We start from the raw sequence: 72,089 nt of genomic DNA, 5'->3' as shown, positions 1-72,089 counted from the left end.
ACCTGGTGCGATGTGTAAAACATTAGCATGGGGGAGACAAAGGCGGCCGGGCGTGATGCTGTCCACCCAGCCATGCGTGCGCTGTCTAGGCCTACATAGGTGGTTACTTGCCGACTTCACTTGCCCCAACAGCCTTTTAAATGCTATAAGGGGGGACATGTATTTTTGTTTCTCGATTGTGATTACATTAAGGCTTCGTTTATGTTTCGCTTGTGTCACTGGATATGGCTTCGTGATGATGAATAAATTACACATAAAACCACAATTCTCGTTTAGCTGGCTAATACAATTTACAAACCTGGCAAATGCACATATACGTGTTGAACTTCTTTGGCACCGTATGTAGCCAACTCTGCTTATCGGAGGTGCGGGGGAAGGACACCACACGAAACACACAACAAGTAGTTCTAAAGAAATCAGTTCTCAATCTAGTGGTGTAGAGAATAGTATATTGTAGAATTAGTGTTTAGAAATAAGAATTTACACTTATATATCGCATTTAACCCAGAGGTCGCAAGGCGTTGCACAGAGCTATAAGCAAATAAGTAAATTCTAAAACCTAATATAAGCACGCAGGCTCATGATTTAACCACAGATACAAATACCCCCCTCACCACACTCCCAAAACACGTACAGTAACTAAAATAATCAGGAGAAAATGCCTTTAAGAAAAACATCTTAAGGCGGAATTTAAATAAACCGAGAGACTGGATCGAAGTGAATTCCACAGCTAGGGAGCAACACGAGAAAAGGCCCGGTCACCCATTGAACGGAGGTGCGACCTATTAGTGTAATGTATAGCGTGTAGTAGTGTAGTCTGTGGTATAGTGTATGTATGTTGAAACTTAATTCTCACCATGCGTAGCCAACTGTACTAATCGGAGGTGCGGAGGAAGGACTACAATCAAAACACAACAACGAGCAGTTCTAAACAAATGAGCGTTCAATCAAGATGATGATTTAAAATTGCATAGTTCTCAGTGGCTTCCTAATATCAGACGAGCGTTCCAGACGGCCGCAGAAGCACATCTGAAAGTGGTGCGATTCATTGATCATCTTTATTCGATGGCTTAACCAAAATCCATTGATGCTCCTGCGAGGATGACCACTGGAATTCGCGTGATGATGGTTTATGATGCTTGACGAGCTCAGCGAGGTATTCCAGTTCAAGTAAAACATGGCCACGTGCAGTTGTTGGTGGATTCCTTAAGCTCTTGTGTTTGCTGTCGTCAGAATCAGAATGTTTATTCAGAATCCAATTAGCTATGAAGCTCTTTTCCGCAGACGTTCAGTATGGGTGCGGAGTAAGCAAGTTACAACGGGCAAACAATTACAACAAAAAGATAGGAGGTACAAAACAGAGAAAATGGTAATAAACAATCACACAGCCAAATATTTACTACTTCAGCCCACCGATGTGTTGGAGAGTAAATCCACAACATTAATTGATTTTTAAAAATCCCTTGACACGTGCTTGCCGGAATATTAAATCACATAAAGACTGTAAGATCATCCATATACAACGGTCCAAACACAATTGAAGTGTGGGAAAATCACAATGATGGTGGCAATGTGAAATACTATATTTAATCGCGTTCAAAATGATACCGTGGCAACCATGGTAGATTCCATGAATAGCTCTGCCATATACAGTATAGCCTCCATTCTGAACATGCCCTGCGCATGTAAGCTGATTGTTGTTTAGTTTGTTGTCCTTCCGCCGCGCCTCTTGATGAGGACAATTGGATATGTACGGTGGAAAAGAAGTTGAACATACATGCATACATACACACAGACGTAACTGTGGCAATACCAAGGTCATGCCGCTGGGCTGTACTAACTTGCTTCGAGTGGAACGGCTTTAGCATGATGATAGATGGAATTGCACTCAGGTCACGCCCTGTAAAACCTTGATTCAGGCCTTGACATTGGAGACGCATGTACAGAATCTGGCCAAGGTCTCTACATAATATCGCGCACACGCTAGCGTTCAACTCTATCATACCAGATGATGATGATGGAGAGACCTGACAGACTTGGTGCACAAGGCAATGTCCTCAATCGACTTAAACTAAATTCAAAACTATACTCTTTGGTTGTTTCGGTAAAGTCACGTAGGTATAAAACAAAATAAATTAAATCACGATGTTTCGGGCGCAACACAAGTGCCCGTCATCAGGTGTAACAGCCGCAGCAATAAACAATTTGCCGAAGTGGGCAAGAGGAGGCTGCTTGTGACAAGAGAAATAAGCAGCAGAGGTGGCGGGAGGGGCAGAAGACAGCAAGATGCGCATGCACGCGGGCGGAAACAGACGGAAGCATAGAGACAAACACAAACCACGGTAAAAAAAAACGAAGCACATTAAACAAAAAAACAAAAACGAAGCACATTGAAGCACTTCGAAGAACAGACGACACAGGGCAATAAGTTTAGGACAGAATTGTAAAGGTAACTTACCCATATAAGTGGGTTAATATAGAATTAAAGCTTTCGTGACTGCATAAATTACTCATTGTTTTATTTTGGTAAAGTCACGCATGTAAAAAGACAATAAAATTATATTAAAATAAATCACGACGTTTCGACCGCAACACAAGCGATCATCATCAGGTGTAAAAAAAACAAATAGCGAGGGAGCACATAGGGTGACATCAACGCAACACATCGAAAACGTTAAACTGCACGGAGGTAAATACAAGAAGATGAGAGACGAGAATTCAACAAACCTAAGAAAAAATTTACGTGATGCAAAACCAGTCGGCCAACAACACAGTTAGACACTTGCCTCTACGGGGAAGTTACCTTTACAATTCTGTCCGAAACTTATTGCCCTGTGTTGTCTGTTCTTCAAAGTGCTTCAATGTGCTTCGTCTTTTGTTTTTTTTGTGTACCGTGGGTTGTGTTTGTCTCTATGCTTCCGTCTGTTTCCGCCCGTGCACTTGCGCACCTTGCTGTCCTCTGCCCCTCCCCCCACCTCTGCTGCTTATTTAAGCCTCTGTCTGTTCATCCCTCCGGCCCTTTTCTTGCTTCTCTGCCCGTCTTTCCTCTTCTTGCCTCTTGGTGTCCCTGTATATGTATTTCTGCTACCTTGTACCTCGTATTTGTTCACTCTGTCTATGCTGGTGTGTTCAACCCAGAGGATGAACACGAAATTTAGCAGTCTTCTGATATTCGTGGTCCGCCAGGCAAGTGTCTAACTGTGTTGTTGGCCGACTGGTTTTGCATCACGTAATTTCTTCTTAGGTTTGTTGAATTCTCGTCTCTCATCTTCTTGTATTTACCTCCGTGCAGTTTAACGTTCTCGATGTGTTGCGTTGATGTCACCCTATCTGCTCCCTCGCTATTTGTTTTATTTGTTTTACACCTGATGATGATCACTTGTGTTGTGGTCGAAACGTCGTGGTTTATTTTTATGTAATTTTATTGTATTTCTACATACGTGACTTTCCCGAAAAACCAATGAGTAATTTATGCAGTCACGAAAGCTTTAATTCTATATTAAACCGAGGGTTATCGAGAAGGGATGAGGTGAAAGAGGTCAAACTTACACAACCAAGATAGGCTGGATCCCATAGGGAAGGGGCCTTCCAACCGTCTTTGTCTTCCCGCAGCACGGGAGAGCAAGGAATGTAACACTCAGATCGTGGGAAATGACTCATCGCCAGAGAGCTTTATGGCAGGGGAAGGCGTCTGTGCCCAAAGATGAAAAGATGGCTTAATAAATGACACAACAACAACAACAACCGCCATTCACCACTAAGTGGCGGTGACGTCACCACGACGCTTGTGCCAGGCTATGTGCACCCTGAGGCCACGTGAAGTGTCGAACGCCCGCTGGCAGGAGGTTACGGGGCAGACCCAGGTGCCACGGGTCGACTGACTGAGATGACTGGCTGATGCACCACCTGTGTCCCCTACCATGCCAACCTGCTGTGCTTTAGCCACCCGTCGCTCCGCTCGTTGTTGTGAGCGTCGCTCCTCCGCCCTCCGTTGTTGTTCGAGGGCGACTACCTCCAAATGCCCAGTAGCGTCCTTCACGAGCCTCCTCCACAGAGGCCGATCTTGACACCGCTGGTACCAGTCATCGGCAAGTCCACTTGGCTCCACGTCCTCCTGTACCACATCACTCCATCTCTTCTCTAGCCCGTGCCGCGCCCGTTTAGCCCCCTCAATCCGGCTGAACAAAAACTGTTTCGGCATGCGGTGGCTGGGCATGCGGGCTACATGACCCAGCCATCGCAGCCTTGCCTGCCGGAGTAGCTCACCGATGGGACCTTGCCCAGATCTTTCAAGGATTTGTGAGCTCCTCACACAATCCAGTCTGGTTAAACCCAGGATAGATCGTAGGCAGGCCAGCCTAAATGTTTCTAACCAGCAAAGATGTTCCATTAGGGGGGTCCACGTTTCGCAAGCATAGAGAAGGGAAGGAATGACCGTGGCCGAGAAGACCTAAAGCTTAGTGCGGAGCGACAGACCAGGTAGCTTCCACACAGCGTTACGCAACCGATGAAAAGATATTGCCGCTCGACAGATTCGGAATGAGACCTCTGCTGTTAAACTGGAGCCAGTCATAAGCACACTGCCCAGGTATGGGAAACTCTCCACTCGCTCCACAACTGCCCCATCACCAATTGGGAGTTGTGGGGGTGGAGTGTCCGATGGTACAAAATACCCAGGCAGGTGCTTAGTTTTGGTGGGGCTGATGGTAAGGCCCCACCTCTTAGTGGCACGCTCCAGTCTCAGCAACAGCGTCTCCAACTCTTCCTCTGAATGAGCAGCTATTACCAAATCATCGGCATACATAACGTGGTTAAGCAATAGGGAGCCATCCCTTGACCGTACCTGGGCATCGATCAGCCTCCCATTATATCTGTACCATATCTAGATTCCCCCGGTACAGCTATTGAAGGCTTCACGAACTACGTAGTCAAAATAGATGTTAAATAATGTGGGAGCTAGAGGACATCCCTGTCGCACCCCAAGGTGTACAGGGAATGGCTCTGACACCTGGCCACGTAGTTTTACCCGGGCCCGCTCACCATCATGAAGGTCCTTAATGATCGTGAGCAGAGGGTCAGGTACTCCAAAAGCACGAAGAACAACCCAGAGCCCAGGCCTACTGATGGTATCATAGGCCTTGACCAGGTCAATAAAGCAGAGATGTAGGTCTTGTTGGAATTCCCTACATCTCTGCTGTAGCAGACGGACAGAAAATATGGCATCTGTGCAGGACCGCCCTTTCCTGAAACCGCATTGGGGCTCTGCAAGCCTCTCCTCAGCATGCCTGGCCAGGCAATGTTGAATAATCCTTGCCAGGACCTTTCCCGGCACACTGAGGAGTGAGATGCCCCTGTAGTTGTTACAGTCTGTGCGTTCCCCCTTCTTAAAAAGGGGGACCACCAGGGCATCCTTCCAATCCTGCGGAACCCGTCCAGTGGTCCAGACTGTTGTTATGATGTCATATAGGGCAGTCTGTGCACAAACGCCACCCTCCCTCAGCATTTCGCTTGGGAGATCATCTCTGCCCGCTGTCTTTCCTGGTCTCAGACTCCGGATCGCCTTCAGTACTTCCTCAACAGATGGAACCTCAGCCAGCCACTCACAGGGGGTGACTTCTTCCAATATTTGAGGCACCGCAGCCTCAGCAGGGTCATCCTCACTTTGTGCCACGATGTTTTTCTGGCTGAGGGATTTTCTCTCCCCCAGGACCTCACAGAAATGTTCAGCAAATCTGCAAACCTGTCCGTGGGGGTAGGAGATTGGATCACCATTTTTTCCCCTAATGATGGTAATAGGTGTGGTGCTGCAGGTTACTTTTTTGATGGAGTTAAATAGAGATTTGTGATCATGGGCCACTGAGGCAGACTCCATCTCCTCAGCAACCCGCGACCACCACCCATCCTTTCAGCGCCTCACGGCTCTCCGAACCTCCGAGCGAAGGCTGCGGTAAGCCTCCTCATTCTCTGACGTGGGATTCTGTAGCCGATGACAGTGGGCCTGTCGCTTTTTCTCAACCATCCTGAACGCCTCCTCTGTCAGCCAGGGTCTCTGGGGAGGTCTGGACCGCGTACCCAAAGCAGCCATTGCAGCTGCATGAGTCACAGTCCTAAACCTCGCCCATTTACCCTCGACATCAGGAGGAGTCGGGGACGATGCCAATCCCAGCCGCAAGCGATGATGAAATTCTCGCTTGCAACTTTCATCCAATAACTGAGACCAGGCCATTTTAGGTTGGAATGGGGTCCTGGGTGTACACCCACCACCGGAGTGGAAGAATGGCAGGCGCATCTTACAGATGACAAGTCGATGGTCAGAGGGCAGATCAGCTCCACGGTAGGTCCTGGTGTCAAGGACATGGGCTCGCATCCGCTGGTCCGTCACTATGTAGTCCAGCAGATGTTCTTGCTTGGTCCCGGCATACATCCATGATGTTGTGTGGATGTGCCGATGCCGGAACAGCGTGTTAGTAATTACAAGCCCATGGGCTGCACACAAATCTAGCAGCCTCCTACCATTGTTATTGAGCTGATCTGGCCCATGCCCTCCAATCACTCCAGACCAGGTGCCAGCATCATGACCAACTCGGGCATTGAAGTCACCCAACATGATGACTCTATCCCGAGGGGCCACTATAGCCAGCACCTGTGACAGGAGGTCATAGAAGGCATCTGACTCATCGGCTTTGCCTGCATCCCTCCACGGATGTTCATCTTCGGTGGGGGCATAAGTAACCACAACCACCATTCCTCGCCTCCGGTTGATGGGAAGGCGAGCCCAAAGTAGCCTGGGGCTTACAGCTTCCCACACCTCACTGCCACGCTCCCACACCCCCTTCATTCTTTTGTTCAAAAGAAGAGCCACACCCTGTTGTTTGGCAGTCTGCTGCCCCGAGTAGAGGACTGTCCACCCCTCATGGTGGCAGGAGCCAGAACCGGTCCACTGCTCCTCCTGAATGCCACATAGATCCAGGAGGTACCAGTCCAGCGCCCGACAGAGGAGTGGCACCCTCTCCTCCGCAGTGAGCGTTCGAACATTCCACGTGGCCACCCGTAGTGGTTTTTCGTTGTTTCTGGAGGCAGATATTAAATCTCCTGGCTCCGCCAATTGGGGTTTGGCCAGGAGACGTCATAGACGCCTGGCCCCCCAGGGCCTCCGGCACAAGCTTATTAGTTATATACTTAATTCGCGGTTTAGTGGTAATTAATTGAAGGTGGAGGGGTTACCAGCCCCTCGCACCCGTCCAGAGCCCCCGTTTAGCCCCTGTGGTGGACACAGATGCCATGAGGGGAGGAGCCAATCGAAATTGGACCTCCCCCCACAGCACTTTCCACGACAGAGTTGCCCGTCCGGCACCGCGAGGAGGTAGGGGGTTGTTTTGCTGGACAATAATAAATGACACACACACACACGCACACACGTACACCCCCCCCCCCCCGCCCCACAACGCAGAGCGAGATCAACGAAAGCTCCGGTCCTTTGTGAGAGAGCATGACGGAGTAAGCATCTGTTTTTTTTCCTCTCACATGAGACACGCAGAGGGGAAATTTTTCGGATATAAACAGCAACACGACACACAATTCAGCTCGACAATTCAGCTCGATAAATCACAGCTATCAGCGACAGAAGACGGCGACCAACTATCGAAGATGCTCAACCCCCGAAGATAACAGCCAACCACCGACGCAGGAGATCATCACTAACGCAGAAGAAGACTCCGCAACTCATCAAAGATGGCGAGGCCCGCTAAGTAGCAACATGCTACGCCGTGCGAATTCAGCGCCATCAGAAGAAGTATCGCTCGAAAATCATTCCGCTCTGGGCATCGACTCACAAGAGCCACTGCAGTTCGAGCTAAGCTGACGAGAATTCCAGCATCATCAGTCAGAGAGGGTGGAAAGTGCCAAACGTCGACCAAGCCTGCCATCAATGAACGAAAGCATCGTTCACCGCCAGAGAGCCGGAGCAGGAGAGAGCACGCCGCAGCGCCACCAACGACACCAAGTAAGAGTGTCAGCTGCCAGCGGACGAGCTGTGGGTGCTACCTGACGATGAGATCATCGTGCACACGGCGAACGTCGTGCCAACTCGTCCAACCAGCTGTGGACCAAACTCCGGCTACCGTGTGAAAGAAGGAGAACCCAGCTATCCATATGATACGCACACTGCCACACATTACATCGCATCACCTGGCGTCTGCTTGACGCAACGAATTGATCAAGAACACATTCCCACTCAACTCTGACCATACCCACTCAAAACATACACGAATCATTAATAAGAAGACTAATTGTAAAGTGCATGAACCATTAGCTGGCCTTGAAAGCATCCCGGCTCATCGAGTGATAAGAATACATCGTTTAAAAGTACATTATTTTTTTGTAATTTTTTATGTGATTTTACTTCCAATTACATAAATTACCAATAGGTCCATCGATACAATTTAAACTTTTTAAAACCTTGTCACGAATCTACATGCTCACAGAGAGAATATCGTGTTAAACTTGTTTCTTTATCATATAATCTTGTCCACGAATTAATTAAAACTTAGCCAAAGATAAGAATCTCCCGTAGGAGGGCATGCACTCTGTCGCACACCCTTATTCCAAGACATTTCGTTAATTATATAATCTTGCCGATGAATTTATTGACATATACTTTTGCCTTTGGGGTATAATGATTGCTTTTATTGCCTTTCGTATGAATATCGTCGCATTAATTTTTAAGGACTTTTTATTCCTATTTGCCGTATATGCTCGTGTTACTCTGATGAAGTAATCGTTTGTTCTGTTACCCAATTAACAAACGTGATCATTGAGGGTTAAATGTATGAATCCATGAAGCCTTAGCCAATCGATGAGTATTTGCTGAAGCAGGCGTACTGCCACACACCCTTGCTCCAGGACATTTCGCAATTACGTAATCTTTCTCATGAATTAATTACCGTATACTTTGCTTTCAGGACTTGTTTCTTTATTGCCTTCGTATGAATATCGTGCATTTATTTTTAAGGACTTTTGGTTCCTATCGCCGTATATGTTCGTGTTACTCTGAGGAAGTAATCAATTGTTCTGTTACCCAGTCAACAAACGTGATCATTGAGGGTTAAATGTATTGATCAATGAGGGGAACATCTCCTGGAGTACTGTGTTGACAATTTCAAGCAAAATAATTCGCATATTAGAGTGTTGAGGTTTTGTTTAGAAATTAAAATTGCTTAACACAGAAGTGTTTGAGTGTTTCTTTCCTCAGTTCATGCATAATAATCTTAATTATAAGAACTGTACCCTGCGGTGAGATTTGAATTTGGAGACCTGACATAACGCACTAATACATAATCAGTAAATGTTAAAGTGAACACGATGTAAAAACTACAGAAATAGCGAGACTGGACTAATACCATCTCACACAGGCAGACAGACAGAGATTATGGGATGAGGAAAATGTTGAAAAGGAAACGGGTGAGAAACTGTCTCTGATAAACGAGGTAATATGTCTTCACACCCTCGTAAGGGAAAAGGAATCAGTGCTAGTGGCACCAGCGAAACTCACAGACGTTAATACACAGAACAAATACGAAGGTAGCAGTACACCACATTCTTGGGTATGTGAACGTAGTACAGGAACAGACCACACAAAAGTATGGTTATCAATCAAAGTAACTTTGACAAAGAAACCCCCTTGCAATTCGAGAGAAGGGATTGAGAAACACAGATGCAGCAGGAAACAAGTGGGACTGACAACCCCGAAGTCAGAGGGAGACAAAATATTAAAACGAAGTCGCCAGGATATTCTGTACTGATAGCGCCAAAAAGGGCGGAACCTTGGCAACACAAGCAGCACAGCAGAGACAGCTCACTAGAGAGACACACACCACTCAAACACGACCGACACAGCACAGATCGCAGGGACAGCTCACCAGAGAGACACATGCTACGCAAAAACCACCAACACAAAACAATCTGCACCACAAACAACAGACACAGACATCACGACAGGCACGAGGCAGGAGACAAATAATAATCAAGCATCAAACAAGAACCTCGGAATGCAAGCGCCACACCTAGCAGACACCATACACAGAGTGGGCAGCATAAAAGCCGAGCTCAAAGACACTCACCACATAAGCACAGGCCAAGGGGACAACGCACACCAACCCTTAAACAAGGATCACACGACCAACATAGGAAACATAACGGACACAAGCCACGGAATAGACATGAATTACCAAGCAAAGTTGAACCACGTTAGTGGCGCAAAATACACTACAGAAGTTATGTTAAGCAGCGCCACAGTTTGAGTGATAGCTCATCTGACACTGACTCCTCTGACGACGACCAACTTTCCGAATACTCATTCAGTAGTTAGACTCTTAAATTGATGAACAAAGCTTTCGTCAGAATTCCCTATTTTGATCCACACAATAGGAACAGAGACATACACACTCATATTGCAACAGTAGAAGCAGAGGCAATGATCAGAGGTCTGAGGAAAAAGGATGAGAAAACAAGTCTGCTGAAAAGAAGTTTACATGAACATTTTATACCATAGGTAAAGTCACTACCATACAAGGTTAGAAATTATTTCAAACAACTGGAGAATATTCAACACTGTCTGAGGGGTTTAATGCTGCCAAATCCATGACCCAGTGTGTAGACGACAATCCACGAGATTACCTCCTACAATTTAAAAGAGCGTACTACGCAGGCGATATTGATCAATACCACAAGGGTGACAAAATGTTCAAGATTTTTTTTTTATCCTTGAGTCCAGAGATTACAGAAATTGTGGGAATGGTTTTGGACCCAGAGACGGCCTCCTTACACCGCATAGACAATAGGGCTAACATGGCATGTCTATATAGAACTAGGAGCCATTATTCGGGTAAAACACACAGGGAGAGAGAAAATGAACCCAGGCATCCAGAGGGAAGAAAAAATCACGTGAGCAGCTACAGAATTTAAATACACCAAGCCCCACAATACAGAGAGGAGCAAGCACCCACGAACTACCAGCATAATTACACACACAGATGGCAAGTTAACAATCCAGCGAGAGAGTGGCACACAAATCGGAGGCGACCACAGCGCACAAAGACAAGTATTTATGGAAATCGCAGGGTGTGGAGGCCAAGAGCAGAGTCATACCAGCACCCCATGCCACAACACACTCAAGGTAAAAAACAATCTGCCCATTCCCCATCGATACCCCCACCAGCTTTACCAGGAGAGAGTTGAGAAACAGGAAATAAGGAAACAAAAATGGGCTCAACTGAGATACAAAATGTGGCACAAACACGTGATAAGTCACCCACATTAACTGAGGATGAGCTGCCAGTGAGAGCACTGCAAAATCACAGCCCCCTTGGAGAATAAAAGCAGGCTGCTAATCCAAGGCAAACCAGAAGGGTAGCAATGATTGGGAAACTCTAAATGCGTCGAGTATCAATTCTGATAATGTGGTGGAGACCGCAAGCATCACTCCAGTAATTGACATACCTATCGAACATAGGAACATAACTGCATTGAGGTGTGATCCGACAGGAGATGATAACAAACTGCAAGGAGGGGGAGTAAACACGTATCGCCAGGTAATGGGAAAAGCAGCCCATCATGTCGTGGATTTGTGTGATTGTACTATGGATGGGGCAGAGAAACGTGCTACAGAGACACGCCCTGAGGAATGCAGGCATCAGCTTTTAGATGAAAAATTGTGCATTGACACATTGAGGATGGATGTAGATTGGAGTGCTGAAATGGAGGAAGGGAAGATCCATGACAGATCGGGAATTGTGTTGAAACCCAGCACACTCAAAAGCACAAGAAGGGGAACCCATAGGGGCACGGAATCGAATCGACTCACCGAGTCGACAGATGTGCATATTGCTCTGGGGATGACAAATGACACTCACAATCGAGTACAGAAAATCGTGGTGTGTGCCGATTCTGGTTCTGCGCAACACAACTTCAAGCGCCACATAGTCCCACATGGAAAGAGAGTGACATGAGAAACTACACCAACGAACAAGCAAACCGTGCTCAATTGACCAAAGCCATAAAAACGATTAACCAGAAGGATGATGTTGTGATGTTGCGTGAAAAGGTAATAGGTTACTCTAAAATACCTGTCCATGAGAAAATTGATAATAATCATGAAAATGTGATAAAAGAACCAAGTCTGAGAGACATTGCGTGGAAATCACCATGTAAAATTAAAACCACAGAGGAGGGAAAGAAGGACCCCAAGCAGGCGACACTCATAACCAAAAGAGGCAAAGCAGCCAACACTCATAACCTGGTAAACATGCGGCAGGGAGGTAACATAAGGAAGGCAATGCGCAACCATGTTCGAAACTGCTACCTTGTGATTCACAGGAACTAAAACAAACAAAAGAATATTTCACAGTAACAATAATTGATAAGAACCGATGTAACATGTTGCCTTGATCATTTTGTTGCTTATTTGAAATGTGACCATGCTAAGTTCGTGATAAATACGTGCGCGTTGTAAGGAAAATTGCAGCCGAGACTTGAGGACAATTGTTGGTTCAAAATGGAAAGAGGCATTTATTTAGTTTAAAAATAACCCATGGCCAATCGACCACTGATCATTTTTAAAAGGGTGGAATGTTGTATATATAGGCCTTTTTCCAAAATGTATATTAAAAATAATTTTTCCAATATATTTTTTATAATAATCAATCGGGGTGTAGCATCGGGCACAAACAAAAAGGTGTAACAATACACCCTCACCCCACTGCCCTCACAAGCCATACAAAAAGGCAGCTGTAGATAAGCCATGAAATGTAATCAAACCCTGGTGCAAGGGGGGGGGGGCGCATAAAACGCAGACAGAACAGGGCAAATGGACGTTACAACTGGCGTTTTTTTTACTTCGGTAAAAGTTCTAAACTTAGCAACAAGAACAATTCGACATTATAGACTGCAGTCTACATTAGTGGCTTTTATTATTACTTGCCTTATTTTACTCTTATTCACCATATATATTGTTTGTTGTTGTATCTTTCTATCTACGTGACTTTACTGAAAGAACCAAGGAATGTGAGTTCTGGCAATCACGAAAGCATAAGTGAAAACTTAGTTACATCTTCAACCTCAGGTTTTCAAAATATAACTCGAGAATAAGAAGCACAGATCCCTGGCGACATGGACGGAGAACAAAGATTAATATACCCCTAGGAATACATGCGGCAACAACGATGATACATCACAAATCTTGGTTAAACATAGACCAAATAATACTTGGGAAGTATTAGATCTAGGGTAATTCAAAAGAGTAACAAGGCAAAATATGTCAATCACACACGAGCAAGATGAAATGTATCCCATAGAAGAGTCTCCAACCGCCTTTGTCTCCCAGCAGCACGTGGTAGCAATACATCACAAATGCAGGGTGGGCGCCTCCATTTGAGATATCAAACACCTTGAAAAGTCCAAACCATGACAGACATACTGTAAACACTGCTCGAAACATACCTTTAGTCACTTACAGAGTCAACACCACAAAAATGGATACATACTAAGATACAGTAAGGGGTGGAAAATAAAGTTTCTTTCTCTCTCAACATAAAACCCATAAGAGTGAACAGGAAACATGGTACAGGAGGTCACACTTCAAGAGACGGCGCCCCTCTTTGAGAGAGACAAATATGTAACACCCCTACCGTGAAGGAAGAGGGGGAAGAACGCAACTGGACAGGGGGACCCCCCCCCCCTTCCTTCCAGATGAATTATTTCACAGGGTCGGAGGACTGGAAGGACGCACTTGGGTGCAATTTGGAGCATCTGTTTCCATTGATGGCGAGGTGGCTTGAGGAGGGGGAAAGGAACCAGGCCTTGGTGACACTTAACAGATTGCTTAATAAATCAGACCATTCACACACGTACACCGGATAAACAACTGCCCCCCACAAGCAAAGAGCGAAATGAAAGGAATTCCGTTCCTTTGTGAGAAGGTGGGCAGAAGGGAGAGAATTTCACATGTAAGTAAGGACACAGATCATACAACTCAGTCCTACGAGCGACAGGCTCCGGGAATCTGCCCCCATGACAGGCACATCGATAGGGAGCTGCATCAGCAGAAGCTACGAGTCTACGAAGTCAACGGAAATTGAGTCTTGCTGCAGCAAGCTCCGGGGATGGGCCCCGCAATCGACCAAGGATGGCAAGGCTTGCAGAGCAGCGATGTGTCACCGAGTACGAGTTCGGCGCTGACAGACGAAGTATCGCTCAAAGTTTTATGCTACATTGAGTGCCAGCTCCCACCCAGCAGCGGCACGATCAAAGAGAGAGCAAGAGAGAAAGAGAGAGAGGAAGAGTGACGAGCAACGACAATCAATCAACCTGGAGAAAGGGCGGAAAGCACCAAGCATTGACCAAGCGAGCATTGCAGAGGACCAGCAGCAGCGGACGAGCTGCCAGCGCAATCCTGCACCGCCAGAGGGCACGGAGCAGGAGAGAGCGTTCAACCAGAGCAACCGAGCAAGAGTGTCGGCCCAGGCGATCTGTGGACGTGCTGCGAGCGCAACAGGGCACCTTCAAAGACAAGCGTCTTGCCGACTCAGTTCATACAGCAGTGGAGGGGCCTGCTGCTGACGCCAAGAGGGAGAGGAAGCGCCGTGTGTATGACACGCCCACACACACACACGACTCATCGCTCAGCAGGGAACAAACACATGTTTGGTAAAAAAAACCGCCCTACCTGGGCGTCTTCTTAACGCAAAGAGTAGAGTAAGGATACAATACACAAACACACACATAACGCACATATCGAGACTAATAAGAGTACTCCAAAAGTTATCCTTGTGTTTCGCCCATTGAGTTACTTGGATATGGTCGTGAGAAGTATTTTATTCATTCATTTTGTTAATTGCATAACAGTACCAATTAATTTATTGATGAAACAAAACATTTAGAAACATTTATGTTACGAATCTACACATTCACAGGGAGACTATTGTGTTAAAATCTTTCTTTTGATCACAGAATCTTGCCTGCGAATTTATCCAAGCATTAGCCAATTGATAAGCATTTTCTAGACAGACAGGCACACTTCCGCACAACATTGTTCCAAGACATTTCGTTAATTGCATAATCTTACCAATGAATTAATTGAGGTCTACCTTTGCTTTCGGGACATGTTTCTTTATTGCTGTTCGTATGATTAAGGACTTTTTCCCATCGTCGTGTATGCTCTCTTTGCTCTGAGGAATTAACCGATTGTTCTGTGACCCAGTTTAACAAACGTAATTATTTAGGGTTAATGTACGGATCAATGAGGAGGACATCTCCAGGAGTACTGTGTTGACATTCCTAGCATAAGAATTCGCATATTGGAGTGTTTTGTTTTTGTTTAGAAATTAAAGTTGCTTAGCACAGAAGAGTCTCAGTGGTGCCTTCCTAATTTCATGCATAATCATCTTAATTATAAGACCTGTATCCTGCAGAGAGATCTGAATTTTGAGACCTGACATTAAAAGTTAAAGCGAGAATCATTGTTTTATCCAGATTGATAATACAACCCTAGACAACGAATCCGAGCCTAATTATCATAATTGCATACATTAGCAGAATTACGTGCACTTGCATACCTTAATACAATTACACCTTCCTAATTGGCATACCACCATTTGCATAATTGCATAAATTAGCATAATTTCGGATAAATATGTTTTTTCATTTTCATTTAATTTTCATTATTTGTATTAATTTCATAGACCCAATATATACAACAGTTGTGAATCTCTGGGTGCCTGTGCGGTGAATCTATGGGTGTGTGATAAGTCTATTTGTCTCTATCCATGTATGTTTAACTTATTTCGCACCGTAAATAGCCAACCGTACTTATTGAAGATGCAGGAGAAAGAAAACAAACTAAAACACAAAACATGGTTGTTTTTGTTTGTTTAATTCATGCAAACCACAATTTCAACCCAACACACACCACCGTGATCATCGAATACAATAGCATACAAATATATCAACCAGAATAATTTGAATTTTTCTAATTGTCACGTAAATTTTTTTATTAAATCATCAACGTATTGAACGTAAGTAACTCTAAATTAAATAATTATATGTGAAGAGAACACGCGTTTGAGCTCATTTAGCCATCCGCATGATTTAAATATTTAATTGGAATTTAGTTTTGGTGATTTCTTACTCCGACGATTGCGTAACCACGGGACGAAAAATACATTGGGACATCTCTCTCAGAGTCGTGCTCTAGACCCGTCGTGTTGTGAGAGAATGGCCCGCGGAAGCAGACACCGCAGAGCTACTGTCTGGAAAGGTCCATTCGAGTGAACTTTCGTCCACCACAGTAGAGGGCAGCATTTTCAAAACCTGCTCTGCAATATGAGAGTAACTTGCATTGCGTGAGAGTATAACCCGGAAATATTGTAATTCTTCTCAGCGCTGAAAATTTGTTCAGCCCAGGGATCGGTTAACAAAACAAAAAGAACCATTTTTTTCCAAATTCGGTAAAAGACTCAATAATCCAAGAGCCACAATGCACGTGCATACGAGATGGTCGTCCTTCATTAACAGCATCACAAAGCAGCAGTCCTTAAAGAGATGCATGCAGCTCCAGATCAACTAAATAACTAAACTGTGTTACGTACTAGATAAAGCCAATGACCTATGTACAGTGAGGGAAAAAGTATTTAATCCCCTGCTGATTTTGTACGTTTGCCCACTGACAAAAAAATTATCAGTCTATAATTTTAATGGTATGTTTATTTGAACAGTGAGAGACAGAATAACAACAACAAAATCCAGAAAAACGCATATCAAAAATGTTATAAATTGATTTGCATTTTAATGAGGGAAATAAGTATTTGACCCCTCTGCAAAACATGACTTAGTACTAGGTGGCAAAACCCTTGTTGGCAATCACAGAGGTCAGACTTTTCTTGTAGTTGGCCACCAGGTTTGCACACATCTCAGGAGGGATTTTGTCCCACTCCTCTTTGCAGATCTTCTCCAAGTCATTAATGTTTCGAGGCTGACGTTTGGCAACTCGAACCTTCAGCTCCCTCCACAGATTTTCTATGAGATTAAGGTCTGGAGACTGGCTAGGCCACTCCAGGACCTTAATGTGCTTCTTCTTGAGCCACCCCTTTGTTGCCTTGGCTGTGTGTCTTAGGTCATTGTCATGCTGGAATACCCATCCACGACCCATTTTCAATGCCCTGGCTGAGGGAGGAGGTTCTCACCCAAGATTTGACGGTACATGGCCCCGTCCATAGTCCCTTTGATGCGGTGAAGTTGTCCTGTCCCCTTAGTAGAAAAACACCCCCAAAGCATAATGTTTCCACCTCCATGTTTGACGGTGGGGATGGTGGCAACATTCCTCCTCCTCCAAACACGGCGAGTTGAGTTGATGCCAAAGAGCTCCATTTTGGTCTCATCTGACCACAACACTTTCACCCAGTTGTCCTCTGAATCATTCAGATGTTCATTGGCAAACTTCATACGGAAATGTATATGTGCTTTCTTGAGCAGGGCGATCTTGCGGGCGCTGCAGGATTTCAGTTCTTCACGGCGTCGTGTGTCACCAATTGTTTTCTTGGTGACTATTGTCCCAGCTGCCTTGAGATCATTGACAAGATCCTCCCGTGTAGTTCTGGGCTGATTCATTGCAACTCCACGAGGTGAGATCTTGCATGGAGCCCCAGGCCGAGGGAGATTGACAGTTCTTTTGTGTTTCTTCCATTTGAGAATAATCGCACGAACTGTTGTTACCTTCTCACCAAGCTGCTTGGCAATGGCCTTGTAGCCCATTACAGCCTTGTGTAGGTCTACAATCTTGTCCCTGACATCTTTGGAGAGCTCTTTGGTCTTGGCCATGGTGAAGAGTTTGGAATCTGATTGATTGATTGATTGCTTCTGTGGACAGGTGTCTTTTATACAGGTAACAAGCTGAGATTAGGAGCACTCCCTTTAAGAGTGTGCTCCTAATATCAGCTCGTTACCTGTATAAAACACACCTGGGAGCCAGAATTCTTTCTGATTGAGAGGGGGTCAAATACTTATTTCCCTCATTAAAATGCAAATAAACATTTTTGACATGCGTTTTTCTGGATTTTGCTGTTGTTATTCTGTCTCTCACTGTTCAAATATACCTACCATTAAAATTATAGACTGATAATTTCTTTGTCAGTGGGCAAACGTACAAAATCAGCAGGGGATCAAATACTTTTTTCCCTCACTTAGTTCTTTTGAGAAGCGACCTGGTTATCACAAATGATAGCTCAACGAAGTGTGGATATGTATAAGAGCTAAATACTCTAAACGCATACATTTTGATTTAAAGCTTTCGTGACTGCAGGGATTCATATTCTTTGTTCTTTCAGTAAAGTCACACAGAAGGGAAACAATAAAATAATAAAAAATATATAACAATACAATTCTCACGACGTTTCGACTGCAACACAAGCAATCATCATCAGGTGTGAAAACCACAACAAGAAAATTTGAAAAAAAGTGGCGGTTATTTTTATTGTTTCCCTTCTACGTGACTTTACCGAAAGAACCAAGCATACTATAAACGCATGTCGAATCCATAATGTGGAGGGGAAAACCTAAGGGACCTGTGTCGCTGGTGTCAGCTCATCTGTAATTCATCTCACGTATAATGGTGCACTCTGCAATATATAGGAACCTAACAAGCCATTTTTATTACTGTTTAAAGCTGCAATAACTACGGGTAGACATGCGTGTCTTCTTTATTTTAAGTGAATGCTAATTGTGATCAGGGATTGGACTCAAGTCACATGTCCACTGAGTATGAGGCATGCTTCCCAATTCAGATTTGGGCGGAGTCTCTCCCCGGGGTCGCGTGGATTTTTGTCCGCGTCCTCCGGTTTTCCCCTCTACATCTACATTTGCCTGCTATACATTTGGCTGCTATGATACGCCACTTTTCATTGAGCTATCTTTTTGTGATGGCCAGTCGCTTTTGAAAAACAGCTAAAGCTCAGTGGGCTTTACCTAATAAAATTGAAAGAGTGTATGGTTTAGTTTATAGTGTTATTGTTATTCGATGGAACAGCTGCATCGAGATTGCATGAAGAAGAAATCGCAGTACCGTATGAGAAGAGGAGGTCAGACACGACCACTCTCTTATGTAGTGGTGGGCGCGTGTCGCAGTCAGTGTCCAGCATTTATGGGTAACAGTTGGTACTTCTTCCGATATTGAATGACAATGGCGGCGATGGTGATTAAACTCACTATCACAATTAAGTTGATGATTATGACTCAGGACACACGAGGGACGTAATTATCTAAAACACACACGGGCAACAACTGATATTAGCTTTGTGCTTATTATAGTTCCAGAATGATGTAGTATGATCTTTGTCTGTACATAACCAACAGTACTAATCAGAGGTGCGGGGGAAGAACAACAAACTTTGGGAATGTGTGTGGGTCTGTGAGTCTATGTATGTATGTATGTTGAACTTCTTCACACCGTATGTAACCAACAATGCTAATCGGAGGTGCAGGAGAAAAACAACAAACTAAACAGACAAAACTATTTTAAGTAATGGGTATATGTGTGAGTCTATGGGTGTCTATGTGAGTCTATGGGTCTCTATGCGAGTCTATGGGTCTCTGTGTGAGTGTATGGGTCTCTATGTGAGTGTTTGGTTCTCTTGGTGAGTCTATGGGTCTCTTTGTGAGTCTATGGGTCTTTTTGTGAGTCTATGGGTCTCTTTGTGAGTCTGTGTATGTATGCTGAACTTCTTTCGCACCGTACATAGCCAACTGTGATAATCAGAGGTGCAGCAAAAGTACAAGGAACTAAACGCAAAAAGCAGTTCTAAGAAATGAGTTTGTCCATCTAGATTATGTAAAAGTGCAAAGCTCCAGTGGCTACCTAATATTGGAACGAAAAGCATTCCAGACTGCGCCACAGAAGCGCATTTGGAAACAAACGATGTGGTGACCGTCTTTATTCGATGGCCAGCCCTTAGACATCTTCCATGCGGTGTCCCCCAAGGTTAAATACACTCTTCTCTATCTGCCTTCTCCCCCATGGAAAACTCGCCCTTCCTATGACATCTCACATCACTGCTATGTTGCTGACACACACAGCGCTTTATTTCTTTCGACCCCTCTCGATGCTAATCCATTTTGATTTCTTCCCCTCCACGTCTTGGATCTGAAGGGAGTAACCACACTTTACTCCACCACAACGAAGTGGCTTATCGCAGTGAAAATGTATAGCAGCCGAATACTCTAAAGCCATGCTTCTAAAACTATTTATTAGCAAAAACATTCCCATCATTTGCTGCTGACACCTGTGGTTAGCATCTCTGATTAGCTCTGTGGGCTACATAGGGTGCGAAAGAGGTTCACCATTCGTACACACGTACAACCCTCCGATCAATGCAGTAAAACATACATCACTCCTGTCTCAACTACCTCTTTTCTTTAAACTCAGGACAGAAATTTGCTGGGAAAATATGAAAAAGGGATATGTTACATACCTGGTAATTCATTGACGTTTAGCTACAAAGTCGTCCTGCCGAACAAACCATAATCCAGAATCATGATCTCACAGTGGTATAGACCGAAATAAGTGTGCATGGAATTGTTGATGGAAATGGCGAGATTAAATCTGGCCTCATCATCGAGCCAACGCATCCGTGAATCTGAAGTATTAGTATGTCTGCTAATCCCCTACGGTAAAAATAAAAAAGACACGTGTTTAATCTTCTTGGTTCTTTCGGTAAAGTCACGTAGAATGAGAATAAAACAATAAAACTAAATAAGACAATAAAATTCTCACGACGTTTCGGCCACAACACAAGTAGCCTTCTTCAGGTGAAGGAACAGAACTGTCAGTATGACAGCGCTTCAATGAACGCTGCTAAGATTCGCAGCGTCTTTCAAGCTAGGTGGGAGAAGTAAAGCGCCTTGACAAAGGAGTTTACATATCAAACAGGAGAATTTAGCATTGAAATAGCTGTGATAAAGTGTTGGATCAGCAGGGTGTTAAAGTCAGAAATTAGCATGTAACTGGGAGATTAGCATGATGTTAATGTGAGGGATTAGCATGTGACTGGTCACAGAAATAGCTATGTTAAAGTCAAAGTTTACATATCAACAGAGGCATTTAGTATATGGACGCTAAAGGACTGCAACTACCCAACTATCATACAATAAACCGATGTGAAAAAACTAAGTATAAACTACATCAATATAATAAATGTACTCAATATATTCTTCAATAAGTTGAGCTATTAACATAAAGTAACTGGGTATACACTAGACTATATAATGGATACCATATAATAAACTAATAAAAAAAAACTAAAATATAAACTACATCAATGTTATCAATAAACTCTATATACTCTCCAATCAGCTGAGCTACTAACAATAAGTCGTTATACATTACAATGCCATATGGCGAAAAAAATGGGTGGCGTTTTTTTCTTTTCAACGTTAGCACCACGGACAGCGACGAGAATTGTTCAGACGGACAAGTTCATCTATGCTCGGAACGGAGGAGGGGGGAGAAACAGCCACGATGCACTGTTATACTCCATGTTATAAACCATACCATTAACCGTGGTGTGAAAGGTATTACACGTGTTTAATGTTTAAATGTTTAGACAATTACATGCATGAGCATATATCCCATCAAAGCTGCTGTTTTACATTAAAAAAGTGCGATGGTAAACCGTCCTGGTATCATGGTTATAACGGTTGCAACGCAATATTGTACAAACACCATGTTAATTTCTATAGGTGACGTGGTTATTATAGCTGTGATATCACAATGTGCAATGCTAGCAGGTATATTCCGAATTAAAATTAGTTTTGTTCTTGACTTAAAGCTTTCGTGACTGCAGGAATTCATGTTATTATTTGATCTACGTGTCTTCATCGAAAGACCCAAATAATATATATAGTTTTGTTAATTTTAAAGTTGATGGACTTTCACTCCAGAGTTGAACAGTTTCATCCCATCTCTTCTAATGAAGTTAAACGATGGAACACGCATATAATAAAATTAATTAACGCCACATACTTGACACGTCTAAGGGACTCACTCGCTCTATAAAAGCAGTGCGTTTATTACAAGAATGCCCATTTCAAGACGCACGGGAGTCAAGCTGGCGTCAGCTACCGCTCGCGCTCATTGGCTGGCTGTTGAGAGGGATACCTGATTCGCAGGCCGGGCAGAGTACAAATGTGATTCGCTGTGAGAAAAGGTGTGAGCCGCTACATTCAAAGGGAAGGGCTATTATGGAGATGCGTGTGAAGGTCCGGATGAGTATAGCGAGGCCGAGTGTAAGACACACAGGCGTGGTGGGATAGCATGCGAGGAGAGTGGATGGGAGTCGAGAGGGGCAAAAAATGAGTTCCTGGAATAGGAAGCATCTAGGGGTTTACTTCTGTTTCGTATCCAATTTTTGTTCTGAACCACCTAACGATTGTCTCGGAACTCGCATTTCCAAAGGAGTAGGAGCAGGGCAGGATGACCGCGTCTCCCTCGGTTTCATTCACTTCGTTCGAGCAGGTAATGTCCAGTACTGCAGATGGACAGATCACAAACACGTCAGTGAGTTGTCCTCTAAGCACTTGAGCCATTTTTACACAAATGGATTACTGCTAATGATGATGAGGATAATCGTTTATCCTTGAACATTCCATGTCCACCTTGCAAATGTATGTTCACAAGGCAAGCATGGGGGCTTTTAACGAGAAATATGAGAATATATACGAAGTGTTCCTGTAAAACATACAGTGTCTACGCAAAGAAACGTATCCCATTGCGGAAACTTGTAGCCAACCTTGGAGCAATCCCAGGGAGGTATCCCAGGGTGGCTACAAGTGCAACCATGGTGGGGCACCACGGTGGCTAGGAGATGTTAACTCCCTTGCCTGGTATACAGGAGGTCTTGGGTTCAACCCGTCCCTGATGCCTGCTGTATGTTTGGAGTTTGCGTCTCCCTCTTTCCCCATGGTCGCGTGGATTTTTCTCCGGGTCCTCTGGTGTTTCCTCCAAATTTAGAAGCATACATTTCAAGAATTTGGCTGCTATAAACTTCTCGTGATAAGCCACTTTGTTTCGCTTTTGTTTTTGGCCTGGTCCCTTCTGACAAAGAGCTATATAGCTCAGTGGGTTTTACCTGATGAAATAAAACAATGTTTAGTTTTTAATAGTTTAATTCAGTATCCACCAGCCCCTTGGCCCAAGGGCTTGTGTAAATGTTTGGTGGCCGGGTGGCTCAAATGTCGAGTCAGCACTGCTCAAAGGTTTAATCTAGGTTTCAGCCGCCAGTGATTAGACTTGGTTGTTCAAATTTATCAAGTTTTATGGATTCATCTTCTTGGTTCTTTCGGTAAAGTCACGTAGAATGGAAATAAAATAATAAAAATAAAACATAATAAAATAAAATTGTCACGACGTTTCGGCCACAACACAAGTAGCCTTCTTCAGGTGAAGGAATAGAACTGTCGGGACGACAGTGCTTCAATGAACGCTGCTAAGATTCGCAGCGTCTTTGAAGCTAGGTGGGAGAAGTAAAGCGCCTTGACAAAGGAGTTTACATATCAAACAGGATAATTTAGCATTTAAATAGCTGTGTTAAAGTGTTGGATCAGCAGAGTGTTAAAGTCGGAAATTAGCATGTAACTGGAAGATTAGCATGATGTTAATGTAAGGGATTAGCATGTGACTGGTCACGGATTTAGCTATGTTAAAGTCAAAGTTTACATATCAACAGAGGCATTTAGTAAGGACGCTAAAGGACTGCAACTAACCAACTATCATACAATAAACCGATGTGAAAAAACTAAGTATAAACTACATCAATATAATAAATGTACTCAATATATTCTTCAATAAGTTGAGCTATGAACATAAAGTAACTGGGTATACACTACACTATATAATGAATACCATATAGTAAACTAATAAAAAAAAAACTAAATTATAAACTACATCAATGTTATCAATAAACTCTATATACTCTCCAATCAGCTGAGCTACTAACAATAAGTCATCATACATTACAATGCCATATGGTGAAAAAATGGGTGGCGGTTTTTTCTTTTCAACGTTAGCACCACGGAAAGCTACGAGCTTTGTTCAGACGGACGAGTCCATCTATGCTCGGAACGGAGGAGGGGGGAGAAACAGCCACGATGCGCTGCTCTGTCCTGTGTTGCGTTACAACTATGTTATAAACTAGACTACTATACATTGCAATGTTATACCTTCCAATCTAAACTACATTGTATAATATCGTATACACAGCCCAATGTAAGCTCTAACATTATGCATTATATTGATATGTCTCCAACTAAACTTTTTTCTACATTATCTTAGCAGCGTTCATTGAAGCGCTGTCGTTCCGACAGTTCTGTTGCTTCACCTGAAATATGCTACTTCTGTTGTGGCCGAAACGTCGTGAGAATTTTATTTTATTATGTTTTACTTTTATTATTTTATTTCCATTCTACGTGACTTTACCGAAAGAACCAAGAAGATTAATACCTGCAGTCACGAAAGCTTTAAATCAAAATTTAAGTTTTATGGACTCTTGCATGGTCACCAAATGCTCAGACAGTTACCCAAACATTCGCGTAGAGACCCATAGATTCACACAGAAACTAATTATTGATTCATTTGGTTTCAGTGTTGATTGTCTCAAACTAGCCACCAATGATTTTACAGACGAAAAAAACCCAACACGTTAAATTTGGTTCTGCGTTTGATTTGGCTGAATTATTGTTCTGAGCATTTAAAGTTATTGGTGCGATGGGCATGCGATCGACATTTCTCCAATTGACAAGAGGGGGAAGAAATACTGCCCACGGTTGTGTGGACCAGATGTCACTTAAAAGGATCTCAGAAGTAGCACTGTCTCATCCATGTCCATGATCTATTCTCTTCCAGCACAGTGCGCCAATTCTCTGCAAGAGCTCCAATGTGATTTTTTGCCCAATTTATCAGACGAGAAAAACTAAACTAAACGATTTTCATGTCACGAGGTAAGACCCACTGAGCTATATAGCTCTTTTTCAGAATTGACCTGGACACAAATGATAACGAAGTGGCTTATCACGTGGACATTTATAGCAGTCAAATACTCGAAATGCATGACGTTGATTCTAAATGTGGAGGAAAAAAACTGGAGGATGCGGATGAAAATCCACAAAGCCACAGAGGAAAAGATCATGCAAACTCCAAATATACAGGCGTCAGAGTCAGAATTGAACCTTCGACCGTCTGTATACCAGGCGAGGTAGTTAACATCTCGTCATCGCGGCAGCCTTAACATGTGTGTATTATTTAAATCCAAATGATGGACGTCAACGTGAAAAAGGTAATTGCCAGACATAACGCACGTGGTTTCATAGAGATTGTCAGTTGGGCATCGTTGTGGCGCACGTCCTTAGAACCTCTGTGAAGAACCTGCCAGCGGTAACTGTCAGAGTCTCTGGGGGTAGCGTCCTTGATGTGAATGGTGGCGTTGCATCTCGACAGGTCTCCTGCCCACTTGATCCGAGACTCCCAGATCTCATTCACGTCGTCGAATTGGAAGATCTGGAATAAAAAGGCAGTCGATTAAATGTTTTCAATGAAAAAATTGACAACAATTGCAAGATGACCAGGTGAAGCCCCTTGGCAAGTTAATGTGATTACTCGTGATCCTGACATCGGCCTTAGTGAGATGTTAACTACCTCGCCTGGTAACATGTGGATTTATCTCAAGGTCCTCCGGGTTTACCCTCCACATTTAGAAACGTACGTTTAGAGAATTTGGCTGCTATTAATTTCCATGTTATAAGCCACTTCGTTGAGCTGTCATTTGTGGCCAGTTTGCATCTGAAAAAGACCTACATGGCTCAGTGAGTTTAGTTGTTTTGCGTCTATAAAAAAAAACCGTTAGACCATTAAAATGGCCTTGCTGTAATAAACACTGATTGGTGACACAGCCGAGGGCTCCTCCAGGAACAATAAAATAAGTATCGCGGTTTGGGGATGGCTAATAGTGGCCAGCGCATGGAGATATTTGCCCCGTGCCATAGTAGCGGCATCAGCAGTCGTAGTCGCTAAACCATCATCTGGATGATGATGATGACAATGATGACGATGATGGTGATGATCTGTGAGCAGCACCGGGCTGAGTGAGGGAGTGCCTTTTTGTGAGCCCACGTTTTAGTTCCGGATCTAATTCGGATGCTCAACCGTTAGAACCAGGTGAGCTACAATGGTCTTGATGTATGGCGAGCCACGTTTCCGGAACAAATAACTATTAGATTCGAAGCTTTCGTGACTGCAGGAAGTAACCTATGGTTCTTTTGGACAAGTCACGTAGAAAGAAAATACATTAAATAATTTTGATTTAAAGCTTTCGTGACTGCAGTAATTCATATTCTTAGCTCTTTCGGTAAAGTCACGTTGAAGGGAAACAATAAAACAATAAAATATATATAAAACAATTAAAAATTCTCACGACGTTTCGACCATAACACAAACGGTCGTCATCAGGTGTGTCGGTTTGCATAAATACATGTTTATTTTTATTTATTTATTTGCATAATTTTATTTTGAATTTATTTTTTTAATTTTTTTATACACACCGTTTAAAAATAAATAAATGTATGCAAACCGACACACCTGATGACGACCGTTTGTGTTATGGTCGAAACGTCGTGAGAATTTTTATTGTTTTATATATATTTTATTGTTTTATTGTTTCCCTTCAACGTGACTTTACCGAAAGAGCTAAGAATATACATTAAATAATGATAGAATACGGACGTTTCGATTGCAACACAAGCAACCATCATCAGGTACGAATGAATGAGACAAACAAACATAGTAAACTCAAAAATACAATGCAATACAACCAGAGAGTCGGCCAACACAACAGTCAACACCCCACCTGGTTGATTACGTTCTTCCAAAGATTGCTAAATTTGAGAGGGCAAAACACAGACAAGGAGAAACAAAAGACAGACACACAAGCAGAGAGATAACACACACAGAGACACACATGCGTGTTTTGTGTGTCTCTCTTTGTTGGCCGAAACGTCCCTATTCTATTATTATTTGATTCATTTTCTTTCCGCGTGACTTAACCGAAAGAACAAAAGAGCAAATAACTATTTTCTAGCTATTTTTCATATTACCAGGTAAGGCTCACTGAGCTACTATAAGGGCTCTTTTTCAGGAGTGGCATGGCTATCACAAATTATACCTCAACGAATTGGCTTATCATCACGTGGAAATGTATACCAACCAAATACTTTAAATGCATGATGTTGACTCTAAATGTGAAGGGAAAAACCGGAGGAGCCAGAGAAAAATCCACGCAACAGAAGAAATAGAGACATGCACACTCCGAAAATATAGCGGGCTTCAGGGTCGGGATCAAACCCAGGACGTCCTGTATACCAGGCGAGGTAGTTAACATCTCACCACCGAGGCCCAGATGGTGATTTCAGAGCAGAATCTTCATTTATACTGGAGGACGAATCTGATGAGCTGTGAAGATCTTTTTCACTGATGTACAGTGTAACTTGCTGGGCGGGCCCAGAAAGTTACAACAGCAAATACAAAAAAACTATTATAGGAGTGCAAAATAGAGGAAATGGTAAGCAAGTCACTAAATATAAATAAATAATGCATACATTCATAATATAAGTCTGATTTATCAAGATTGGGCAAGGCAGTAAAAACAACGATAACAAAACATTCCCAGACCACACCAAGATAACGCCACACAGTAGTTAATCGATACAAATGGCACATTAACATTGAACTACAGCGCCGAGAAAAATGTGTGAACCCAAATGATAATAATGGAAATTCCATAGTTTTACCATGATAGCTTTCTATAATCAAAACCAGTCTTTTCATATATATATACAACAGGGTTTATGTTAACCAATTTCATGTCTTTGAACCAAATGATGTATCAATCAAACAAACAGTGAGTAATTAAGGTTCAGTTTATGTGAAAAGTAAGTGAACCCCTGGTCTCATTAGCTCAATTAATGGAATAATTAGAATCAGGTGTTTAAATAATTAAGTAGATCTTCAGGGGTGTGTTTGGGAGGCGCCCCCCTCTATAAAGATCAGAAACTTTGTGAGTTTAGTTTTCACCATACAGGTGTTTGGAAACAAGTCATGCCACGATCAATAGAATTATCTGAGGACATCAGAAAACTAGTTATTGATGCTCATCAATCTAGAAAGGGTTACACAACTATTTCTAAGGATTCTGTCAAACAAATAATCTACAAATGGAGAAAGTTCAAGACCACTGTCACTCTACCCAGGACTGGTCATATTACCAAAATATCTCCAAGAACAAACCAGAAAATCATCAAGGAAATCACAAAAAACCCCAGAGAAACATCCAAGGATCTGCAAGTCACTCTCGCCTTGGCTAATGTGTCTGTTCATGACTCAACTATCACAAAAAGACTGAAAAGAATGTTGTTCATGAAAGGATAGCAAGGCGAAAGCAACTTCTCTCGAAAAAGAACATTACTGCCATTCTGAAGTTCACCAAATAGCACATAGATGATCAACAAGACTTCCGGCAGAATATTATCTGGACAGATGAGTCAAAGGTTGACGTTTTTGGCCTCAATGAGAAAGGTTATGTTTGGTGAAAACCAAACACTGCTTTCGAACAGAAGAACCTCATCTCAAACTCTAAGCATAGTGGTTGTAATGTGATGATTTGGGGCTGCTTTGCTGCCTCAGAACCTGGACGACTTGCCATCATTGACACAACCATGAATTCTGCATTGTATCAAAAGATTATAGAGGAGAATGGCAGAGGCCATCCATCCGTGAGCTGAAGCTTAACCGAAAGTGGGTCTTGCAGCTAGACAATTATCCGGGACAATCAAGCAGATGTGATGATTTGGGGCTGCTTTGCTGCCTCAGAACCTGGACGACTTGCCATCATTGACACAGCCATGAATTCTGCATTGTATCAAAAGATTATAGAGGAGAATGGCAGAGGCCATCCATCCGTGAGCTGAAGCTTAACCGAAAGTGGGTCTTGCAGCTAGACAATTATCCGGGACAATCAAGCAGATCTACAAAAGAGTAGCTGGAGAAGAAGAAATTCCTTGTTTTACAATGACCTAGTGAAAGTCCAGAAATAAACCCCATCGAAATGTTGTGGCAGAACCTGAAATGAGTTACCCACGCAAAGCAACCCTCAAATGTCACCAAGTTAAAGGAGTTCTGTAAGGAGGAATGGGCCAAAATTCCTCAAATCCGGTGTGAGAGACTTGCCAACGGTTACAGAAAACGCTTAGTTGCAGTAATTTATCTTCAAAGGAGTGTCACCAAATACTGAATATAAAGGTTAACATACTTTTCATGCATAGTTATTGAATGTAGAATAATTTTATGATGAATCAATGTTGAAAGAGTTTAATTTTTTACGTCATTTGTTTAATCAAGTTATGCTTATCTATTATTAGGACCTAGAGTAAGATCTTATATTCATTTTAGGATTGAAATATGTTAAATATCTGAAAAGCCTAAGGAGTTAATAAAACAATTTGGTGGCACTATCGATAAATAGGTAATGTGTCAGTGTGACACAATCCTGTGTCATGACACATTCCTGTGTAGAATTTTCACCAATGGCACTGGGGCTGTAAATACCAAACGGGCATTGTCCCATAAGGCTAATTTGACCAGCGAATCACTGCGACCTAACAACCAAAGCAAGTTCCCCGGGTGAATATGGATCAATTACCATGTTTATAGAACGAGGCGCAGCCCTGCAATTGTTTTCTCACGCTGGAAGGAGGAGCCTCTGCCATAAGGGATGTTAGGGAGCCTGTCTAGAAGAGATCTTAGTCTACTTCCACACTGGCCACATATTTTAAATGTCATGGTGGCTAGGAGATGTTCACTACCTCACCTGGTATACAGAAGGATCATGGGCTCGATCTTAACCCTGACGCCTGCTGTATATTTGAAGTTTGAATGGTGTCCCCATGGTCACGTGTTTTTTTTTCTCCGGGTCCTCCAGTTTTTCTCTCCACATTTAAAACCAACATCCGTTTAGAGTATTTGCCTGCTGCTTTACGTTTCAATGTAATAAGCCACCTCGTTGAGCTATCATTTGTGAAAGCCAGGTCCTCTTCTGAAAAAGAGCAACATAACTCAGTGGGCCTTGCCTGCAGGTCGACCCTTCGTGAACCCATTTACACAGCTTGGTGAAAATGAGCAGTGAAAGTGGTGGGGCTACATATGAAAGTTGCCGCATTGTATCAACTGCAATGCCCGCATAATGTCTCAGAACCTTACTACACTCTAAGTGTAATGGGTGATACAGGAAGCACTGGCACAAAGTACTATCACTGCAAAACTACAACAAATAGACACCCATAATTGCATAGAGACGCGTAGACTCACAAAGACACCAAAACTCACAGATAGGTAAAATCATTATTAAATGATATTATCACACTAAGATTTGACTACAAATTACACATGCTGTTGTAGACTCGACTCAGATTGTGACGAATATGAAATAGGTATTTGAACTTTAAAAAAGTCACTGCACCACACCTGCAAAAACTTCTGGCGGATTCCATAGTGATTGGGCAATTGACATTTTACCTCCAAGGTCTGCTCGTAGTGTAATTGATGATTCAGCTAGAATTGGCAGAAAGTACTGCCACTCCAGAACTACAACACTTAGACACCCATAGCTGCATTGGGATCTGTAAACTTGCACAGCGACCAATAGACTCGCAAAGAGACACAATATACTCACATCTACCGAGTTGTGAATTGATGGTCAAAACCAGTCACTCACGATTTTGATCGAAAATAAAAACCCACCACATTAACCTCACTCCTTCAATTTAAACCACCCTGTGGGGCTTGAAACTGGCTCCTCTTTCAAAACACCAGCACACCCTACTCCAGACTTTCAACATCATAGCCAGAAAAAAACGCATCTTGGCCTACTGGAAAGACCATGAACCCCCTCCATGGGGACAATGGCGTAACACTCTGCGAGCCCACGCCGGTATCGAACACTTGTCCCATAAACCCACAGGAAAATAAGGGAATTCAGGCCAGATGGTCCCCCTTTCTCCGACATCTAAAATGAGAGAGAGGCGGAGACGCCCGCTGATGGGAGATGGGAGCGGGGGGAACTCCGCCTTTTCCTATTTTTCCATTTCGTCAGTTGAGAGTGGAATGGCCCAGGATATAGGAGAGGTTGCTACTTACAAAGCCACGTCTATGTATGTTATTTGATTCGTAGGGTGCCCCATTGTCGCACCCTCCCCACAACCAACATTCTACCCTTAAGAATGTTGTTTTTTATCTGGCCACAAATGATATCTCGTGGAAATGTATAGTATCCAAGTAATCTAAATAATCAAGGATCACTCAGCACTACTCTTCTCATTACTCGAATCTATTCCAGCAACAGTGGTGCTTGATTATCGCTGATTGCTTGCATTGGCAACTGTGATTAAAAAAAAAATGTGTTACTGCCCGGCCACGTCTCAGCCATGACACCACCCCCTCAGAGTATGCACTCTGCCTGTAGTCGTAGACAGAAATGAGCAGAGCAGCACTGCCCTCCGGCACAAACACCGCCGTGTCTGTCATCACGAGCGGAGGCGATGGCCCGGATTCTTTTTGTGCAGACACACCCAAAGCCGCACCACACGTAAGTAAGTAAACGCAAACCAAATACGCATACCACTGTAACTATGTGTGACCTTCACACCGTCTTCCTATATTTGTCTCTGCACACACACAGAAAGTAATTTTTTTACAAAAGTCATTAGCTGCATTTCCTTGCTGAAAAGCAAAATTATTAGCAGGGTTGGTTGAATGCAATCACAGTCTAGACCGGCTTAAACATTCAGTGTCTCATCAGCAGAGTTGGGCACGCTTAAACCAACGTTGCCGAACTGACACGTGGTTTATACAATGCAATGCAATTTCCATTGATATAGAGGATCTCGGGTTTGTCAAGAGGAAGCCAATCTCGTTTCATTTTAACCATTTGGGTTTCTTCTGTGTCCACTTCCTAGATTCTTCATTTGTGCTGTGGCTGCGAGCTCGAGTAGATGCTCCCCGCTCCTGGTGCTCACTCTCGAGCTCAATTTATCAATGAAGACAAAGATTCTATGTATAGCCTTACAAGGTAATGCTAGGGCACTCGCATGGCTATGAGATGTTAACCACCTCACCTAGTATACAGGAGGTCGTGGGTTCGATCCAAAACCTGGCGCCTATATATTTGGAGTTTGCATGTCTGTCTCCCCGATGTCGTGTGGATTTTTCTCCGGACCTTCTGGATTTTCCCTTCACATTTAAAAACACATGTTTAGAGTAATTGGCTACTATAAATATCCATGTAATAAGCCATGTCGTTGAGCTATCATATGTGTCCAGGTCACTTCTAAAAAAGAGCAATATAGCTCAGTGTGCCTTGCCTGGTAAAATTTTAAAAAGTTTAGTTTTTAGTTCATATTAGCGCACAGATATGCAGGCCAGAATGACGCATGAAGGGGTGGTGTTGCCAGAATCGGTAATAATGGTTATACAATACACCAGTAACTCAATTAAATTTGAGTCAAACCTAAGGGAGGCCTATGACCAGTTCACATATTACTCGCCACTGATGCTAGCTCTGGACGGAAGTCATTCCAACACTGCTGTGTTCATGACTGCAGTGCGCCAACCCCTCAGTGCACCACCGCTCCAAAGAGCAAAGATGCAGATGTGTGTTGAACTCATTCTGCACCGTTAGTAGCCAATCGTGTTCCATTTTATCATAGTTCAATTTATTTGGTATAGCCCTGTGAGCCATTCGGCTCTTGAATCGGGTGCAACAAACCAAATGTGCGGGGAAAGGACAGCAAGCTACACACAAAAAGGTGTTCTAAAGAAATTATTTTTTTTCAAATTGGATTTAAAAGTGCAGGGCTGCTGTGGCTTCCTAATATAGCATAAGGAAGAGCATTCCAGATAGCCACAGAGGCGCATCTCAAAGTGCCGGGCGATGCGGTGACCGTCTCAGTTTTATGGATAGCCAAAAGCTGCCTGCTGCTGCTGCTGTGAGGATGACCGGAGTTCGTGTGGTGATGGTTTATACTCCTTGACGAGATTGGTGAAGTTATTGTGGTTATTTTTTTTTACGAAAGCCAGTGCATAGTCAACTCACTTGATGCTGTTGAGACCACGAGTGAGACGATGCTGCGTCCCTGCTTCTTGTAAGGACTGCTGACGGCCTGGCAGCGGTATCTGCCAGAGTTTCGGATTGTCACGTCTTTGATGCAAATGGTGGCATGGCACGTCGGGCTGTCACCTGCCCACTTGAGCCGTGGATGAAAGATCTCCAGATCGCCACTGAAGAACATGAGCTGGAATCAATCAGATCGCATAACGGATTCGTAACAATATTTGTTTGGGTCATATCGGCAAAGTAGAATGCCCAATGGTGCTGTAATGCACCCTCCATCAACCCGACATAGCTAAAAGAATCAAGTTGTCACGTGAACAAACATGCCGATTGGTATTGTTTTCAGCAAGCCAATATGTGAAAAAGGCAATTCACACTGGAATGTAACTTATATTTACGGAATTTCACGGGGAGTTACACCCAGCATATTGAGGCGACCAACAGAGTTTAAACTAAAAATACCAGTTCTGGGTCTCCTGACCCAGATTGTAAAGATGAGTGGTAACGGTATCAGCCCAGTCAACCAGGTGAACCAGAAGTTGATTTGATATAACATTATTATAATCAATGAACATCATGATTTGCTGCTATGTTGTTAAACCATTGGAATGTTTGATCAACACCAGTTAGCTACAATATGGGTGTTTTATCTATTGAATGAAAGTGTAGAGCTCATGGGGATAACATACAGACTTCTCACAGGGCATTTTAATGATTAAAATGAGAGGTTATGCAGGGAGCGTTCAGATAATGGGATATTTGTGGCAAGCACTGTGTGTAATGAGTGCCACCTTATAATACATTCGTTCGGAACCCGGAAGCCAAGACAGCTCAGTGAGCACTGAACGTACATGGTCATATCTTGCAGATCCCGTCACTACACGTGACAAAGAATGTTGCAGCTTGGTAATGTTTTAGCCAGACGTCCCATAGAGTAATGATTTGCAATGATCGAGCCTCCATCGATACGGTACGATACTACACTACATGCCACCTTGTTAGCTATATCACATCTCAATATTCGTCGAATATGTCGTAGTGTCCTGATATGAAATTTTCAGGACCTGACTCTATTTTGCACGTGTAGGAATCGGCAGTATGTGTCATTTAATTATGTATATGCTAGTGGGAAATTAAGGAATAATGTGTAAATCATAAATCTTGACTTAAAGCTTTCGTGACTGCACGAATTCATATTCTTTGGGTCTTTCGGTAAAGCCACGTAGATAGAAAAATTATACAGAAAAATAAATTAAATGCATTTCTTTATTATTTTTCTATCTACGTGGCTTTACGGAAAGACCCAAATAATGTGTTTTTACAATGTTTTGAATCCGTGTTCTTAAGTGTTTGCTATGTGTCAAATGACACTGGACACAATGCAAACCAGATGTGCCAACTGAAGGCATCCGCCAGGAAAAATATTTAAATACATAAAAAATGCATAACCTCCAGAAGAGTTCATAAAAAACTTTTTTTTCCCACATTTGATATTATTTCCCTTGTTAATGCAGGAAAGCCTCACAGAGTCCCAAGATTGAATTCGGTAATCACTAAATTAATTTACTGAAGCGAAATGTTCAACATCATGACGAATAACAAGCGGTATCATCAGAAAACATCTCAATAAGCCATACAGCATTACTACGCAACCTTATGTGAATACCATCATCACTACTCTTTGGTTCTTTCGGTAAAGTCGCGTAGATATAAGCCTATATAACCTTTTGTTGCAGCAGTTCTTTCTCCAGCCTCAGCAGTTCTCCTGCTGTGTTTGTTTCACCCGATGACAATTGCGTGTTGCGATCAAAACGTCGTGATCTATTTTGTTTTCCATCTACGTGACTTTACCAAAAGAACCAAAGAGTATGGATTCCTGCAGTCACGGCAGCTTCAAATCAAGACCATCATCATTGTTGTTTGTTACTGACCACTTAGAGTTTTTGGTCTTTGGGCTTTACTCAGCAATCGCATCGTGCAAAGGACGCCAAAAGACGACCTTTTTCATTCATTAATCAAAGTCGGCGTTAATGACATTGCTCACGCGCTTTGTCATTCAAACATGGTGAGAGGAGTCTCCCATTGGCTGATCAGAGGGGTCGGTCTGAGCGCTTATTGGCTGGCGAGATGCTAAATACATTGCCTGGTATGCAGGAGGTCGTGGGTTCAATCTCAATCCTGACACCAGCTGTATATTGTAGAGTTTGCGTATCTCCTTCCCATGGTCGCACTTTTTTTTCCTCGGGTCCTACGGGTTTTCCCCTCCAAAGTTAGAATCAACATCACACGTTTAGAGTATTTAGCTGCTGCTATATATTTCCACGTGATGATAAGCCATTTTGTTGAGCTATCATTTGTGGCCAGATCGCGTTTGAAAAAGAGCTACACATCTCAATAGGTCTTACCTGGTTAAATAAAATAAGTTTAGTTTTTTTAGTTTACTTGCAATGGAATTGAAGGTCTAGATCGATAGATGATCACCTGAATAGTGGCAGATTTCGAATAGAAAAAGGCCGCGGCATTTGAAAGGGTAACGGTCGTCGGTACAAGGGTCAAGTGGAAAGCGGGGGTGATACAAGCGTCCATCAGCAGCTACTCGGACTCCTCAGTGTTTCTCCGGATGTGTGGTCCTGTTTACCATGCCACCAGCATGTAGTTGGACTCTTCTTCTGCTGCAGCGTTACATACAGGATCAAGAACATCCGTGCATCATTGGCCATGGCGGGCTTTTTGCTTTTACTTCACCAACCTGGCAGTGCGAGTTGGTGAAGGCGAGGTTAACATATAAGTGGAAGCGTAGTACGGTACAACAATAGATTATGATGCACGACCCTTGGCTGACCATATTGTAGTGCCTGAGCCCCTGAGAAACATTTACGTGCGTGGTGCTCAACCCTCCAAGCACTTTCCAGCCAAATCCTGCTTAGCTACTGCCACCCAAAAACTCGGTGTGTCCCAAGCAGTTTGGTCATGGGTAAGAGATATACACAAATACGTAGAATTCACCAAGAGAGACAGACAATAACAGCCGCCATTTGCCACTAAGTGGCAGTAACAACACCACAGCGCTTGGGTTTGCCAGATGCACTTTAAGGCCACATTAAGTATTTTTTCTTCTTTCATATGGACTAATAAGAAAGATTAAATCTGTAATTTTATATGTTTTTATCCACTCAATTGTCTTTTCAGAAGGAGATTGGATCTCGTCCATTTCTCCTTTAAAGGAGTGAAGACAGCAGCAGCAGAGTGTTTACGATGCGGTCGATGGGTGGAATTCGTGGCTGCACATGCAGGCCGCCGAATCTTTGATGCGCCATTTGTGCATCAGTTGGCCGCATCTACGACATGCTCGGTCCTGATTTCGTTGATGGTCGACCAGTGGCGGCGTGGAAGGTTGAAATTGGGAGGTTCGATGGTAGGGTCCTGTACGAGATGGTTAAAGCTACTGCTGGCAGGAGGTCAAGAGGACAGACATTATGGGTAAACTGACTGATTTGATTGACGGATGCACCAGCTATGGTCTTTGGTGATGTTGCTGTCAGACACCTCAGTAAGTTACTGGTTAGCTTGTTGCATTTTAGCCACATTGTGTTCTGCTCGTAGTTGTGAGTTGTTTTTAAGGGTGGCTGCCTCCAACTTCCTCCACCATGGAGGCCTATCTTGACATCCCCAGGACCAGTCATCGGAAATTCCATTCAGCTCCACATTCCCCTGTACCACAACAGCTCCATCCTAGTTAAACTCACCTTGGTGGCGTTCATCCGCCAATGCATCCACGCATCTGTAACCTGGCAGCTCGTGTTCTGCAGAGTGAGGAATCGCAAAAACCTAGAACTAGAACTCGGCAGACCGGCATGGCAGGTGCATCTTGACATTCATGCTTAGGAATGTCCAACTGACAGTGGACAATAATATTTATGGCAGTTTTGGTGTTATTAAAGAGAGGCTTCTTTGCAGCTGAGCTTGGACACCGTATTTCATCTGGGGGTCAGCGCCAGAGGAGAAAATTGTCAGTCGATGCAGCGCAATATAATAGGGTGGGAAGACGTGCAGGTCCCTCACAGGGTTAACACTCAAGAATTAACTTGTGGTGTTGAGGATGGGTCTGGCCCTGAGACATCAGCACCTGAGTCAATCTCGCCCAAAATGTGTGGCTGGCTTGACTGGAGGTGGTTATGTCCCCTTTGGGTCCAAGGGTCTGGACCACACAGTGTTCACACATTTTTGTATGGACACCCACACAGCCATTACCAAACTCGCTATCACACACTCAACACTTATGCAAATGCAAATGTTCACACACAGCATGATAATATAAATATATTCCCACAAACACACAAAATGCGAATGTGAACACTTATATAATAAGCATTACACATGTATTGCATACTTGCAATACATACGTCAAACCAATGAGTAGGTTGCGTCGCTCAAACACCGCAGACTGGACAATGAGACACACAAACCCTGTGGGTCCGTGGTGGGTAGCTGGTCCAGATGGGCCGGGGCGGCACGACAGCGTGCTAACCATGGTACAACGGCATATTACAAATAGTTAACGATGTAGAGAGGGAAATGATCCCCTCTCCCCCACCTTATCCGTACCAACGCGCTCTATGGTATATATGTGACCATTTTGCCAGATTCAAAATCATGAAAAATATAAGAAAAGGTTTTACCCTTTCTGGCAATTAAACAAGAGTTGTGTTAAGGTGTTCAAACACCAAATATATACCTTTTGCAAGACATAAATTCTGAATTACCCACACGTACTTGGGGCAAAGGCGGTCTTGCGTAGTGCTGGCCACCAACTCCCTCGTGTACCATGCTGGCCTTCATAGGTGCTCGCTAAGAGCAATTGTCCCAACAATTGTTATGGCTATCCAGGGGATCTTTGTCTTTGTGTCTTTTTTTACTTTGTTACTCTGTTGCACCTCGCTATTTGCTATTAAGAATTCACGACAAACGCTCGACGAAATTAGTTGTGATGTTGGTGTTTTCAAAGAGGTGTTCGTGTAGCGACCTTGGATGGCCGCATTTCATCCGTGGGTGAGTGCCAGACGGACTGTGATATAGTGGACAATAATGGAGAGAATTACATCTTCATTTCCATCACACTGTGTGGGTCACACATGATGTGGAAATTAGTTTTCGTGGTCGTAGAAGAGGAGCCATACCTTGGCTCTCCAGGGGAACGTGGCACAGTAAACGTGTACGAAATCTCCTGTTCCGTCTGTTGCTCGCTCACACCCAGTGCATTTTCCCGAAGTGAGCCAGGTTTACTTCATCAACTTTACCGTAGAAAAGGCAAAATGCGTTTTGCCCGCGGTGAATTTTCAATGCTCATGCCTTGGCATGTTACACAGAAGTGACTGTGTTGTAGATGGAAGCGCGCCAGAAGGGTTAAGCATTGATATACAACGGATTTATTGACACACCTGGTTTTATAAGTGATCTCCTTGTCTATTCTTGACCATGATGAAGAACTGGGTTATGGATATGCACCGCACCGAGCACTCACTCGTTCAACGTTGAGAAAAGATGAACTCTAGCAACGTGCGCAGCTGCACCTGTCGATCTACAGGACAAATTTGGTACGTTTGTAATGTAGCTCTCAGAGACACCATCTTGTCTTTCCGTATATTTTTTGGAATAAAGTCCACTGACATCTCAACGAGTAACCACGAATGACTATATACACTTGGTTAGTTAGACGACTCTATTCTGGGACAACACAGCTTCTAGTCTCAAGACATCTCGAAGACGATGGAGACGACCTGTTTCAAGGCGACGTCGACGACACTGATTCCCCACACCAACAGCCCCAGGTCCAGTTCGCGCAGGCTATTATGCCTTGCCCGGTCCGGCCACGCCCCTATTCTCAAACTATCCTCGCCGCACCTGCCCTGTCAATCTCCGCCCTTATTACACTTGCCAGCCATTTGATCCCGTGTTCCCCCTCACGTGACCCTGTCAACGTTTGTCTCATCAATCATCATGAGCACGCCCATTAGTAACCATGGTCGCGGAGAACCATACTGTCCCACTATCGCTCCATACTGTCTTTATATCATCCCCCCCCCCCCATTTAAAAAAATAGCCGTCCTCAGCTAACATAATTTAAACATTTTATTTTTAGGCCGAATCAACCATTTAACACACGCATACCAATTATTTGAGGATTGAATGAACAACTTACTCCTTAGAAGAACAATGCGGACAACCACAACCAAACCAACAACAAGCACAATAATACCAAAATCCGAACAACACATGCACGCAACCCCCGCGATCATCCCATCAAGCCACGGACATTTTGAACATACGGACACCCACAACACACAAGGAAACCAACAATATCATGGTGATCCGTCAACGAAATGTCCAGTTCTTGACGTCGGGCCTTCTCCCCGGCAAATTTGTCACTGACAATGGCCAAGAGGGCTTGCACTCAACCCTGGGTAGGGTTTTGAGATCTTTGGCACTTCTGACGCCAGGGATTTGCAACTAGGGTTGGAACAACTCACATCCCTCAGCGTCCGATTACTCCAGCCCAGCCGGTCCGACACCCAAAACCCTGACCGCACAACACTGGGGATGGGCAATTAAAGTTTAAGACGAACATATGGTTAGACTGCCACTTATGGGCAGCCCAGCGGCGACATTTCACCCGCCCTTGCCCACTCCGCGGCCGTCAATTCTTAACAACCTCCACCGGCCATTTACCTGGCCAGTGCAAATTTCGGGGACTAAAACAATGGCACTTCGCAACTGACTCAGCCATGCTCTATCCCGTACTGCACCTCCTCTGACTCACACACTTCGACACATCATACAGCCCGACAATTTACTGACAAGGAAGGTTTGTCCCTTCCTGAGGCTGGACCCCATCCAACATCCATAGGGGCAGATTTCCACGGCCAACATTCACTCAACAGGAATCGCATTCAACAGGAGTCGCATTAAACCTCCTGCGCCCCGTACAACTTAGGGTTACTGCCACAACTCACCCTTCCATGCTTCACAGCATGTGTCCTTACACCCTCCTGTGTCAGCGGTTGGCCCGAACCCATCGCTCATTGCTAACCTCGCTGAAGCAATACCTTCTGCACCTGAATGCCCGCAATTTCCATATCCCCAAATAGGACGTGCAGAAACGGTTACCAATTTCCACTTAACAGCGTTAGCACCCAGAGTGGTGTAAGTCCGCGGTCCTTACGCTCTAGATAGGCAAAGGAGGACCTCCATCTCCTGCCCACCAGGTCAAACCATCGCAACAACACACAGGACCACTATCATCAATTAAAGTGAGCCCCCAGCCCACCATTTCAGACGTACCATGGAGGGTCTAGACCTCTGGGCCATCAGGTAAAACCATCTGCCGCAATACGATGGGACCACTACTCCCGAGCAATGCGAACCCATAGCCCAGCGATTTAGATGTGCCACGGAAGGTCTCGATCTCCGGGCCATCAGGTCAAACCATCTCCCGTAACACAATGGGACCATATCACTCATGTCAGGCGAATCTCTAGAGACTCCTTGAATATTGCCTGAGCCAACTATCACTCGCCAAAGGGGGGAATCCTTGTAATATTCATGGCCCCATGGCATCCGAACACACTGCGGTCATTCAACACTTTCGGGCCATCCCAGTCAGGATTCGTGCCCCAGAGATTAGGCCACAGCCAGCGTCTCAATCCAATACTGGCACCCCATCTCATCCACAACGTCCTAATTACCTCCGTTCGCCGCTACACAAGCAATACCCCCAGCGAACCACAACGATCCCTTAATCTAAAGGGCTTCATGACAAAACGACTCCAGAATCACAAATCCAAGGCACTCACCCCTGAACACATAAATTCACACCATACACACCATCTACAATTCCCGAAAAACCAACAACCCCAACTACTACTCGGCCCACCAGCTTTCACCACTGTGTGCCCCAGTTCGGCCTCTATGAATCCCAAATGCGTGAGGTGAGTTTTAGCGGTTGGGTGTCTGGTGCATCGTGACTCGCCTGGGCCGGCCCGTAGCTGTCGATGAGACGCTGGATGCAAGGGGCTCCATGACAACCCCCCAGGGTTGCCAGGGCACCCACGACGAAGGCGCCGAATCAGACCGGGATCGCCACTCCCGGAGCCGTCCTGGCATTCCCCCTCGCCGCCGGACCCCTCCACGATTCGTTGCTGTCACTTCCCCCATAGACTCCGTTTCTTCCTGCGACGACTCACGACAATCTTGGATGGTCGGCCAGCCCATTTGTCTCTTAGCCGAGGTTTACTGATCCCTGCTTCCACCCCAGACCATCTTCACCAGGTTTCGCCCAATTGCAGGCACAACTCGGGCCTGACAGTGAGTCATATACTGCCGACATCTCCTTGTAGGCTGCCTGAAGCATGGCCCTCCTCTTCTCCGGAATGACCCTGAACACTGCGAGGCCATCATCGTCAAGAGCCGTGGGCAAAGCAGCCAACGCCTCTTCCTCTGTCCAGCCGACAGACCGGTACGCTGCTCCAAACCGGTGGGTGAAGGCACTTTGCCTCCCACGTAGGCTTCAAAATGGCAGCCCCCGACCGCGTGGTCTCAACACGGGAACCCCGACCGCAGGCGGCCGCTCCATCATCCCCACCCGGCTTCGCCACTCGTCCCCTGCTGCATTGGCTCCCGAAGTCGCCACTCTCCTCTTCGACATCAAGTCAGTGACGATCAACCGGAGCCGATCTGCCTCTGCCATCAGGGCTTGCCACTCCTCTGATACAGGTGCCGTATTGTCAGCACACTCAGGCTTCGTTACTGAGCTCCCGGCTCCAGGGGATACTGGGGGAACTCTTTGGCCATCTCCCTTCTCTGTCTCTGAAGATGCTACAGGTGGGCTCTAACTATTTATTCTCTTTGGCATTTTACAATAGCCAATTCTGACGCCACTGTAATGTAGCTCTCAGAGACACTGTATTTTATTTCTGTATATTTTTTGGAATAAAGACCACGAGTGACTATATACACTTGGTTAGTTAGACGACTCTCTTCTGGGACAACATAGCTTCTAGTCTCAAGACATCTTGAAGACGATGGAGACGACCCGTTCCAAGGCGAAAATGACGACGGTGATTCCCCACACCAACAGCCCCCCAGGTCCGGTTCACGCCGGCTCATATGCCTCACCCGGTCCGGCCATGGCCCTATTCTTGGATTCTCCTCGCCGCACCTGCCCTGTCAATCTTTGCCCTGATTACACTTCCCAGCCATTGGATCCTGCGCTCCACCTCACATGACCCTGTCAATGTTTATTTCATCAGTCATCATTACACGTCTATTAGTCACCATACTGTCCCACTATCACTTCGTGCTGTCTTTACACATGTGTAGTGTGAGTCACAAGACACACAAAGAGATCTGAAGGCACCACGATTCATTAGCAACTAACAGGGCTACGGGTTAACTACACTCTGGGTTATCCTATACCCCGTTGGGTCTCTATGTAACATAAATCCCCGACGACCGACTACCCTAAAACCAAACAAAGCGATGTCGCACGGTGAGTTCCCTCTCCCAGACAACCACAATCGCTCCGCCCCCATCCCTCTTATCCTCTTGAGCGTGGCCACGCTCCGCCTCCGGCCACACCCCCCTGCTCGGTCTCTCCCAATGGAACCAGGGCCAGCATCACGTGTCCTTCCGGGCCCCCTTCACTACCCTGTGTCAGCACGTCCCCTCTCTCTGCGATGAGACAATGCTCTCTAGGGCCCACATCTCCGCTACATCTCTGCCGGCACCAGAGAGAGGTATGTACGTACTAATTTACAAGTTGTGAGTGTAGCCGGTGTGCACACCATAGAGACTCTATTTACATCTCTACCCATGTGTAGTGACATAGAATGGGTCACTATGATGCGTAGCACTGGTTACTGACAGAGAGAGGGAATGTGGGCCGACCTACCAGCAGAGCAGGGTGTGGCAGCCGTTCAGCCAGCAGAGCATGCAATGCCATGGAGTTGGTCACTAGGGTGCATGGCGCTGGCTGCTGGCAAAATGGGGCATATGAGGACGTGGCACCCCGGCCGGCTAGTAGAGCACGTGATAGGCCAGGGCAAAGGATGTGGGGCAAAGGTGACCGAGGGGACACGTGAGGTATAGCCCAGAACCTTCTGGTGAGTTCAAAAAGGGGGTATAGCCAAGGTCGGAGCCAGGCAGGGGACACGTGGAAGGTGGCCCAGAACCGTCTGGTAGGTTCCAGAAGGAGGCGTGGCCAAGGGCGGAGCCAGGCCACGACGGGGAGGGGGGGGGGGCATTAAACGAAAGTCCCAAGGCTGGATAAGGGCTGTCTGTCGGTGGAATGGAACCCAAGGTGCTACATCATCGTCTCCAGCGTCGTGGATTCAGACAGCGTGCTGGCTATTCTGACCCATTTATAGTTATCCCGTGTGTGAACAATGTCCAAAGATGTAGGACAAACGTGTGTTGCCTCCTACTATTAGTGTCTCAGAAGTGACTCACTACACATGGTGCACGTGGGCTCTCAATATAAAGTAGATCCACTTTTTGTAAATGGATGCGATTCTTCCGGAATTGGCAGCTAATTTATTGAAAAGATTATCATCCAAAAAATAACGATTTCATTCAAAATAAAAAAATATAACGTTGCACTTGAAGAAGAAAATGGTTAGTCAACGCTTACTGTCTACTATTAGATAGCTCAGAAACGTGGTAACAAATTAAACAACGCGTCAACCTGATGCAAAGAAAGCACGGAGAGTTTTAAACTAAGAATGAACGCCTGTTTAAATAAAGAGCATATGGATTAAAACACAGATCCAGGTTAGAGGCAGCAATCTGACTGTTAACGATACATAAGTGGGGCAAGGGTAAGATTCGTCGCTGAAACTATGGAATTCGCATTCATTTCAATGGCCTAAGTCCGCTGTCGTGATTAAGCAGGGTGGAAATTCTGTCCAGAGTGTTCCTATTTAAATTATGAAAAGGAAACATTATTTCACAAAGCCCATAGAAATGTGTAGAAGAAAGAAAAAAGCAATTTTTAATTTCTATGCCCTTTCAGTCAGTTCAAGAATAGCTCAAAGGATGGCTTGTAAGAAATGTCACGCCACAAAATTGTGGACATAGCTCACAAGCTAAACATAGAAATTAACACAAGCAGCCCTCAAGGTGAGCAACCTCTGCTCTCGTCGCATCTCATGATGACGTATGCCTCCTTCAGTTTGCTGCTTGGATTCGTCGACCTAAGTGTTGCTCTATTGGACGTATACCGCACATCACGTTAACTAATACAAAGTGAACGTGTCTACGTTTCTAAACCAGTCGTCTCACCAACAGCAATTTGCACTCGCAGTGTGAAAAAAAAATGAATGCAGGATTAATGTTTGCACGAATTAGGCTATTGTTCTCATCAACTTTAATACACAAACACCAAATGTTACATGGTAGATGTAAGTGCCCCGAGGTGCAATTACAGGGTGAGGTTAAATTAAAGTAGCGCCTTTGATTGGCAGACCCGTTTTTGTAAGTGGGCTGCGTATTATTGCCTGACGGTTTTGACTCGCGCTGCAACCACACGAACTCGTTCGGCATCATACATGAGAAACTCTTAATGCACATTTGCCTGCCGATTTACAGGGCGAACAGTCTTTATTTAAACTGGAAGACTCCGATGAGCTATGCAGCTCTTTTTCACCAGCGTCCAATAGGTGTGGGTCAGAAAGTTAGAACAACAAACAATACAAAAACACGACGGGAGTGCAAAGTATCAGAAATCTAAGCAAGTCACGAAATATAAATAAAAAATAAATAAAGTATATACTTACCAATTGCATAATGTTGGGTGCGTGGGCTTTTGAAATATAATATTTCCACTTTTCTGGAAATGGACATGAATCTCAAGAAATCAATGACTGAAACATGTTTTACCAGTATTTTCCTTTATTTACAGAACAACATTTTACAGTTTTTTTACAGCGGTTTTGCTGACGTCACATTCAGCAATTATGCGAGACGGGTGTGTTACTGTGACGTCGATTCAACGCCTGCATCCGATTGGCCACATGGGGCCCAGCCACCAACATCCGGTGGCCTCCAGCATGAGCATATATATTAGGAAGAGATGCAAGGAGCCTTTCTGAGACCACTGCTGGTGCCAGGGCCTGACGCCGAGAGAAGTGGGTGACTCAATCACTGAAATTCACAGGGCGAGTATTGGTGGTGAGGTGTGTGTGGGTGTCGGGTGTGGTGAGCAACAGTGTAGCGTTCTAGATTTGAAGTTTTCGTGACTGCACGGACTTCAGTAAAAAATCTATTGCTGTGGTTGTCACACCTGATTATTATTGCTTGTGTTGCAATCGAAACGTCGTGATTTAAAAAATGTTCTCACCTACGTGACTAAACCCGGCGGCCTGAGTTCGATTTTCACTCACACCCAAAACCAGTAACGATTTTCTGAACTGGTCCTGGGTCTCTCCTAGGTCAATTCAGCTTAAAATAAGTACCTGATGTGGTGTGTAAACATCATAGGTACTCGCTAACAGCACTTTCCCAAATTGTCTGTATAGCCTATACGGGGATCTTTGTGTTTGGTGTAGGGTGTGAGGTGTATGGTATGGGTAGCTGGGTGTTTGTGGGGAGGTTTGGTTTGGGATTGTGTGTGTTTATGGTGAGCAGTGGGGCAGCGGTTAATTGCACTGCGCTTTGACCCGAGTTTGATTCTCACAGTTGCAACTATCTCAACCGGTCCTTCGCCTTCCTTAGGTCGATCAGCCTTTAATAACTACCTGGTGCACTGTATAAATATAATCACTGACGAAGGTGGTGCTGGTGTTGGAGCAAACGCTGTTAGCAACCACGTATGAAGGCCGGCATGGTACACGAGGGGGTGAGTGGCCAGCACAACGCCCGGCCCCCTTTGTCTCCCCAAGTGGCAATGTTGACACATCACATCAGGTACCTATTTGAGGAAAATTAAACCTAGGGGAAGCCCATGACCGGTTCAGATAATCCGTCACTGGTGTTGGTGGTGTCCGTGAGCAGCAATTGAAATCGGGACACTGGGGATCGTAAGCATAGTGAGCTAACTGTTGCAGCACCGGTCCCCAAAACCTGTTTGTCAACCAGGGATACGCAGACCCCTGGGGTTACATGGAAATGTCCCAGGGGGTACACGAGGTGATTTATTAATGCGTGATATTATATCATAATCCGAACAATTGGTGAATAATCATGTATGAATCTGACAATATAAAATTACCACGATTAAATTTGAATACATTTGGTAACCTACAAAGATATAAAATACCTTTCTAAACTCGTTGATCGGAACAATATGGTTTTCAAGAGTAACCATCGAGCACAAAGTAATTACATCACGCATGCAGAGGGTCCGTTCATTTTTTTTTGTATTTGCTTGCAGTTACTTGCCAGTTAGGATACCTCATGAAGTGCAAAATTGGGTCAAACTATTGACGTTCATTATTCATACATTTCTCAGAAACATGTCGGGTCAGGCAAAGAGGGTTATTCGGTTGAAACAAAATTCAACGAAGGGGTACAGCAGTAGCCAAACAAGATTGAGAACCACTGCCTTAAACGACCCCCTTCTCACCCCTATTCACACTCACTTTAGCGTCACCTCAACCTCACCACACTCACCCCCGTTTTCCCTAATTTGCATTCACCTCAACGTCACCGCGTAAACCCTCGCACTACACTAAGCCTCGCACACTACACTACACTATACAGCACACACTACAATATTTACCACAACGACAATATTCACAACACACTCCTGTGCACTATATACTACCCACACTAAATTATACGCACTAAATCACAATACACACTAAACTATGCACCACCCATATTGCACATTACACTTTCTTTCAAGCTGTTTTTGCATTGAGTCTGTTGTCCGTCCTCCGCACCTTCAGATTAGCACGGCTGGCTACGTATTGTATAAACATTTTTCATCATACGATATACAACACTCTGCATTGTACTATACTATGCATTCCACTATACACACTATGGTACACACTACATGATTAAACCAGATTCTGAGTTGCGGTAATTCCAAGCTTAATTTGGCGGAATACTTGTCTCTAGGGATGTACAGGCAGCTGGATGTGGTGCTGGTCAGATCACCCCTCTGTGTGCTTTGTAAGCTTTAATAGGTGCTTACAGCACATGTTGCCTGTTTGGCTCAATGCATGCCTCTGTGTCTCTGGGCAGGTGAACCATGTTGGGGGCATTTGCGATCCTCTTGTTTGTGAGTTCAGGTAAGGATTTTTTAACTCGCTTACTCGTTAATGTTTACCTGCTCACTCATCCAGATCACGTACCAATTAACTCTTACAAATACACCCTCAACCGATGGCACCTCAGCCAGACACTCACAGGTAGTGACTACTTATTCCAATATTTGAGGCAAGACAGCCCCGTAGGGTGATCCCCACCTAGCCCCATGATGTTTTATGGGATGAGGGATTTCCCCTCCACTAAGACCTCAAAGAAATGCTCAGAAAATCTGCAAACATGTTCCTCGTGGTTGGAGATCAGATCACCATTCTTTCCCCTAATGACGATGATAGGTGTGGTGCTGCAAGTAACTTATTTTTGTGGAATTAAAGAGTGATTTGTGATCATGGGCTACTGAGGCAGATTCCATCTCCTCAGCAACCCGCGACCACCACTCATCCTTACAGCGCCGCCCAGCTCATCGATCCTCCGAGCGAAGGCTGCTGTAGCCCTCCTCACTCTTCGACGTGGGATGCTGTAGATGGTAGGAGTGGCAATGTCGCTTTTTCTCAGATAACTGGAACACGTCCTCTGTGAGGCAAGGCCTCTGTATAGGTTTAAACAACGTACCCAAAGCAGCCATTGCAGCTGTATGAACCACAGTCCTTAAACCTTAACCATTTATCCTAGTCATCAGGAGGATGGGGGGGATGCCAACACCAGCTGCCAGCGATGATGCAATTCTCACTTTCAACGTTCATCAGCTAGCTAAGACCAGGCCACTGTGGGTTTGAATGGGGTCCAAGGTGGACACCCACCACTACAGTGGAAGAACGGTTGGAGCATTTTACAGATGACAAGTCAATGGTCAGTGGGCAAATCAGTTGTACGGTAGGTCCTGGTGTCAAGGACATGGGTCCACATCCATTGTTGTCACTATATAAACCAGCACACAAGCTTAATTTGACCTTTAATTCGTGGTTTCTTGGTAATTGAATTGAAGGTGGAGGGGTCATCAGCCCCTTGCACCCACCATAGCCCCGGTTTGCCACTGCAGTGGCTGCAAGCACCATGAAGGGAATAGCTGATGGGAATTGGCCCTTTCCCCATGGCATTGCTCACAGCCACAACAGGGTTACCATCCGGCATCATCGAGGAGGTAGGGGGTTTTTATACATTTTTATATATTTTTTTTCCTGCCTCAGCAGCTCTCCCGCTATATTTTTCACCTGATGATTATTGCTTGTGTTGCGATCGAAACGTCGTGACATTGTTATTATTTTTAGTAGTTTTCTATCTACGTGGCTTTATTTTTTTAAACACCCACTCTCTCACCCACTCACCCACCTGCACAACCATTCACCTACCTATGAGATGCTTTTTTATATGCGCCTGATGATATTGCTCCTGCAAATGATAATGCAGTTGCTTGCTGTGGATTATGATGATGCAGCTCATAGCTCTGCTGATGTTACTGTTGATGATTATGTTGCTACTTATGCCACTGCTGCCAACGATTTTTCTCACGATGATTTTGCTGCTGCTGCTGCTGCTACATATGCTTCTCATTCTGATGATGTTGATTTTGCTGCTGATGATGGTGGGGTGTGACCGTGTGCCGCGACCCAGCAGCCGCGGCGGACACGGCGTGCACGGGCCAGGGCGGCGAGTGTCTGGACTGGCGCTACACCGTGTGCCTTGCAGGGGTAGCCACGAACCTCTGCAGCGGGGACTCCAACCGCCGCTGCTGTCTCCAGTGCAACTCGGCCTGTAAGTGGTGGGACCCAGTAAAACACCAGGGATCAGCGGTTACAGGGATCAGAGTTTTGAGACCGAGGACCAGATATTATAGTCCTGTGACTGGGGTTCAGGATTAATGTCTCGAGTGAGCCATAGTATCAAATTTAGGGTATTGAAAGAGTCTCAAATAAACTATGCTTCATCATCAGTCTTCAGACCGAAAGTTCAAGGTTCGACGTTCTGAGACTGGGTCTGAAGGTGATTCAGGATCACAACCCTAAGACCAGGGATCAGGGTAAGAGTTTTGAATGAGATTCAGTAAGCCCAGGTCTCAAGGATTAGAGTGTCAATTCAGACTTTAGAGAGACCAGGTTTCAAGGATTGGATTGCATCTCTAGTACAGGGGCCTGTGTGTGAAGACATTGCAGGACCACACCTGTACCGTCACCTCGTCTATTTCATACCCAATGTATTTCCCTCAGGTTTATCGAATGAGCAATCATGGTCGGCCAATGATGGACAGTGCACCGACATGGGTGGAAAGTGTCAGGTCAACTCCAACTACTGCGGAGGCAGCTACTCCTCGGGGTTGTGTGGGGGGCCCAGCAACCGGCAGTGCTGCATCGAATCTCAGTCAGGTGAGGGTGGTTCGTAATGGCCGTGTCAGAATACACATTATTGTGCTGACTATGCATGTACATTGCCTTTTTTTCTCACTATCACAACTGAGCCGTGCTGGGGCTGTGCAGAACCAGACTAGCCTGTCTCAGTAGGCACCAGTGGTGCATAAGCCGAGCCGTGTCCATGTCGCTGACGTCACATGTATGTATGTTGTTGAACTTCTTTGGCACCGTACATAGCCAACCATGCTAATTGGAGGTGAGGAGGAAGGACAAGAAACTAAACACAACAAGTGGTGAACAAGCGAAGATGCGTGTAGGTGACACAGGGATGCCATGTCCTCATGACCTAGTGAATGACGTAACACGCATTGAATGTGTTAACCCAATGATGAGTGAAACTGTGGTGCATTGTGGGTAAATAACTTATACACACTTTTTGTGACTGCTTAATGAGGTCCTCGTTCAGGTCGCGGGGGTTAATTTGGCCATGCATCACGATAACGATCATCAGCGCGGGTTGGCAAAAGTGGGTTGCATGCTTATAGGCGTGGGAGCATGCTTGTCTTGTAAATTGATGCAGTCTGCTGCTGCATTGCACCACGTGACACTTCGGAAGGTGAAGGTACAAATACTGACTGTGACTGTGGGTTGGTGATTGTGTTCCCATAGGAGGGAGTGGAACCGGTTGCTATGGTGACCTGATGAACATTGACACAACGGGAGCTTCGATTAAGACTGCCAAACAAGACAAGCTGAGCGAGAGGGGTGAGACGAGTTAGCGAGCACTCATTAATAATTGTTGCGACTTCTAATGCACGCCACAAATCATTTTCTCAGTCTCGAAGACAGAAAGACATTGACTCAGAAGCACGAGGAGGAACCATAGACGAGTGGAAAGGCAGTATCAGCAATGCGGTGATGAGTCAGCAATTACCCAAGATCTGCAACTATATATTAAAAGTTTTTTTTCAGCTAATTAAAGAGTGTTAATACATGTGGGATAAACTGGAGTGTCCAGAAAAAAAAACCCATGCATGCAAGGGGGAAACATTCCATCTCATACAGATGGAACAGATGGAGTCCAGATTTTTACTGTGCCATGTGCCACCTTCTCATGACAGAACCGGGGTATGGCTCCTCTTTGATGCCCATGGACTTCACAACATTTGTGTGTGGTCCACCAACGTTCTCTGCTGCCTCCACAGATTGCAGGCCACGTGCAACATAGCCACTAACGTTCAGCTAACGCGCAATAGTTGTTAGAAAATGTTGTATATGATTAAAATGATGTCATTGTGTACATTGCTGCTAACCGGCCAATGATAATAATACTTCATTATGAAAAAAACGGAGCACATTTGTTAATATCAATGTGGCCTTAATAAGAATATATAATAGGTAACATTTCGTGCAATGGTCTTCTTCATAGCACGACATTTACGAGCCATGAAGAAGTGCCATTCCTCAAAAGGCAGTGTTATTTTTTCGGAACGTGTTTGAGTTTTTGGTTATTTGACTGCTATCACAGCATTCGCATCACCAAATCATGTGATAGTAATCATGGTGATGATTATAGATGAGATGCTGTCCTTTATATCCATGTCCTCTACCTTCCTGAGCAGACGGAGGATAGGGGAGAGAGAACATGGCAGGTGAAGATTGTACTGTAGATTAATTCGATAATTAGATGCAATCCGGCTACTAAGGGGAAGTGAATAGCTCAGGCCAGATGGTGGCAGACTGTCATGGTATATGTATGGATCTGTGTAGATGTCTGCGGATCTCTGTGTCAGTTTATGGCTCTCTGTGCAAGTCTATAGGTGTTCATGTGAGTGTATTATTTTCTGTGTATGTCTATGGGTCTTTATGCAAGTCTAAGAGCATGTGGTTGGAGACTGTTGGGCAAATCTTGCAGGTGGCTCTGTTGTCTTAACCGTGTAGTAGCTGTGAGATCTGGTGGAGGATAGAGAGGGTCAGTCGCAATGTTGTGCACTAGTGGCATTAGCAGCTTTGGCATCTATGATGTCTCAGTCTAAAGCAGGGGTGGGGAGCGTCCGGCCCGCAGGCCGTATAAGGCCCATGAAATCATTTGGTCTAGCCCTGCCAAGGCAACCGCAGGCGGGACTCGAAATTCAATAAATCTAGGAGCTTTTTTCATGGCAACATAAATGAATATTAAGTGAATCATAATAATAACTTAAATTTTGAGGGACAAGCAAGGAATGTCCGTTACGGGATAGACAGGACACAAACGAGTACATGACAGGACAGACACATATGCTTCTCGTCGTCTGCCTGTATTGTGGTGACTCAGAGGACAGTCAGTGCCAGGCAGGCTGGGGGTGTATACGTTGCGAAACTTTAACACACTGTGGCGAAACTACGGCGATCAGGTGACGATGAGACGAGATGCGATGAGATGATTCCTTGCGACGTTGATGACCTTGCCTCTGATGATTGACGACGATCTTGTCGACTTCTTTGTCGACACAGACGATAACTCCAATCCAACCTTTATCCACACGTCCACGATCAACAATCCTCGCAAAAATTAATCTCTGATTAAGATTAAGAAAATTACAGTACACAGAAAAGACCTCAAGAGTCAATGATACGGACGTTGGATATGTTCCAAATCCAAGATCCAGGATTGAAACAGCGATCAAAGCAAACTCAAGTTTCATTTATTAGGTATAGCCCTGTGAGCCATGCGGCTCTTGAGTCGGGTGCAACCGCAACAAACTAAATATGAACAGAGAACATCTTAAAGCGACGATGTGCAACTAAAACATCCTGGATAAACCAGCAAATCTTCCAGAAAAAAAACCACGGTATTACAACGCTGTGTGCAAAAATCCCAGTGTGATGCAAATCAAGCAACAACCATAAGACAATTTAGATTAAAGTTATCAGGCCAACTCCACACTTCCGCAAGAAACATGGCTTAACCAAATGTTTTCTAAATCACCACTATAAAGCTATAAAAACAATGCAACAACAGTGACCATAGGAACTGTGATTCAGATTTAACAATAAACGATATACATAACATGTACGACCAAACTTGCAGCCATAGCTGGCAGCATGAGTCACTCCCAGTGTATGATGAGTGAGTAAGTCAGTGTATGATGTGTGAGTGAATCAGTGGTAGTGTGAGTGAGTGTATGATGTGTGAGTGAGTCAGCGTATGATGAGTGAGTGTATCACAGCATCCTTCCCGCCATCAATGCCTCCTCCACGCCATCACGGTCTCCTCCACGCCATCACGGCCTCCTTCACGCCGTCACGGCCTCCTCCACGCCATCACGGCCTCTTCCACGCCATCACGGCCTCCTCACTCACTCTCTCTCGCTCACTCACACTCGCTCACTCTCACTCGCGAGCCATGGCGACGTTGCTCCCGTCCACGATGGCGTGACGGCCCATCCCGCTCGGTAGCTTTGCTTTACTGAATAATCGTGTCGCTGGCGACATACACACTGGATAGTTATTAAAACGTAAGTGGTGCGACATCCTACAAATGGCGACTACGAAGAAAAGAAAAGTTGATGCAAAGTGTCGATCTTTCCAAGAGAAATGGACCAATGATGATTTTTTTTGTTGAAGTCAAAGGCAAACCTGTATGTATAGTTTGTGACGATGCGTTAGCAGTAATGAAAAAAGCCAATCTGGAACGTCATTACAGCTCAAAACATGTTAAACAATGAATTGGGAGGCCAAAGGCGTCCGGATAAAATCAATGCTCTTCAGCGGAGGTTGGAATCACAACAAGCCACTTTCACTCGCCCTCGTTGTGACAGAGACAACGTTATTCAGACGAGTTATGTAGTGAGCGAGCTACTCACAAAAAAGCTGAGGCCTCATGAAGAGGGAGAGTTTGTGAAAGAGTGCATGGTGGCTGCTGCGGAGTTGTTAGCACCAGACAAAGTAAAATTGTTTCAGAGTGTTAGTTTGTCTCGGACAACCGTCTCAGATCGGATTACTGACTTAGCACATGATATTGAAAAAACACTAAAGGATTCTGCAGGAGATTTCCAATTTTTTCTCTCTGGCTTGTGACGAGACAACGGACGTAACAAATACTGCCCAATTGGCCGTTTTCGTTCGTGGGATAACTGCAGAGTTTGACACGCGAGAGGAACTGCTGTCACTGGAAGCCATGCATGGCACTACAAGAGGTGAGGACTTGTTTGAGAGACTTTTTTATTAATGAAACAACTTGAGCTAACATTGGAAAAGTTAAGTGGCCTTACTACAGATGGAGCTCCAGCCATGGTTGGCTCGCAAAAAGGGTTAATTGCATTTGTCAAGAAAGAACTGAATCGTCTAAGTCTTGATCCAAGTGATTTAATTATATGCCACTGCATCATACACCGAGAAAGTCTCTGTGCACAGTCGTTGTGGCTCAACAATGTGATTTCAACAGTAGTGTCATGCATACATGTTGTCAAAAAGCAGAGGGTTTAACAGCCCCCAGTTTAAGAAGTTACTGAATGATCTTGACTCTGAGTACGGTGATCTTGTTTATCACTGTGAAGTGTGGTGGCTAAGTCGCGGGAACATGCTCATGAGGTTTTAGGAACTGCGGGATGAAGTCAAGCAGTCCATGGAGATTAAGGGAAAACCTGTCAGGGAACTCAACGATAGCAAGTGGATGTGTGATTTAGCGTTCATGGTGGACTTTACCAAGTACCTCTCAGAGCTGAACGTCAAGCTGCAGGCCCCCAACCAGCTTCTCAGCTCCCTGCTTTCAAACGTGAATTCATTTGAAGCTAAATTAAGGCTGTGGAAAGTACAACTCGAAAGGAATAACACGGTGCATTTCACCACTCTGGAAAGACAAAAGCCTTCTACGACACTTGAATATGCTGGTGAATGTGCGAAACTAATTGAGGCATTTAATGAAAGATTCAAGGACGTGAAAAGTAAACAAATGGAATTGAACATCTTTGCTACACCATTCAATGTAGAACTAGCTGACATGCCTGATAACCTACAACACGAAATCATTCAGATGAAAGATAGGTACAACAACCTCCCACTGCTTGAGTTCTAGAAATGTTACATAAGCAATAATGCATTTCCAACTTTGAGGAGACATGCATTGAAATATGCATCTGTGTTTGGAACAACTTACTGCTGCGAGCAGTTATTTTCAAAACTTACCATCGCAAAGAGTCGACTGCGCTCAAGACTGACTGACGAAAACCTGGAAAAGCAGTTGCGAGTTGCAACATCTTTAATACCAGCTAACATCATCACACAACTCACCATATAGAAGCAGTTCCAGCCATCACGTTAGGGGTGAGTTAATTAAATGTTTGACAAAAATATAATAGGATAATTTTTATATTGATAATTTTGTATGGCCCGTGAATAATGTTATAAATATCCAAAAGGCCCTTGGCAGAAAAAAAGGTTCCCCACCCGTGGTCTAAAGCATGATCTTGAATGCTGATGAAGCCCAAGTTGTATTATTCTCCACCCCAGGAGTGGCCGCATCAAAGAAGCTGGTGAACGCCGACCTGATGCGCCTCAAGAACTACAAGACCATCATCGTGGCCACCGCCAATGCAAAGTGCATGGACCCGGCTGTCATCGCGGCCATCATCTCTCGCGAGTCGCGTGCCGGCGCTCTGCTCGTTAAAGGCTTTGGCGATAACGGAAATGGCTTCGGACTCATGCAGGTGAGTCCCGGGAATAGATTGACACTTAGGCCAATCTTCTTTGGTTCTTTCGTAAAGTCAAATAGAATGAGAATGAAATAATAAAATAACACAATAAAATTCTCACGACGTTTCAGCCACAATGCAAGCGGCCGTCTTCAGGTGAAAGGTACAGAACTGTCGGGATGACAGAGCTTCAATGAACGATGTTAAGATTCGTAGCGACTTTTAAGCTGGTTGGGAGAAGTGAGGCACCTTGACAAATGGGTTTACATATCAATAGCTAATAGATTAGCTTGTGACTGGTCGCGGAAATGGCTATGTTAAAGTCAAAATCTACACATCTACAGAGGCAACTAGTAATTTAGTATTGAAATAGCTAAGGGATTAGCTTGTGACTGGTCACAGGAATGGCTATGTTAAAGTCAAAACCTACACATCCACAGAGGCAACTAGTAATTTAGCATTGAAATAGCTAAGGGGTTAGATTGTGACTGGTCACAGAAATAGATGTTAAAGTAAAGGCCTACACATCCACAGAGCTTCAATGAACGCTGTTAAGATTCGTATCGACTTTTAAGCTGGTTGGGAGAAGTGAGGCACCTTGACAAAGGGGTTTACATATCAAATAGCTGAGGGATTAGCTTGTGACTGGTCACGGAAATGGCTATGTTAAAGTCAAAACCTACACATCCACAGAGGCAACTAGTAATTTAGAATTGAAATAGCTAAGGGATTAGCTTGTGACTGGTCACAGGAATGGCTATGTTAAAGTCCAAACCTACACATCCACAGAGGCAACTAGTAATTTAGCATTGAAATAGCTAAGGGATTAGCTTGTGCAAATAGCTGAGGGATTAGCTTGTGACTGGTCATGGAAATGGCTATATTAAAGTCAACACCTACACATCCACAGAGGCAACTAGTAATTTAGCATTGAAATAGCTGAGGGATTAGCTTGTGACTGGTCACGGAAATGGCTATGTTAAAGTCAAAACCTTCACATCCACAGAGGCAACTAGCAATTTAGCATTGAAATAGCTAAGGGATTAGCTTGTGCAAATCGCTGAGGGATTAGCTTGTGACTGGTCACGGAAATGGCTATGTTAAAGTCAAAACCTACACATCCACAGAGACAACTAGTAATTTAGCATTGAAATAGCTAAGGGATCAGCTTGTGACTGGTCACAGAAATAGATGTTAAAGTAAAGGCCTACACATCGACAGAGCTTCAATGAACGCTGTTAAGATTCGTAGCGACTTTTAGGCAAGTTGGGAGAAGTGAGGCACCTTGACAAAGGGGGTTTACATATCAAATAGCTCAGGGATTAGCTTGTGACTGGTCACGGAAATGGCTATGTTAAAGTCAAAACCTACACATCCACAGAGGCAACTAGTAATTTAGATTTGAAATAGCAAAGGGATTAGCTTGTGACTGATCACAGAAATAGATGTTAAAGTCAAAGCCTACACAACCACAGAGGCACCTCGTACATGGATGCCAAAGGGGGCTGCAACAACTCAACTGTCATACAGTAAAGCGATGTGAAAAACCTAATTCTAAATGACATCAATATAATAAATGTACTCAATATATTCTTCAATAAGCTGAGCTATTAACATTAACTGGTTATACACTATATTCTTAGTTTTTTCGGTAAAGTCACGTTGAAGAGAAACAACAAAATAACAAAATATATATAAAACAATAAAAAATTCTCACGACGTTTCGACCATAACTCAAACGGTCATCATCAGGTGTGTCGGTTTGCATAAATTTATTTTGAAAACGGCATATTTATTTATATATATAAAAATAACGTTTGCGTCACGCGCAACGATGGCAGTTTGCCAGGACTAGTCCATCTATTTTTTGAAAAGAGGAGGGGGGAGACGAAATTTGTTTTTATGTATGCTGTCTGAAAGGCACTGTAAGCGTGAACAATCAATCAAGAACTGAAATGATTTATCAAATCTTTCCAATGATTGCTAAGATAGAATCCATCTTCTCGGTTGAAATTGTCTCTGTGTTTGTATATGTGGATAGCCTCATGAACGAATCTCTCATGGAAGCCAGATGGCTTACAAAGAACCTCTGTCTTGGAAAAGTCAATGGCATGTGAGCCTACTGAATTAGAACAATGATCTGCTACGGCCGAGGTGTTGGTCCTACCGTGTTTAAGGTCTGTTTTATGTTCACGAATGCGGTCCGAGATATGGCGTTTGGTTTCTCCAATGTAACTACTACCACAGAGGCAACTTAGTTTGTAGACACCAGGGTATTGTATGTCCGGAATCACATCTTTTACAGACGGAACCAGATCACGGATTTTATGTAATGTGTTGAAACGGACCTGGATCTTGTGTTTATTCAAGATTTTGGAGATCTTTTTTGTGATCCCAGCAATGTAGGGTAAAGTGATGGTTTTGAAAGGCTCCTCAAGAGGGTTCTTCTTCATGGTTTGAGTGATAGCTTTGCGGATTGTATAGTCGGAGTAACCATTAGCCCTAAGAGCTTGGTGTACGTGCTTGAGTTCACTGCTTATGTGTTCCTGGTCGGATATGCATTGGGCTCTATGATACAGAGTCTTGATGAGAGAATTCTTCTGTGATGGATGGATGGTGGTGGGAATCCGGTTTCAAGTAAGCATCTGTATGGGTAGCTTTCCTGTAAACAGAGTGGCTCATTGAACCATCAGGTCTCCTTTTAATTTAGACATCCAAAAAGGGTAGTTTGCCATCTTTTTCGATCTCCATGGCAAATCTGATGGCTGGGTGTATGGAATTGATGTGGTCGCGGAATTGGTCTAGAGCAGGCTGGCCATGTGGCAAAATGACAAAAGTGTCATCCACGTACCTCTTCCATAAGGTCCATTTCTGATGGCCTGAAATCCGATTTAGCTAAAGGTCTAAACTTTGCTGTCACACCGAGACACATACAGGTTAATGATATCATTGCCCATGTCGACGTTGCACTCAAGGGCTTAGTAACCATTGGAAAGATGTTTTAAACCATTTCGGTTCTAAATTAATTGTATTTTACGAGGCCCTTCAGACCGCAGCTCTTTCGCTGGCACTGACTCTTAATACCTCTCACACCACGGTTAATGGTATGGTTTATAACATGGAGTATAACAGCGCCTCGCAGCTGTTTCTCCCCTCCTTCCTCCTCCACTCCAACCATGGATGGACTCGTCCGTCTGAACGTAGCTGTCCGTGGTGCTGAAGTGGAAAGTAAGATTCCACCCGTTTTTTTCACCATGTAACATTGTGATATAACATTGAGGTAGTTTATATTTTAGTTTTTTATTGGTTTACTATATGATATTCATTATATAGTGTAATGTATACCCAGTTAATGTTAATAGCTCTGCTTATTGAAGAATATATTGAGTACATTTATTATATTGATGTAATTTAGAATTAGGTTTTTCACATCGCTTTACTGTATGACAGTTGAGTTGTTGCAGCCCCCTTTGGCGTCCATGTACGAGGTGCATCTGTGGATGTGTAGGCTTTGACTTTGACATCTATTTCTGTGACCAGTCACAAGCTAATCCCTTAACTATTTCAATGCTAGTTGCCTCTGTGGATGTGTAGGTTTTGACTTTAACATAGCCATTTCCGTGACCAGTCACAAGCTAATCCCTCAGCTATTTGATATGTAAACCCCCTTTGTCAAGGTGCATCACTTCTCCCAACCAGCCTAAAAGTCACTACGAATCTTAACAGCGTTCATTGAAGCTCTGTGGATGTGTAGGCCTTTACTTTAACATCTATTTCTGTGACCAGTCACAAGCTAATCCCTTAGCTATTTCAATGCTAAATTACTAGTTGCCTCTGTGGATGTGTAGGTTTTGACTTTAACATAGCCATTTCCGTGACCAGTCACAAGATAATCCCTCAGCTATTTGCACAAGCTAATCCCTTAGCTATTTCAATGCTAAATTACTAGTTGCCTCTGTGGATGTGCAGGTTTTGACTTTAACATAGCCATTCCTGTGACCAGTCACAAGCTAATCCCTTAGCTATTTCAATGCTAAATTACTAGCTGCCTCTGTGGATGTGTAGGTTTTGACTTTAACATAGCCATTTCCGTGACCAGTCACAAGCTAATCCCTCAACTATTTGATATGTAAACCCCCTTTGTCAAGGTGCCTCACTTCTCCCAACCAGCATAAAAGTCGCTACCAATCTTAACATCGTTCATTGAAGCTCTGTCGTCCCGACAGTTCTGTACCTTTCACCTGAAGATGGCCGCTTGCGTTGTGGCCAAAACGTCGTGATAATTTTTTTGTGTTATTTTATTATTTTATTCTCATTCTACGTGACTTTACCGAAAGAACCAAAGAAGATGAATCCTTGCAGTCACGAAAGCTTCAAATCGGAAAAAAACTTGGGCCAATGTTGTTGCTCCAAAGTTGGGCCAAATACTTGGCAACGTTGGCCCAACCACATGACAATGTTGACTTAGCATTTGACGAACCACTGGCCCGTTTTAGACCACAGTATCATGTTTTATGGGGAGCTGGGTTTATATGATTATTTAAGTGATTGATGTAATCTGGTCTCTCACCAGCTCAGTGTGGTAGAAGGGAGGTGTAAGTTATCCCCTCCCATACCACCATATCCATTCACATGGCCCCTTCGGCGCTCACCCCAGACGGAATAAGGAGACCAAGTTTAGCTGAATCACCACTTTGTTTATAACACCAAAAGCCACACGTTTCACTGGGGATGTCTTAATCCTGAAAGGACAAGACACATCAGGGCAACAATTTAAAAACAAGAGTTAGCTTACACCCACCATTGCCAGACCCTAGAGTTCCCATCCCCAGGTCCTTGTGGTTCCTTACTCTGGAGAATATGAGGAGTTGCCAGTGCACAGTATAGGCAAAGAAGGGCCCAGGGTGCAGGGCACAGCGCGTGCCAAAACAGGCCCCAAATGCATAATGGCCATGAACTCTGCGCGGGAGTTCATGACCATCGGCTCGATATCCCTAGGTATATCAGTATCTCCCTGTGTGGCTATGTGTCTCCCTTTCTCAGTGTCTCACTCTTAATGACTGTTTCACAAATATATCTGCATCACTCTCACTTTTCGTTCTCACTTAACCTCAATGCCTGTCTCACTCTCTGTCACCATCTCGATGTTTGTCTCAGTATCTATGTTACTAGGTGACTCTGTGTCTCACTTCACCTTTGTGTGAGCCCTATAACTCTTCCCTCAAAGGAAACCCATCCGCTTACGAATCCCCATTAGATGAACCATCACACTCAGGCAAACGCCAGGGCCACAAAAGAGAGGCGACTACTCACTTCGCAACCACAAAACATGATTAAAGTAGGAATAGGGTTTACCTTTTCTGGCAATAAAACAGTTGTTAAGATTTTTACACACCATATAGATACCTTTTGCAAGGCATCAAGTCTGCATTAACCACACATACTTGTGGCCAAACATGCAAACAAACATGCTCTGATATTGCATGCATTGTCTTGAAACTGATTGGCCTACACCAGAGGCAGCCTTTTTATGGCCTTGTCTCACCAGTATTAGACCAGAGAATGTCAAAAGGCGAACAGTGCATAGACAATGCAGGTATCAGAACACGTATAGCTTGGATCGAGCAGTTACATTTTCATCAGTTTGGATACTGGCAAAAAGGTCCCATGGATATAACCACAAAACAATTTAATAATGCAACGAAAAACAACAAACCGGAAATCAACACCGCAGATACTTTACGCCAAATATGGTTCACTCCCAAATGCCGATAGTACAACGACCCTCTTGGAATCACAGATTTTGCTCCCTGAAAATGGGTGGCACACTCAATTTCCAGAATTTTCCAGTCACCGCTAATAACTCTCCTTGATCCAAGGGTACGTCCGCTCACTCTCTCCTGGACTGGGTGGGATGTTGAACTTGGACTAAATAAGCTTTGCAATAAAGCTTTATTATTTCGGTATTTGATAATTCGGCAAGACCAGAGCCCCATATGTGTCAAATTAACAAGATTTTATTGTACTTTGAAATGCTGCCTGGGCGAGACTCCTCTCACTCTCCGGCACAGGAGGGTGTTGAACTCGATCAAGGTAAGTTGAAACTGAGTTAGTGCCTGGTAACATTCACTCTTCCACTCTACAACACGGGAAAATGTTGCACGCAAACAAGGTACAGTAGGGGGATGTGAGAACCCAATATCTTGCAGTCCCGAATCAGCTGTACTGCCATGAGCGCTCCCACTGCTGTGTAAACTAAAATGTTAACTCTGGAATCTAGCGTTCAGAATTCTAAGGTAGAAAAGAAATAGTCATCAAATTATTATCTCCTGTCACAGAAGAAAGGTTGTAAACTCTGACTTTAACATAGCCACTTCCGTGACCAGTTATATGCTAATTCCTCACATTAACATCATGCTAATCTCCCAGTTACATGCTAATTTCTCACCTTAACATCCTGCTAATCTCTTAGTACCTTTCAGTGTAATGTTTAATATCATTTATTTGGTAATATATAGTATCGTAATTGTATAGTGAATATATAGCAGTGTGGTACACAGTAGGGTTGGTAAAATAATACATAGTGTAATATTACAAGTCTAATATTATTATAATCTAAGGTATAGAGTAGTGTATAGTAACACAGTGTATAATTCAATGTTGGGGTCTGTCTATGGCAGTTTATAATAAGAAGATTAGTTGGAGGCATATTATAATATTTTTTGCGACATATAAGTGTAATATATAATGGCGTATTGTTAGTAGCTCAGCTTAGTGGAGAATATATTGAGTACATTGATTATATTGATGTAGTTTATATTTAGTTCTTTCACATCGGTTTATTATATGATAGTTGGGTAGTTGCAGTTCTTTAGCGTCAATATACTAAATAACATCATGCTAAGCTCCCAGTTACATGCTAATTTCTGACCTTAACATCTTGCTAATCTCTCACATTAACTTAGCTACTTCAATGCTAAATTCTTCTGTTGATATGTAAACTCCTTTGTCAAGGCGCTCTGCTCCTCCCTCCTGGCTTAAAATACGCTTTCAAGCTTAGCAGTGTTCATTAGAGCGCTGTCTTTCGGACAGTTCTGTTTCTTCACCTGAGGACAGCTGCTTGTGTTGTGGCCAAAACGTCGTGAGAATTTTATTTTATTATTATTTAATTATTTCCCTTCGACGTGACTTTACCGAAAGAACCAAGAAGATGAGTGCCTACCTTATTACAGACTAATTAAGACCTTATTGGTCACCCCGTGCCCTTGTAAACCTCAACGTTCATCCTACAAAGTCGAGAGAGAAACACAAACAAATAGACAAAAATTACGTGACTAAACAAAAATAGTTAAATGTATTAATTTGGATAATTGGTGTCAATGTACCATGAACCCAAGTCACATAAGTTTGCTTCCAGCTCATGACACCTACATTCTGAGTTAATATTTTAGAACTGGTCCGGGGCATCCCCTCGGTTGACTATTTTGTAAGGTGTGTATGCATCAGCACTAGCAGTTGTATGTGGTGCTTGCTACACCTCCCCATTGTGTGCCGGTGCGGCCTTCTTAGGTGCTTACTAACAGAACTTGCCCAACAGTCTGTTAAAGGCTATATGGAGCATCGGTGTCTTTGTCCAGGTGGACAAGCGCTTCCACAACATAGTGGGCACGTGGGACAGCGAAGACCACTTGAAGCAGGGCACGGGCATCCTCATCGACATGATCAGTGCCATCAAGAAGAAGTTCCCTAACTGGACCCAGGACCAGCAGATGAAAGGTCCCGTAAGAGCACCAGCAAGAGCACCTCTTCACAAACATTAACAGCTTCTCTTTCCAATGCACCACCATCCACTCTCTGTGCCACCGACATCAATCTGAAGATGGAAGGTCCCTGACTACAAAACCTCTCTCACCTCTTCTCAAGAAATAATGACCTTTTTTCGGACCAAAGACAAAGATCTGCCGTGTTGTATATGTCGGGTCTTGAAAATTTTAATAAAAGTAAAAAACGTAGATGAAGAAAAAAATGCATAATTAATTAAATGCATAATTATATTATGTAAATATGCACGTAATTTATGCTAAGTAGGAGGTGTAATAAAATTAAGTTATTCAAGTGTAAGTGATTATGCTAATGTATGCAAATATGATCATTAGGCTCGGCTTCGTTGTCATGGGTTGTTTTATCAATCGAGATAATACAATGAATTGTATGAAGTTATGCAAGTGTAATGTATATATGCTGGTTAAGCTCGGCTTCGTTGTCTAGGTGGTATTATCAATCGGGATAATACAATGATTCTCGCTTTAACATTTACTGATTATGTTTTAGTGTTTATGTCAGGTCTCAATATTCAGATCTCACCGCAGGATACAGTTCTTATAATTAAAATTATTATGCATGAACTTAGGAAGGCACCACTCAGACACTTATGTGTTAAGCAACTTGAATCTCTAAACAAAAACATGAAACTAATATGAGAACTCTTATGCTAGGAATGGCAACACAGTACTCCTGGAGATAGCCAGTCGTCTTGCCAAGTACCATCGTCTTAGAGAAAATTATTTCATGTGAGCCAGCCGCATTAAAGTAATGATCAGACACGGCAGAAGTATTGATCCTGCCGTGTTTCAGATCTTCCTTATGTTCACGAACACGGTACAAGACATGTCGTTTGGTTTCTCCAATGTAACTGTTGCAGCAGATACAGCTTAGTTTGTAGACGCCGGGATATTGCATGTCAGGAATATTGTCCTTCACAGATGGGATTAGGTCATGAGTGAGTTTGTTGGCCAGCACAACGACTGGCTATCTTCGTCTTCCAGGTGGCGATGTTTTTACACACCGCACCAAATACTGATTTGAGGCTGAGTCGATCTAGGGGAGGCCCAAGACCGGTTCAGATAATCGTCACCGGTGTTGGTGGCCGTGAGCAGGAATCGAAATTGGGTCGCCGTGTTGGTAGCACAGCGTCGCGCTAACCGCCGCACCACCACTCCTCAGACCACCACCATGAACAGCGGCAGCAACACGTTCACCATTTCATTGCAGTTGTTTCCCCACCTCCTACTCTTGACGTCCCCTCAGCCTGTCGCCATAAACAACATTGTAAAGATAATCTGCAATGTAAGCAAAACTATATTCTTCCCGTCTCAAACCTCTGCCTACCTCGCTCATCCCCTCTCACTACCAGCTTGACTGGTGAATGATACAATATGGTGAACGGGCATTGGCAAGACACAAAGGCGACCCAGTATTTATAAAAAACCAAACAATAATAGTTCGCACTATGTCACGTGGACAAATTGAGCATACAGTACGTTGCTAAGTAAGTTCGAGGTGTATATAGGATGATAAAAATAAAAGCGGGTAAACCATTTGTTTTTTTCATCATCTTGATACAGTATTGGTACGATGGTCCCATAGATATGTACATACTGTACGTATGCATGTATATAATGTGGAGTGGTGGGATTAATGTATAATTATGGGGAGCGGTAGCACAACGGTTAGCACATTTTTGCTAAGAACCCTGAGTTCGATGCCCGCTCACAGCGCACATTTGTGAATAATATTTGAACCGGTCCTGGGCCTCCCCTAGGTCGACTTAGCCTTAACATAGTCCGTGATGTGGTCTGTAAACATCACGATTGGGAGACAAAGTAGCTCGGCGTAGTACTGGCGAACCGGATTTGCCCTAGTTAAATGTTAAAGAAAAGCTCTTTGTGTATATATAATATGTATGTTAATGCATATTCAATGTACATTTTATGTGTATATGTATGTATAATACAGAAGACATCTTGGCATATGACATACGTCAACACGGACATCACTCTGTGCACATTAACACATGCAATGTATTTTTACGTATGCAATGTATATATGTGTGTATACAGTGTATAAAATGTATGTAATGCACATGTATGCACAGGAGGCATCTCGGCATATAACGCTGGCACGCGGAACGTGGGGTCGTATGCCAACATGGACATCGGCACGACGGGCGACGACTACGCCAACGACGTGGTCGCCAGGGCCCAGATGCTCCGTGACAACGGCCACTTCTAGACGGGGGGGGGGGGGGGAGAAAGTCTCAGAGGCACAAACACAGAGATGAGCAGAGACAGCCGAACAAAGACTGATTCCGCTGTATAGCCTTTGTATGTATGTTGAACTTATTTCGCACCATACATAGCCAACCGTGATAATCGGAGGTGTGGGGGGAAGAACAAGTAACTAAACACAAAAAGCGGTGCTAAATCATTTAGTTTAAATCTAGATTTAGCAGACTGGTTGGGCAAGTACTGTGAGCGAGTAGCATTTATCATCCATAATAGCGTTTTTTTGGGTTAAATCGCGTAAATATAAAAAAACGTCGTACTCGGATTGTAAATGTTATGGCTTGGCTCTCCAACACACCGGTGTGTTGTACTAGTGACGAATTGGCACGTTCTGTTTACGTGACAAACCTGACTAGTTTGCTGTGTCGGGTGGTGGCAGGTTTTAATGACACGTTTATATATTTACGCGATCTAACCCAAAAATCCTCTTAAGCATTTATGAAGGCTGGAACAGCACACATCGGGGTGGGTGGCCAGCACCATGCTCGATCACCTTTGTCTCCTCAGTGAAGATGTTTACAAATCGTAACAGTTACACATTTGAGGCCGAGTTGACCCAGGGCAGGCTCAGGGCTCGTATAGATAATCGTAACCGGTGTTTGCAGTGATCATGAATCGGACAGATATGCAAACACAAACACAGTAACAGCCGCCATTCGCCAGTAATGGACACAAACATCTCCATAACCATTGTACCAGGCTAGGTAAATGATGGTCTATTCACTGAAGTCATTTACGAAATTACGTAATTAAAACATACTTTCCATGTGTATGAGTGAACTTTGTCTATATTGTGGGGAGCAGTGGTGTAGCGGTTAGTGCACTGCGCTACGAATTTGATTCCCGCTCACGGCCAACACCAGTGACTATTATTTGAACTGGTCCTAGGCCTCCCCTAGGTCGATTCAGTCTCAAATGTGTACTGGTACAGTATGTAAACATCGCCACTGGGGAGACAAAGGCGGCCGGATGCGGTGCTGGTCATCCACGCACTTGTGTAACGTGCCGGCCTTCATAGGTGCTCTGTTTAGGCTATATGGGAGTCTTTTTCTTTTTTATTCTATATATTACTGCTATAATTAAAGGATATATTTCCCGCCATATTAATGTTGTCCTCATTGTGCTACATAATGCCTGCCCCACAATCGCATATCACAGAGCTACCTCTGAGATCCCTTCAAGTGACCTCTGGTCTACACAGTTGATGACAGCACGTCCCCAACCTGGAAGAGGTGGGAGTACACACACTTTTTACCCCAGCACACTCGTCCTGGCAATTGACTGTGGTGTACCAAATTATTCTGCCGATTTGACAGGCATTAATAGAGGGAGTGGGGGGTGGGATTGAATCAACTTGGCCCATTGTTTCCATTGCAACACCAGGAGATGCAATCGAACCGAGCTGCTAGATTGCAAGTTGGGCTGCAGGTTAGGCGGTGCAGTGGAGACACTTGCACCTCCGTGCAGGGGCACAACTATGGGATAGGTGTGTGCAGCGTTATGTAACGTATAGAGGGGCCCAGGCGGCCACAAGGGAGGGCCCCCAAATCAATAGATGAACAAGTAAAAAATAATAACACGTAGGTTTTCGCATCAAAATTGTAAATGTAGGTTTAGTATCCAACACACCGGTGTGCTGAACTATCTTGAACAAACACAAGATCCAGGTCCAATTTAACACAATGCACAAAATTTGTGACCTAATCCCATCTTTATTCTTAGCTTTTTCGGTAAAGTCACGTTGAAGGGAAACAATAAAATAATAAAATATATACTGTAAAACACTAAAAATTATCACGACGTTTCAACGATAACACAAACGGTCGTCATCAGATGTGTCGGTTTGCATTAATTTATTTATATTTAATCGGTGTATTTATTTATTTAAAAAACGTCAGCGCCATGTGCAGCGATTTGGCAGTTTATTTAGAAGGACTAGTCAATCTATGTTCTGAAAAGAGGAGGGGGGAGACGAAAAATTAATGTATGCTGTCTGAAAGCCACTGTAAGCGTGAACAATCAATTAAGACCTGAAATGGTTAGTACAAAATTCTACTCACCTGGTATCGACAATCAAGGGTATTTCTCTGTCCCCAGACGACCTGGTTGTCAGTTTTGATGTAGTTTCCTTATTCACCAAGGTTCCTGTACCTGACACCATTGCAATCATTGAAGACTTGGTTTCATCAAGGACTAAACACTGAGGTACCGCCCCCCCCCCTGGTTAGACACTGTTTAACCAATACATACTTCACTTGGAATGGAACTTTCTACATCCAAACTGAGGGCACCCCAATGGGCTCCCCCCTATATCCGGTTATAGCTAACATTTTCATGGAGAAATTTGAGACTGACGCCATCCAGACTGCCACTCTGCACGCAACCTTATAGAAGAGGTACGTGGATGACACTTTTGTGATCGGGCCACATGGCCGGCCTGCTCTAGACCAATTCTTCGACCACATCAATTCCATACACCCAGCCATCAGATTTACCATGGAAGTCGAAAAAGATGGCAAGCTACCTTTTTTGGATGTCCTAATTAAAAAAAGAGACCTGATGTTTCAATGAGCCACTCTGTCTACAGGAAAACTACCCATATGGATGCTTATCTGAAACCGGATTCCCACCACCATCCATCACAGAAGAATTCTCTCATCAAAACTCTGTACCATAGAGCCCAATGCATATCCGACCAGGAACACATAGGCAGTGAACTCAAGTACGTACACCAAGCTCTTAAGGCTAATGGTTACTCCGACTATACAATCCGCAAAGCTATCACTCAAACCATAAAGAAGGACCCTCTTGAGGAGCCTTTCAAAACCATCACTTTAACCTACATTGCGGGGATCACAAAAAAGATCTCCAAAATCATTAAACACAAGATCCAGGTCCGTTTCAACACATTACATAAAATCCGTGATCTGGTTCCGTCTGTAAAAGATGTGATTCCTGACATACAGTACCCTGGTGTCTACAAACTAAGTTGCCTCTGTGGTAGTAGTTACATTGGAGAAACCAAACGCCATGTCTCGGACCGCATTCGTGAACACAAAGCAGACCTTAAACATGGTAGGACCAACACCTCGGCCGTGGCTGATCATTGTTATAATTCAGTAGGCTCACATGATATTGACTTTTCCAAGACAGAGGTTCTTTGTAAGCCATCTGGCTACCATGAGAGATTCGTTCATGAGGCTATCCACATATACAAGCACAGAGACAATTTCAACCGAGAAGATGGATTCTGGCTTAGCAATCATTGCATAGATTTGATTAACCATTTCAGGTCTTAGTTGATTGTTCACGCTTACAGTGGCTTTCAGACAGCATACATTAATTTTTCGTCTTCCCCCTCCTCTTTTCAGAACATAGATGGACTAGTCCTTCTAAATAAACTGCCAAATCGCTGCACGTGGTGCCGACGTTTTTTTTATAAGTAAATAAATACACCAATAAAAAAAATGCAAACCGACACACCTGATGACGACTGTTTGTGTTATGGTCGAAACGTCGTGATAATTTTTATTGTTTATATATTTTATTATTGTATTGTCTCCCTTCAACGTGAATTTACCGAAAGAGCTAAGAATATGAATTACTGCAGTCACGAAAGCTTTAAATCAAAATTTAACCGCCTCTACGGGGAGGGTTTCCACATAACTTTAAGATCCTTCAACAAACTCTGGGACAAGAAGGCTCAGCTGATCGAGTCTCTCACCTTTCTGAAGAGATGCCGCGACTCTGGAGTAATACCAATCGCATTTACACTGACTTCTGCTGCTGTAACTTCTTCTAATGCGAAACGAATTCTTTTCAAAACGAGCTTAGCTCTTATCTCAGAAAAAATCAGACTTATACGCACCGAACTAGATCAGTTAGACAAGACACTCTACAAATCACACTTATCATTGACGGCAACAATGTCCACATCGGATTGGGAACATGTAGACAATATGACTGCCTCGTCAGCTGCTACTATGTCGACCAAATGTAAGGACAACCTGATTTCCAAATTTAACCTCCTCTTCAACAAAAAACCGGACCCACAAACCAAAAAGTTAGATGTTAACAAAGTCGTAATTAATCGCAGTAACAGTTCTATCTCCGATGGTCTGAATTCCGTTTTAGCTAAAGTTCTAAACTTTGCAGTCACACCTAAACACATACCAGTTAATGATATAATTGCCCAAGTAGATGTTGCTCTCAGGGGCATGGGTCACATCGCTGCAGACGTAGCAAGATCTGAAATCACTGCAACCCTCAAAAACGCTAAGATGCCAGCTAGCAACCTCAGCAAAAATGAGCGTTTTGAATTAAATAAATGAAAAAAGAGGGATGACATTGTAGTCCTCTCAGCTGACAAGGGCAATGCTACTGTCATCATGGATAAAAGAGAATACAACAATTAAAGAATTACTCGACGATGGTAGTTATACAAAAATATAAAGAGATCCCACCAACAGCCTCGTCACACAAACCAACAAAATAATTTCTGATTCAACCGCATTAATTGATCAATCTAAACAGTTTTCGTTGAAACCTTCTGCTGCCAGGCCACCAAGATTATACGGCTTACCAAAAATACATAAAGTAGATACACCCCTTCGTCCCATCGTCTCTACTATCAACTCCCCCACCTACAAACTGGCTCGTTTCTTGTCTGAAATCCTGCGTCCTTTCACTGGAAAAACCACCTCTGCGGTACAAAATTCTACTCACCTGGTATCGACAATCAAGGGTATTTCCCTGTCCCCAGACGATCTGCTTATCAGTTTTTACGTAGTTTCCTTATTCACCAAGGTTCCTGTACCTGACACCATCGCAATCATTGAAGACTTGGTTCATCAAGGACTAAACACTGAGGTACCCCCCTCTGGTTAGACACTGTTTAACCAATACATACTTCACTTGGAATGGAACTTTCTACAAACAAACTGAGGGCACCCCAATGGGCTCCCCCCTATCTCCGGTTATAGCTAACATTTTCATGGAGAAATTTGAGACTGACGCCATCCAGACTGCCACTCTGCGCCCAACCTTTTGGAAGAGGTGGATTTGGATGACAAGTGGATGACACTTTTGTCATCTGGCCACATGGCCGGCCTGCTCTAGACCAATTCCTCGACTACATCAATTGCATACACCCAGCTATCAGATTTACCATGGAAGTCGAAAAGATGGCAAGCTACCTTTTTTGGATGTCCTAATAAAAAAAGAGACCTGATGGTTCAATGAGCCACTCTGTCTACAGGAAAGCTACACATACGGATGCTTACCTAAAACCGGATTCCCACCACCATCCATCCCAGAAGAATTCCCTCATCAAGACTCTACACCATAGAGCCAATGCATCTCCGACCAAGAACACATTGCCAGTGAGCTCAAGCATGTACACCAAGCTCTCAAGGCTAATGCTTACTCCGACTACACAATCCACGAAGCCATCACTCCAACGATGAAGAAGGACCCTCTTGAGGAGCCATTCAAAACCATCACCTTACCCTACATTGTGGGGGTCACAAAAAAGATCTCCAAAATCCTGAATAAACAAAAGATCAAGGTCTGATTCAACACTACGTAAAATCCGTGATCTAGTCCCGTCTGTAAAATATGTGATTCCAGACATACATTACCTTGGCGTCTACAAACTAAGATGCCTCTGTGGTCGCAGTTACATTAGAGAAACCAAACGACATGTCTCTGACCGCATCCGTGAACACAAAGCAGACCTAAAACACGGTAGGACCAACATTTCAGCCGTGGCAAACCATTGTTATAATTCAGTGAGCTCACATGACATTGACTTCTCTAAGACAGAGGTTCTCTGCAAACCATCCGGTTACCATGAGAGATTCGTTCATGAAGCTATCCACATATACAAACACAGAGACAATTTCAACCCGAGAAGATGGATTCTGGCTTAGCAATCATTAAAAAGATGTGATAAACCATTTCGGGTCTTGATTGATTTTGTTCACGCTTACAATGACTTTCAGACCGCATCCATTCTCCTTCTTTACCCCCTCCTCCCATTCGAGCATAGATGGACTCGTCCGTCGGAACAACCGTTAGTCGCCGTCCGTTAAGAAAAAAACGCCACTTTTTTCAAAAATATTTGTTGCTGTGGTTTTCACACCTGATGATGATTGCTTGTGTTGCAATCGAAATGTCGTGAGAATTTCATTGTTGTATATTTATTATTTTATTATTTCCCTTCTACGTGACTTTACCGAAAGAACCAATAATATGAATCCCTGCAGTCACGAAAGCTTTAAAACGAAATGATAATTTGGTAGCTCAATAATTTTTTCACAAATTTAATTAACGGGGACAAAATTTAGATATGTCGGTAGTTATTTGGATCTTCCTCTCAACCAATTAGACGGTGAAACAAAAAATAGTTATAGCCTACCTATTATTGTATACGGG

The 72,089-nt window shown here is 43.9% G+C and overlaps 1 protein-coding gene across 5 annotated transcripts; it reads left to right on the top strand.

Annotated features, from left to right (window-relative positions):
• Positions 1-45,346: 45,346 nt before the first annotated feature.
• LOC116957587 (lysozyme g-like) lies at positions 45,347-66,757 on the top strand. 5 transcript variants are annotated; one of them, XM_032979826.2, is made up of 9 exons: positions 45,347-45,427; positions 47,490-47,536; positions 49,125-49,265; positions 49,718-49,873; positions 50,528-50,623; positions 53,980-54,036; positions 55,349-55,545; positions 63,168-63,306; positions 65,465-66,757. In XM_032979826.2, exons 2-9 carry the CDS (start codon positions 47,497-47,499, stop codon positions 65,599-65,601), a joined length of 963 nt encoding a protein of 320 aa, XP_032835717.1. In that variant the 5' UTR covers positions 45,347-45,427; positions 47,490-47,496; the 3' UTR covers positions 65,602-66,757. The 5 variants fall into 5 exon arrangements, with proteins under 5 accessions (XP_032835717.1, XP_032835718.1, XP_075912815.1 ...); XM_076056700.1 differs by having other exon boundaries at positions 45,403-45,427; positions 49,128-49,265; XM_076056699.1 differs by having other exon boundaries at positions 45,413-45,470.
• The last annotated feature ends 5,332 nt before the right edge of the window (positions 66,758-72,089 follow it).

This window comes from Petromyzon marinus, chromosome 77 (genome assembly GCF_048934315.1).
Source record: "Petromyzon marinus isolate PM22_M1 ecotype Great Lakes invasive population chromosome 77, UKy_Petmar_22M1.pri1.0, whole genome shotgun sequence".
NCBI lineage: Eukaryota > Metazoa > Chordata > Hyperoartia > Petromyzontiformes > Petromyzontidae > Petromyzon > Petromyzon marinus.
Note: the sequence above shows the minus strand (reverse complement) of the source record. Positions and strands in the feature narration are given on the sequence as shown.

Coding starts and splice junctions, on each gene's coding strand:
- LOC116957587 (XM_032979826.2), top strand. CDS start 47,497: ATGTTGGGGGCATTTGCGATCCTCTTGTTTGTGAGTTCAG. Junction 50,624..53,979: donor AGACAAGCTGAGCGAGAGGG/GTGAGACGAGTT, acceptor GGATAACTGCAG/AGTTTGACACGCGAGAGGAA. Junction 54,037..55,348: donor CATGCATGGCACTACAAGAG/GTGAGGACTTGT, acceptor TCTCCACCCCAG/GAGTGGCCGCATCAAAGAAG.